The 70,208-nt window shown below is 36.8% G+C and overlaps 7 protein-coding genes across 11 annotated transcripts; 6 read left to right on the top strand and 1 right to left on the bottom strand.

Annotated features, from left to right (window-relative positions):
* The first annotated feature begins 4,842 nt into the window (after nucleotides 1-4,842).
* On the top strand, nucleotides 4,843-9,402 carry LOC109176445 (probable methyltransferase PMT3). Its single transcript, XM_019325875.1, has 8 exons — nucleotides 4,843-5,050; nucleotides 6,013-6,443; nucleotides 6,607-6,771; nucleotides 6,898-7,080; nucleotides 7,182-7,776; nucleotides 8,121-8,233; nucleotides 8,327-8,547; nucleotides 8,686-9,402. The coding sequence occupies exons 2-8, from the start codon at nucleotides 6,186-6,188 to the stop codon at nucleotides 9,005-9,007; spliced, it is 1,857 nt and encodes a 618-aa protein (XP_019181420.1). The 5' UTR covers nucleotides 4,843-5,050; nucleotides 6,013-6,185; the 3' UTR covers nucleotides 9,008-9,402.
* Nucleotides 9,403-19,913: 10,511 nt separating this feature from the next.
* LOC109176446 (probable methyltransferase PMT3) lies at nucleotides 19,914-24,610 on the top strand. Its single transcript, XM_019325876.1, has 8 exons — nucleotides 19,914-20,165; nucleotides 21,343-21,773; nucleotides 21,955-22,119; nucleotides 22,237-22,419; nucleotides 22,521-23,115; nucleotides 23,413-23,525; nucleotides 23,619-23,839; nucleotides 23,988-24,610. The coding sequence occupies exons 2-8, from the start codon at nucleotides 21,519-21,521 to the stop codon at nucleotides 24,307-24,309; spliced, it is 1,854 nt and encodes a 617-aa protein (XP_019181421.1). The 5' UTR covers nucleotides 19,914-20,165; nucleotides 21,343-21,518; the 3' UTR covers nucleotides 24,310-24,610.
* Nucleotides 24,611-28,305: 3,695 nt separating this feature from the next.
* LOC109176447 (serine/threonine-protein kinase 38-like) lies at nucleotides 28,306-37,145 on the top strand. Its single transcript, XM_019325877.1, has 14 exons — nucleotides 28,306-28,554; nucleotides 29,454-29,817; nucleotides 30,467-30,641; nucleotides 31,481-31,564; nucleotides 31,647-31,888; nucleotides 32,005-32,224; nucleotides 33,249-33,328; nucleotides 33,422-33,506; nucleotides 34,058-34,189; nucleotides 34,274-34,387; nucleotides 34,483-34,530; nucleotides 35,647-35,731; nucleotides 35,892-35,948; nucleotides 36,657-37,145. Exons 2-14 carry the CDS (start codon nucleotides 29,600-29,602, stop codon nucleotides 36,761-36,763), a joined length of 1,647 nt encoding a protein of 548 aa, XP_019181422.1. The 5' UTR covers nucleotides 28,306-28,554; nucleotides 29,454-29,599; the 3' UTR covers nucleotides 36,764-37,145.
* A 754-nt stretch (nucleotides 37,146-37,899) lies between these two features.
* LOC109176451 (uncharacterized protein At4g14342-like) lies at nucleotides 37,900-41,035 on the top strand. The gene is made up of 4 exons (XM_019325880.1): nucleotides 37,900-38,019; nucleotides 38,248-38,333; nucleotides 38,505-38,628; nucleotides 40,706-41,035. Exons 1-4 carry the CDS (start codon nucleotides 38,014-38,016, stop codon nucleotides 40,751-40,753), a joined length of 264 nt encoding a protein of 87 aa, XP_019181425.1. The 5' UTR covers nucleotides 37,900-38,013; the 3' UTR covers nucleotides 40,754-41,035.
* A 989-nt stretch (nucleotides 41,036-42,024) lies between these two features.
* LOC109176351 (putative pentatricopeptide repeat-containing protein At3g23330) lies at nucleotides 42,025-45,280 on the top strand. 4 transcript variants are annotated; one of them, XM_019325794.1, is made up of 3 exons: nucleotides 42,025-44,514; nucleotides 44,656-44,758; nucleotides 45,065-45,280. In XM_019325794.1, the coding sequence occupies exon 1, from the start codon at nucleotides 42,091-42,093 to the stop codon at nucleotides 44,308-44,310; it is 2,220 nt and encodes a 739-aa protein (XP_019181339.1). In that variant the 5' UTR covers nucleotides 42,025-42,090; the 3' UTR covers nucleotides 44,311-44,514; nucleotides 44,656-44,758; nucleotides 45,065-45,280. The 4 variants fall into 4 exon arrangements, with proteins under 4 accessions (XP_019181339.1, XP_019181338.1, XP_019181336.1 ...); XM_019325793.1 differs by having other exon boundaries at nucleotides 44,656-44,754; XM_019325791.1 differs by having other exon boundaries at nucleotides 44,656-45,280.
* A 2,185-nt stretch (nucleotides 45,281-47,465) lies between these two features.
* Nucleotides 47,466-57,789, top strand: LOC109176520. 2 transcript variants are annotated; one of them, XM_019325978.1, is made up of 14 exons: nucleotides 47,466-47,893; nucleotides 48,608-48,787; nucleotides 49,331-49,451; nucleotides 49,535-49,574; nucleotides 49,984-50,036; nucleotides 50,130-50,185; nucleotides 50,759-50,911; nucleotides 51,158-51,339; nucleotides 51,907-53,312; nucleotides 53,433-54,344; nucleotides 54,775-55,174; nucleotides 56,826-56,892; nucleotides 56,978-57,057; nucleotides 57,502-57,789. In XM_019325978.1, the coding sequence occupies exons 1-13, from the start codon at nucleotides 47,835-47,837 to the stop codon at nucleotides 57,018-57,020; spliced, it is 3,672 nt and encodes a 1,223-aa protein (XP_019181523.1). In that variant the 5' UTR covers nucleotides 47,466-47,834; the 3' UTR covers nucleotides 57,021-57,057; nucleotides 57,502-57,789. The 2 variants fall into 2 exon arrangements, with proteins under 2 accessions (XP_019181523.1, XP_019181522.1); XM_019325977.1 differs by having other exon boundaries at nucleotides 56,826-56,891; nucleotides 56,981-57,057.
* On the bottom strand, nucleotides 57,324-60,242 carry LOC109176521 (putative protein phosphatase 2C-like protein 44). Its single transcript, XM_019325979.1, has 5 exons — nucleotides 59,982-60,242; nucleotides 59,444-59,716; nucleotides 58,058-58,310; nucleotides 57,818-57,978; nucleotides 57,324-57,641 (listed from the first exon to the last, which is right to left on the bottom strand). Exons 1-5 carry the CDS (start codon nucleotides 60,015-60,017, stop codon nucleotides 57,504-57,506), a joined length of 861 nt encoding a protein of 286 aa, XP_019181524.1. The 5' UTR covers nucleotides 60,018-60,242; the 3' UTR covers nucleotides 57,324-57,503.
* Nucleotides 60,243-70,208: the final 9,966 nt, after the last annotated feature.

Below are 70,208 nucleotides of genomic sequence, written 5' to 3' on the forward strand. Positions count from 1 at the left end.
CACACCAGCCGGCTCCGCAACAACACGGCCCGCTCCCCACGACCGAGCCAGCACAGCCGCTACATCCGCCACAGTCGACCCAATGCTACATAGACGCCGGGTACAACCATCGAACGAATGCCGCAACAGTAGGAGCGGTTCTTTTCTCGGCAGCAGGCGATTATCTTGCGGCATTCAGCGCTCCACTTACAACATGCTTCTCACCCCTCATGGCCGAAACAATCGCATGCAAGGAGGTACTTACATGGCTCCGAGATCGTGGCGAGCAAAGAGTACGTATTTTTACAGATTGTCATGCACTACAACGACAATTAACTTCATCTATGCCCTCACCAAGATCATACGTTGGATTTGCTTTACAGGCATGTAAAGCCTACTTACCGTCTTTTCAGTTTATTCGGTTTAATTTCGTACCTAGATCTCAGAATTTTTTAGCACATAGTTTAGCTTCTACTGCTTTTAGTTTCACTACTGCTATGTACTGGGACATTGTTCCCCCAGATTCTATTGCTGCATATCTATAAAATAACCATATTATGGTTGCCTTCAAAAAAAATGAAGTGTTAAAATAATTATAAGAATTTTTTTTTTTTTAAGTAAAGATTACTATGCAGCAAAGGATTCATCAAAGAGATTCATCCTTAGCCTCGGCTATAAAGTAATCTTAAATCTTCAGACCAATTATCTCACTCTTTAGAAGTGTTTATAACAGGAATTAGTCACTATGTCCGACGGTGGATATCAGAGTTTTTAAAAAAAAATCCAACTATAATTTGCATTGGCAAATTATGCTGTGAGCACGTGCTCACCATGCAGCACACAAATCTATATCTATAATTTCTATACTGTATATCCATAATTTCTATACTATAGATCCATAAGTTTCTAGACTCTCGGTGAGCTAAAATTATGAATCTAAAGTATAAATTTTAGCTCACCAAGAGTCTCGGAATTATGAATATACGGTATAGAAATTATGGATCTACAGTATAGAAATTATGGATATAGATACGTGGTTAGAAATTATGAATCTAAAGTATAAAATTTAGCTCACAGGGAATTTCAAAATCATGGATATACAGTATAGAAATTATGGATATAGATTTGTGTACACCATATAAGGTGAGCATGTGGTCACAACATAACGATGCCTTTGGTTGGATCGCATATAGGCCCATTGGTCCAACCCATGTCTTGTTTGTTTGGTATTCTTCAATAGTTATGTTGTGCAACCGTGTGCACCATGGTGCACACGGTTGCAAAACGATATCGTTTTGACTAAAAACGCGCGTCTCATTTAAAAATAAAAATCAGTTTCGATTCTCCTCAACAGCATTATTGTGGATATATAGTTTTGAATTTGTAGATATATAGTTATGAATTTATGGATATTCAGTTCATTCATTATGGATATTTAGTTCATTCATTCTGGATTTTGTGTTATTCATTCACTGTGATATATAGTTATGAATTTGTGGATATATAATTAAGATTATGCACAAAAAAAATGATATTACCAAAAATCAAATCTAAATTTTTTTAAAAAAAATAGAACGTGCATTTTTAATTAAAACGATGTCTTTTTACAACCGTGTGCACCATGTATAACATAATTTGCGGGTATTCTTATTGTATATGAATTGAGCCCAATGTTAGCCCATAATGGGCAGGCTGGCCTATTTATGAGCACCGATAAAATGAATGTCAGCTGACTCATTCACGTATGATTGCATCCTCGTGTCGGCATGTCCCATCACTCCCATGCAACTTCCCAACGCGCTAAACCATTAAAATTAAAGCCCCCAATCATTTTTTACTTGGATTTGTGAATTATGGTGCATTTAGTACTTAGAGCATCCACATCAATAGTGAAAGAGGAGATAATGTCAGATCTATTAACTTAGGTGGGGATAATAACAAATGTGGGGTGGGGTTATTTGTGAAAAGAATTGCTCTGCAAATTCAAGCATAATGTCAGAAAAAAAAAAGAAAAAACAAAAAAAAAAGAACACTACGCACAGCCATGTCTACACGGGCGCGTGCAATGCACGCGCCCGTGTAGCGCGTCAGGTGCGCTGACAGCGCGCCTGACGCGGCAGATTTTTTATTATTTTTTATTTTCAATTTTTGTTTTGTTATTTTTTTTTCTTTCTTTTTCTCCCCCTCCCACATTCTCTTTCCTAATCACTCTTACATTATCTCCCAAATCTCTCCAACTAATGTGGATGCTCTTAGTGTCGGTTTGAAAAACTAGGAAAATGAATTTTTGAAAAATGAGTACTATTTCAGAAATTATTTTTTTTACAGGGCATTTGGTTGGAGGGGAAATTATGTGAGAAAGGAATTGTAATTCCATAGGAGTTGAATTACTGGGAATAAAGTGAGAATTTAAATTCCAGTGTTTGGTTGACAGGAATAGAATTACTGGGAATTTCAATTCTAACGTTTGGTATACATGAGAATTGAAAGAGAATAAGTAGTATAAAGTTAAAAATGTTCATTATTATTGTTAGACATTAATTTTAAGTTAAAAAGGGAAGGGGTAATTTTGACTCATCACTATCTTTTTTTCCCAGGAATTAAAATCTTAAGGGGGACATGGGATTTTAATTCCATGAAAATGGGGGAATTGCAATTCCCTCCAACCAAACTACGGAATTTAATGGCCTTTGGAATTATGTGGGAATTAAGTGGGAAGGGAATTTAAAATCCCTCCAACCAAACGTCCTGTTTAGTGTTTGGTTGCAATGTTGCATTCTGAAAACCTGTCTTGATATGTTTGATTTATTTTTTAGAACATTAATAAAATTGTATAATTAAATATTTTAATTATTTTATTTTAAATATAAAATATTTATAATAATATTAAATATAATATTATTTATTAAAAATTATATTTTAAAAACATTACCGATTTTTTGGTGGAAACCAGACCATTGGTTTCCTCCGAAAACTTAAATATATATATATATATATATATATATATATATATATATATATATATATATATATATATATATATATATATATCACTGGTTTCCCCGAAAACCATAGCTCTAATTTCCGCAGGATAATAATTATGTTTTTTTTAAAAGGTTTCCAATAACCACAACTATGGCTTCCGCCTGAAACCTTATTGTGAGTTTGGCGGAAAATGACATCTGCCAAAATGACTTGATTTTTCCCAATCAACGAAAAATGTTTTCCGTTGACTGAATTTTCCAATTGCATCGTCCAAACACGGGAAACCAAAAAATGATTCGGGTTTCCAAACACAACCTTAATATCTCTTTTTATACCCATGGTTTGGTACTTCTTAAATGTGTCAAGTTTTCGTTTGTTTGGTGTATTTATAGGTATATTTTATTCACTGTATCTTCTTTGCCCTTACGATGTAAATTTTTAATTTGGATGACGTTTGTTTTCATTAGACACATAGTAGCACATGCTAATGTAATGAATTGTAATAATGACATATCATTCCATATGTGATGATTTGTTATAATTGTTGCTGGACGTGTCTATTTTTATTACTTGTCACTCGGTTCTTTGCATGTATTTTTTATCTGTGTTGCATACTTGTATGTATATGTTTCGACTTGTCTTCAAGTCATGAAATTAGAAACAAAATGAGTCATATTCTCCAGTTTTACACTCCCACGTAAGTGTCTTGTGTTTTTTTACCTTATCTTATGGTATATAAATAGCCTTGGAATGATAAATTTTTTGTTATCAATGTGTGCAAATAATATATGAAATATGCATAACATGATATTAGCCAATATTTTTTTTTTATCAAAGTATCTTTAATTTGACAAACATGCAAACGATGTTATCATTGTTGCCAAAAGTTAAGTTGCTTTGTATTTCCAACTCTCTCGCTTTTAAAATGATAAATCTATCACCGTGGCAACTATTCAATCTCCAAAAGTCCGGATGCATTTATTGTGGTTCCAATAGTTGATGAATTGAATAGTTTTCGTTCTCCATTTTTCCATGATGAGGTCGGGAAAAGAACCTCATATTGACACAAACTTGTATTTTATTTTTCTGATATACAATATTTGTGTTCAAACTTCAAACCTCCTATGCATTAATTTAAAAATGTCATTTAAAAAAAATTAAGAATAAACAGTAAAGGCGTTAATAATTTTTAAAAAAATGAATTAATACATCTATTTTTTTTTAAATAAGTTTCAAATTGGCCACTAAACATAATTTGAAAATGCAAATAGACCACTGAACGAAAAAAAAAAAGTGTAATTAAATCACTGAACATGCCAAGTGTATGCAATTTCATTTAATAGCAGGTTACCACCCATTCATCAGGTTGCCTACTTATGTAGATGATGAGTTGCTATTTCTAATTAAAAAAAAAAAAACCTTTAAAATTAAAAATTAAAAATTAAAAATTAAAAAAAAAAAAAAAAAAAAAAAAAAAAAAAAACCGGGTGGGCCGACAGCCACCCCTTCCCCGCCCCCCTCCTTCTTCGTCTCCGGTCGGAGACAAAGAAGGAGACCGGAGACAAAGAAGGAGGGAGCTTGGCCCCGACCTTTTTTTTTTTAATTTTTATTTTTAAAATTTATTATTAAAAATGTCAACTCACAATCCACGTAAGCAGATAACATGATGAAATAGATGATAACCTGCTATCCGATAAAATTACATACATTTGAGATGTTAATTGTACTTTTTTTTAGTTCAATGGCTAATTTAGACCTTCTTTCTTTTTTTTTTTTTTTTTTTTTTGGAACATAATATATTTTGTTTTAATTTTTCCCAGAAAAACCCTGCTTACGTGGCGAAGGTATTATACATCGCCAGTTCACTGTCACCTCCAAAAATGGTAAAGAAATCCACAAAAATTGTTCACACTGATACTCTGAAACTGAGATCTAATCCTTCTATGCTTCCATTTATTCTCAATTCTGGAACACCGGTGTTCTGCTTTAAACCCAGATTTTGAATTCTCAATTCCTTCCACTTCATCAAATTTCCTTTTCAGTGATCTTCCAAATTCAGATCTGCACCGACAATTATTCCAATCCAGTGAGTGTTCTTTACTCGGATCTGATTTGTCTGCTATCCTTATAATCACTCCCGATTGTTGAGATGATTGGATTTTTTAAAGCTCGTATTGTTAGCTTAATTAATGCTTGATTGCAGATCTGCATTGTAGATTTTGATTAATGATGCATGAACAACCTCGTAGTTTATTTAGTGTCCATTTAAATTTATAAGAAGATTTTATTTTGTTGATGTATAGGAGTATAACCAGACATGGTATTAACTGATATCTACTTTTCCTGTTTATTTTGAGTGCTTCTTTGGATTTGTGCTGAGTATCTCTATGGAGCCAAGAATGATCTGCGATATTGACTGCAAAAAATGCACAGTTGCACATTTAGAATAGTATGTTGGTTAAGTGTTAAGTTAAAATGATTAAAGAATCATTGGATTGTTTACCATTCAGATTGTGGCCCAGGGTGGTAGTCTTATAAAAGATCCTCCATTATGTCAGATGGAGTAGGTTCTTTAGAATGCTGTCTAATAAATTTCTTTGCTGAGAGCCTTTGATATCAGTAATATGATTGAAATGTACAAGATGTGGATGCGTTAAATATGATTTTGTTTTAAAGTCAAGGAATTCAACTGTATGAACATCTTCATATTTTATCTTCTTTTTTCTTTCCAAAGTATTTATTTTGTGATGTCTGCGTGGGTTTATAAATCCTTAAAAAGCTTCTTCGTTTCTTTTCTTTTTCTTTTTCTGGCTTTGGGGATGTTTTTATTAATCTCAAGTAGTAAGAATTTTAATTTCTATCTTTCCTTACACGGTAATGCTGTGATGGTAATGGTTGGGCATACAAAGCACTATCCTATCTGCAAATTAATTAGGTTTGTCTATTTTAGTTGAGCTGATATTTTTAAGTGGGGCCTTTATTAATGGTCAGTTGTTTACTATTGATAATCCTCAAGTTGTTCTGATTGTTAAATATTTGACTCAACAGGTTTTCCATCAATCGCAAAGATCGATAGTCAATAGAATCTAACAATTATCAATCAATAAATCGTGGATCTTGGAGTGAACTCATCTAGTTATGAGATTATTTCAGTATTTATGAGAACTGAAGTCAAAAGGTGAAGCTTTTTATATTTTATTGAGGATACTAAAGCTACATAAATGATGAGAGGGAGATCAGATGGAGTGCAGAAGAAGCGCCTGTTAACTTCTGTTGGTGTTATTGCAATCTTTCTCGTTTTTCTCTATGTGTATTTTGGCTCTAAGAGCAGTGGTGAGTCGGCCCTAGAGTATGGCAGCCGGTCTTTGAGGAAACTAGGGTCTTCGTACTTGGGTGGAGATGATGATGGTGATGTTAAGCAAGATGAAAAATTTGGACTGGAAGATGGCAATGACGGCATTGTCCTGAAAAGCTTTCCTGTAAGTTGTATAACAGTTTTATGGCATGTTCTCTCCTCCATCCACCACATGTAGCTTGTAAAGCAAAACAACACATCACTATTTTTGTTGTATATAGTGATCAACTTGTTTAGACAGAACTTGTTTTAAGTTTCATGCATTTCCATTTTTTTTGCGTTTGAAGGTTTGTGATGATCGACATTCAGAACTAATTCCCTGTCTAGACAGAAATCTCATATACCAAATGAGATTGAAGCTGGACCTATCTTTGATGGAACACTATGAAAGACATTGTCCTATGCCTGAGAGGCGGTTCAATTGCCTGATTCCTCCTCCCCCAGGATACAAGGTGAGAGAGTATGCTAACATAGTATCAAGAGGGTTTCTAATTTCAGATTCTGTTATTCCAGTTTAAATGAGTCTTCTTTTTTTGATTTATTGATTTTTATTTTTAAACATTTTGGTGCTATAATAGATACCTGTTAAGTGGCCGAAAAGTAGAGATGAGGTCTGGAAAGCAAACATACCTCATACGCACCTTGCTAAAGAGAAATCAGATCAGAACTGGATGGTTGTCAAGGGTGAAAAGATTATATTTCCAGGAGGAGGCACTCATTTCCACAAAGGAGCTGACAAATATATTGCTTCAATTGCAAATGTAAGGGATTCAAACCTATATTTTGGCTAAGTATTAACAATGAAAAGAAAATTAAGAATGTCCAAACACTGACTGTATCATTCCGGTGGCCCAATTTGCAGATGTTGAACTTTTCAAACAATATCTTGAACAATGAGGGGAATATACGAACAGTTCTTGATGTTGGTTGCGGTGTTGCTAGTTTTGGAGGCTATCTTCTTTCATCCAATATAATAGCAATGTCCTTGGCACCAAATGATGTGCATCAGAATCAGATCCAGTTTGCCTTAGAAAGAGGAATTCCTGCATATCTCGGTGTTCTTGGAACAAAGAGACTTCCTTATCCAAGCCGTTCATTTGAATTTGCTCATTGTTCTCGTTGTAGGATTGATTGGTTGCAAAGAGATGGGATCCTTCTTCTTGAGTTAGATAGGGTTCTTAGACCCGGAGGCTATTTTGCCTACTCATCCCCTGAAGCATATGCTCAGGATGAAGAAGATCTTAGAATATGGAAACAAATGAGTGCACTTGTAGAACGCATGTGCTGGAGGATAGCTGCTAAAAGAAACCAAACAGTCATTTGGGTTAAACCTTTAGATAATGATTGTTACATGGCAAGAGAACCAGCTACTCAGCCACCTCTCTGCCGATCTGACGATGATCCAGATGCAGTGTGGGGTGTTCCAATGGAGGCATGCATAACACTTTATTCTGACCGTAAGTGTCTTGTGCACTCATATTTGTCTTGTCTGCATTAAAAGTTTTTGTGGTGAATGATATTCATTTTGCATCGAAAGGGAGGTATATACTAACATTCTTTTAGCTCAACCATGCTTTTCACTGGATGTAAAGAAATGTTCATTTCATTTCACCTACCAGTATTTCTTTATTTCTTATTTGCATTTCCATTTTCAACTTTAGTTGTGTCTTTTTTTGTTCTCTTTTTTTTTCTTTTGCTTCTTTGTGAGCATTTGTGCAAAATGTCTTCCCTTGAAACTTCTGAATAAGGTTGATGTCTTTCTTATTTGCATTTCCATTTATTTGCCTTTTTTTTGCATTAGATGACCACAAAACCAAGGGAAGTGGATTGGCACCTTGGCCAGCTCGATTGACCACACCTCCTCATCGGCTTGCTGATTTTGGGTATTCCATTGAAATGTTCGAAAAGGATACGGTAATCTCTACTTATCAGTATGTTGACTGCTCATAGACATTTGTAATTACAAGAAATAAATGCGAGAAACCTAAATGTATACTTCATGCACAGGAACTCTGGCGGCGGAGGGTTGATAGTTACTGGAGGATTTTGAGTCCCAAAGTTTCATCAGACACCGTGAGGAATATTATGGACATGAAGGCAAACTTGGGTTCATTTGCAGCTGCTTTGAAGGAGAAGGATGTATGGGTAATGAATGTTGTCCCTGAAGATGGACCCAATACACTCAAGATCGTATATGATCGAGGCCTGATTGGCTCAATTCATAACTGGTATGTGGATAAACACTGACAAATTTGTGCTGTGAGTTTTGCCTTGTGGTATTGAGTGCACATTTATACTTGGCTGACGATTGATGTTCTGATCTCCAATAAGTAAGGATGAAATTTGTTGTTTTCCCTTATATGCAGGTGTGAAGCCTTTTCAATCTATCCCCGGACATACGATTTGCTCCATGCTTGGACTGTATTTTCTGACATTGAGAAGAAAGGTTGTAGTGGCGAGGATCTGCTGCTCGAGATGGATCGCATTCTAAGGCCCACCGGTTTCATTATCATCCGGGATAAACAGCATGTTATTGATTTTGTAAAGAAGTATTTGCATGCATTGCACTGGGAAGCCGTCGGAACAGCTGATTCATCCTCAGATCCCGATCAGGAGGGTGACGAAGTCGTGTTCATCGTCCAAAAGAAACTATGGCTGACAAGTGAGAGCATCATAGCTATAGATTAGAAAATATACATTTCCCCCATCATTTTAATCCTTCCTTTGGGAATCAAGAAGCGCCCCCAAAGCCCAGGAGATATCGATTTCATTTTGCAGCACACGTTTATTTCTCAGTCTGGTTTTCTGTAACCCAATGTTCTATTTACTCCCATGTTTAATGTTTTGGTTTAGTTGATAACTTATATAGTTTTCCAGACTAGATGCAATTACAGGCCATTGTTCTTCAGTAATTGATCTGTGATATTGGTGTCACATACATGTTAATTATTGTGGTATTTATATAGGGCTGCTTCCTCTTATTGTTGCAATATGTTTTGGTACCCAAAATAATGAGTCTTGTTTATTATTGTACTTGTAATATATTAGATTATGTATTTATGAGGGAGGTGTTTTTTGTTGTATTCCAGTTGATTAAGAAGTTGGTGAAGTTTCATGCTTGTCTCTAAGAAGTTGGTTTTAGCCTTTCAAGGAATGTGAGATTCTCATATTTTGTTTTTAGTTCATTTTTGCTTTCATGGGAATTACATTTTCTCCAGATTATGTGAGATTTCTGAAAATATTTTATACATTGTCTAAAAATATCACTTAAACACCCTCTTATTTCATTAATAACCACATCCCAACAACCATCCTCGATAAGCCAAGCATTTTCAAACAATCATTTTTGGGGTGTTTGGTAAATAGCTGTTAGTTGATTGAGTTAGTAAGTTTGACTAGTTGATAACATTAGCTTATTATAGAAAGATGTTTGGTAAATTAGAAGTTAGTTGATAGCTTATTACAACAAAATAACTTTCTAAAAAACCTAATCGAAAAAATTGATTTGAGCAACTTTTTGAATTTTAGTGTTTTGGAATAATAAGTAGTTACAAAAAGTTAATTAATCAAACACTCATAACACTCATATTGATTATTTAAACAAGTCAAAATTGATTGATAGACTAACTATTGACCTTTGTCTAACATGTGTAATGATCGCAGAGGATGCTAAGGGAATTGGGTGAGTGGCAAAACGACGTAGTATGACAGAGGAGTTAAAAGTTGTTTCGCATAGCCGAAACGTCGTCGTTTGAGTAAGTTGCGGTTGACCGGCATTTATGAAGAAGAGTCCAACAGTGTCGTAGCACATAGTTCATTATATTCCTAAAAGCTATGTATATAAGGAATAATTCCAGTGTAAGAGGGCATGCGATGAATAATACTGTCAAATTCTGTTTCTCAATCAACTGACTCTCTCTCTATCTCACCTTTCTCTTCTGCAAACCCTAAGGATCGTTACATCTGGTATCAGAGCCCAATGGAGGCACGAATGAATCACCTGGAAACAGTAGTGGCTGATCTGAGCAGCCAAATGGAAGCACACAAGAAGGAGTCACATGAGCTAATGGAGCGGTTAGTAGCTCAAATGGATAACTGAATGTCTAATTGGAAAAACAAGATTGTTGAGACCATTCATCTCAATCGTCCTGCTCCACCAATAATGGATTCTGCTCCTGGAGGATCCTCCGCGAATGGAGTCAGGCAAGCACCACCAGCCAGTTCCGAACAAGGTCAACATCCATCAGGAAGAAGGCCATGCAAGGCACCTGCGACTACTTTACAAGTAGTAGGATTGGAGAATGATGAAGTGGATGATGAGGATTCTGGTAGTGAGGTGGGGCTAGAGTTCAATGCGGATTGGCCTCTGAGAAGGAACCGACCGGCTAGGCAGGGTATGGATCATTCCTTGATGAGATATAGGCATGACTTTCCCTCATTTGAATACGAGCAACCTAGACTATGGATCAGCCGGTGTGAGAGATTCTTCCTAATGTCTCACATCCCGAAAATTGAGATTATGCATGTATTGTATGTGAACTTGACTGGAAAAGTAGGCCTATGGTTTGAAGGATACTTAACTGGATTGGAAGGGCCCTTCCAGTGGGCTCACTTTGCAGAGGCTATCTGTAGGAGGTTTGGTGGTGATAGTGGAGCTGTAATGGAGGAGTTTGCCAGTTTTAGGCAAACTGGGGGAGTCCTTGAGTTCACAGATAAGTTCGAAGAGTTCAAGAGTTTATTGATGCAGAAACACCCCACCCTAACATATTCCTACTTCCTAGAAGCTTACACAGCTAGACATAAAACCAACCTAAGATGCTTTGTGAAAACCACTCAACATAAATCCTTGGTTGATGCAGTTTGGTCTGCTAAACAATTTGAGAAAGGGTTCAAGGCCAATGAGCCATTTAAACCCTCCTACAACTATACAAATAAACCTCCACAACCAAATAACCACCCCCAACCATATAAGCCTTATAACCCTAAGCCTACCAATCCCCAAGGAACATCAGCCTCCAACACACTGGGCAGTACTGCTAGAGGTCCTGAAGGATCCAAGAGCAAATCTTAGTTAAGAGAACAAAATAAATGTTTCAAGTGATTTTAGCCTTGGTAACTTGCGCATAGGTGTAGAGGATCCGCCTTTAACACTATAGAGGAGGGTGAGTTCCATGATGCACTTGAGGAACTGAGCCATGAAGGGTAGGAACAGGAAAACCATGATGATAATCAAGTTGAGGTGTCCCTTGCCATGATGGGAGGGGATGGTCTGAACACTATCAGTTCACAAGCAGCAGATAGTAATTTTGCTTGACAGTGGGAGTACCCACATTTTCTTGGATGCTAAGCTGCTTACCCAACTTAGAATTGAGCCAGAAGGATCCCAATCGCTCAGTGTCACTGTGGCTAATAGGGAACAGATAGTGTGTGACTCTGTTTGCAAGGGATTGAAATGGCAAGTCCAGGATGAGGAATTTGAGAAGGACTTTAGACTAATCAGGTTGGGGGGTTGTGACATGGTCCTTGGTATGGACTTGATAGGCCAATTTGCTCCTTTCCAACTCCATACCAGGCCCCCTGGTATCTCATTCTACAAAGAGGGCAAAAGGATTCTGTTGGAGGGGCTATCTAAGAAGGGTTGTAGGCTACAACCAGTTACCAAGAAGGATCTCAGGAAGTGGCAAAAGTGTGGAATTCAAGGGTTCTTAGTACATTGTGAAGGGTTAGCCAGAGAGCCCAAAGAACACCTGTGTTTCACCATTACTGTCAATACAAATTCCAGGAACTAAGTGTCTTGATCCAAGAATTCCAAGATTTGTTTGAAGAGCCAAAAGCACTACCCCCAAGGAGAGCTTATCATGCCATACCTCTAATACCAGGGGCACAACCAGTTAATATCAGGCCTTACATGTATTCTTTTGATAAGAAGAATACTATAGAAGAGATGGTAGAAGAAATGCTTAAGGCAGGGGTTATTACAGAGTGTCACCATTTGCCTCTCCTATGTTGCTGGTGCCTAAGAAGGACAACACTTGGAGGTTTTGCATTGATTTTAGAGCATTGAATAATATCACTGTGAAAAAAAATTTCCCATACCACTAGTGGAGGATCTCTTTTTTGAGTTAGCTGGATCTAAATATTTCGCTAAGCTGGACTTGAGGGCAGGCTACCATCAAGTTAGAATGAAAGAGGGTGAGGAGTACAAGACTGCCTTCAGGACCCACCAATGCCTCTATGAGTTCAAAGTTATGCTCTTTGGCCTAACCAATGCACCAACCACCTTTCAGGCTTAAATGAACCGTGTATTTAAACCCTTGTTGAGAAGGTTTGTTCTAGTTTTCTTTGATGACATCATGGTATACAGTCCTGACTTAAAGGCACATTAGGGGCATCTTAAGGAAGTTTTGGTACTAATGAGGCAACATAAGTTGTTTGCTAAGCTTAGCAAGTTCTCATTTGCAAAAAATGAAGTTGAGTACTTGGGGCATATCATATCTGAAAAAGGACTACACACTGATCCTTCAAAGTTACAAGCAGTAGTTGAGTGGCCTAAACCAATGTCGATCAAGGGGTTAAGAGGCTTCCTGGGTCTGACAGGTTACTATAGAAGATTCATCAAGGGGTATGGAGTGATCAGCAGACCCCTAACTGGAATGTTGAAGAAGCACTCCTTCCGGTGGAGTGAAGAGGCTGAATATGCCTTTGAAAGATTGAAACAGGCTCTTTGCTCAGCTCCAGTTTTGGCCTTACCTGACTTCCAGAAACCCTTCAACATAGAGGTTGATGCCTGCCACAAGGGGATGGGGGCAGTCCTAATCCAAGAAGGAAGACCCATTGCATATTACAGCAAGGCTTTTGGGGATAAGCATTTAGGTCTGTCAATTTATGAGAAAGAATATATGTTTATTATCAATGTTGTGGAAAGATGGAGATCATATTTACTGGAAAGGCATTTCATTATAAGGACAGATCACCACAGCCTCAAGTTTTTGCTGGAACAAAATATCACTACTACTACACAACAAAGGGGATTGTCTAAATTGTTGGGGCTCCATTATACAATTCAGTATAAAAAAAAAGGCATAGATAACTGTGTTGCATATGCATTGTCAAGAAGGGAAACCAACCAGGAGCCTGGGCCTGAACTTAACTCCACCCTCAGTATCAGACCTCAGTGGATTGAGGAAGTTATTAGCAGTTATGAAGGGGATGACTGGGCCCAGGACAGATTGATAGCTACACTTATTCAACCTGACAGTGATCTTAATGTGACAGTGGTGGAAGGATTGATCAGGTACAAAAACAAAATTTACATTGGCTGTAAATGGGATTTGAGGAACAAGCTAGTACTACAGATGCATGACTCACCCTTAGGAGGTCACTCTAGTCAGCAAGGAACATACCAGAGGCTAAAATCCTTATTCTACTGAAAAGGCATGAAGCAGGAAGTGGAGGAATTGGTCAAGAAATGTGATACTTGCCAGAGATGCAAGGCTGAAAACATACCCTCTCTTGGGTTACTACAACCATTGGCCATTCCTGACCAGGCTTGGAAAGGAATCTCCATGGATTTTATAGAAGGGCTGCCAAAGTCACAAGGAAAAGGGGTGATCCTGGTGGTGGTGGATAGGCTTACTAACTACAACCATTTCATTGCCTTGACTCACCCGTACATTGCTGAGGGTGTAGCCTTGGCATTCATGGAAAATGTTTATAAATTACATGGCTTACCTGAAGACATTGTATCTGATAGAGACAAGGTTTTCCTCAGCAAGTTCTGGCAATCAATCTTTAAGCAGCTGCAGACTCAGTTGAGCATGTCAACAACTTATCACCCCCAGTCAAATGGCTAGACTGAGAGGATTAAAAGGTGCCTAGAAACCTATCTGAGATGTATGGTATTCAACAAACCAAATAACTGGGCAAAGTGGATATATACACATGGCTGAGTATTGGTACAACACCAACTTCTATTCAGATCCTCCCAATAGTGCACCCCATTCTAAGCCCTCTATAGCTATCAACCACCCATGCTGGCCTTAGGAGCCGGCCATAGGAAAGGGGAAGGAGGCTGGTTGGCTGAAAGAAAAGCATTCTTAGTAGTGCTTAAGGATAATTTGAGGCTGGCTCAGCAGAGAATGAAGCAACAGGCAGATAAAAGAAGAAGTGAGAGGGTTTTGCAAATAGGGGATTGGAATTATTTGAAAATCCAACCCTATAGACATACTTCAGTGGCTATAAGAACCAATGTCAAACTCTCATCCAAGTACTATGGGCCTTATCAGGTTATTGGGAAGGTGGGATTTGTAGCCAACCGACTAGCACTGCCACCAGTGCACAGATCCATCATGTGTTTCATGTTTCGCAATTGAAGAAGAAGATAGGAGATCAGATTATACCCCAGCAGGAGCCTCCTATAACAGGCCAGGAAGGGGAGGTACTTGCTCAGCCAGTTGCGGTTCTGAACAAACGGCTGATCAAAAGAAATAATAGAGCTGTGACACAAATTCTTGTGCAACTGGCCAATCTACCAAGAGGAAGCTGCCACGTGGGAGGACTATTATCACATTACCAAGCAATTTCCTACATTTGATCCTTGGGAGGAGGAAGTAATGTAATGATCGCAGATGATGCTAAGGAAATTGGGTGATCAGTGGCAAAACGACGTAGTATGACAGGGGAATTAAAAGCTGTTACAAGTTGTTTCACAAAGTCTAAACGTTGTCTTTTGAGTAAGAAGCGATTGACTGGCAGTTATGAAAAAGAGTCCAACGGTGTCGTATCACCTAGTTCATTATATTCCTAAAAGTTATGTATATAAGGAATAATTCCAGTGTAAGAGGGCATGCGATGAATAATACTATCAAATTCTATTTCTCTCTCAACTGACTCTCTCTCTATATCACCTTTCTACTCTTCTCTCTCTCCTTTCTCTTCTGCAAACCCTAAGGATTGTTACAACATGATCGATCCCACAAGAAAAATAGCAAAGTGGTATGAGATTTTTTAAAGTCTAGCTTGGTGGAAAAGGGTGCGCCGTGACCACTCTATCTAGACCGACCCCCTGCTATGTTGTAGGTGAGTGGATTTTCCAACTCATGTAAGTCACAATTAGCCAAAGCCATGGATAGTTGATGATGTTGCGAATGGAGGTTTTTGTGATAGTATGCGGTAATAATTGTTTGGTCTGGTGGTCTTTACTATTTAAAAAGGTTGTTCTTGAGTTCAAATAGGCAGATAGAAATTGTTTGATCTCTCTCTTGTCCCCTTTTTGTTTTGAGAATATCCTGTAAGTTTCAATTCTTGTTCTAGATGCACGGCGACGAGGGAGAGATCAAACATCAATTTCAGGTTTTAAAAAGAATGATAATTTTGTCTCAACGTTATTTTTTTCTTCTTAAAAATTAATAAATTGAAATACGCAAATCATGAAAATGATGAAATTGCAATTCCGCGGAATTACAGTTCTCTCCAACTAAACGAATGAATTTGCCTGCCTTTAGAATTATGTGAGAATTAAGTGGAATAGAATTGTAATTCCCTCCAACCAAATGTCATGTCAAAGATATTTTTTTTTCGGTTAAAAATGGACGCAGATTTCACTTGGAGGACCATTCACGCTAAAAAAAAAAATGATACTCATAAATCGATTATGCAAGTTTTAAAAGTAGTAAATCAACATTGTTAATAACACAATACACGTATGACTAAAAGTGCAAAAAACTATAATTCACCCAATCAAATCTGGACAAATTATATTGTGCAACTGTGTGCACCATGCATGGTGTACATGGAATTGGACTCATAACTTCACCAATCAATTTTTTTTAAAACTCCAATCGACGGGATTTCCACTATTTTCGGTGTGGATATATAGTTCATTAATTCTGGATATATAGTTCATTAATTCTGGATACGTAGTTCACTAATTCTGGATATATAGTTCACTAATTCTAAATATATAGTTCATTCATTCTGAATACACAGACGCAGCGAACTGCCATAAGCCAAAACAGAGTACCAGTAACCGGTGTGGATATATATATATATATATATATATATATATATATATATATATATATATATATATATATATATATATATATATAGTTCACTAATTCTGAATATATAGATAATTAATTCTGAATATATAATTCATTAATTCTGAATATATAACACAACATAACGCTGTTAACGATAATCGAAATTTATTATTTTTTAAAGTCAAACGCGTCATTTTTAATTAAAATGATGCCTTTTTTTGTAACCGTGTACACCATGCATGATGCACACGTTTGCACGGAATAATTTGCCTCATCTGTTACCGGCATTCCATTTAGTCCAAACATGTGGGCTATTCACATTCTATCTAAGGTTGAGCCCAATTACGGCCGGCCCGTTTACGGTAACCGACATAATGAATGTCGGCTGAGTCACTCACACATGATTGCATCCTCGTGTGTCGGATTGTCCCATGCATCCCCAACGCGTAGAACCATTAAAATAAAGTTCCCAATACTTTTTACATGGATTTAGGAATTAAGGTGCATTTAATTAATACTTAATAGTATGCCAAGTCCTAATTCATAGTCTTAATAGTCCCACTGTGTTTCGTTCTCCACTTGGGACTATTTTACACCACTGCGGCAAATTATGCTGTGCACCATGGATGGTGTACACGGTTATAAAAACGGCATCGTTTTATGTAAAAAAAAAATTATTTTTGATTGTCGTTAGTTATGTAAATATATGTTTATAATTTTATAATTTCATATTTTGAATGTATAGTTATGAAGTTATGGATGTGTAATAATGCAATTCTGAATGTATAGTTATGAAGTTATGGATGTGTAGTAATGCAATTCTGAATGTATAGTTATGAAGTTATGGATGTGTAGTTATGCAATTCTGAATGTATAGTTATGAAGTTAATGGATGTGCAGTTATGCAATTCTGAATGTATAGTTATGAAGTTACGGATGTGTAGTTATGCAATTCTGAATGTATAGTTATGAAGTTATGGATGTATAGTTCAAATTATGCACAACATAACGCTGTTAACAACAATCGAAACTGATTTTTTTTTTTAAGTCGGACGTCAAAACGACGTCGTTTTTGCAACCGTATGATTGAATAAATATATTTAACATTATATAATCAGACTGTAAATATTAATTCGTTATTATTATTTTATTAAAATAATACATTATTATATATATTATATGGCTAAATAATAATTTGATGAAGCTAATAAAGATTAAAAAAAATTATATAATAAATAAATTATGTGTTGCGCATTTTATTTTAAGTCCTAATCATAATTAGTATTGTTGCAGAAAATGTACAAATTCCTGTGTTGATCAATACTCAACATCAGCTTTACACACGATTACGGGCCGATTAATTCTCGAAGACAGTTCGTAGAAGGATATGAGAAATATTGATCGGTCACTGGGACTATGTAATGCCGCAAGGCTTATTGTTACAGGGTTAGCTGATCATGTTTTGAAAACTCAACTCATGTGTGGAACGAATATAGGAGCAAAGGTTCTAATTCCTCGAATGTCATAAACACCTTCTGATTCAATATTGCATTTCAAGTTCCAAAGAAAGCAATTCACTTTGATGTTATCATATGCCATGACAATAAATAAAAGTCAATGACAAACATTACCACACGTGTGATTGTTTTTGAGAAAGTCGGTCTTTAATCATGGTCAAATGTATGTAGCCGTCTCGAGAGTTAGTAATCCTAGGGGGTTAAAAATTTTGATATGTGGGGATAATGTATCATCTGTAAGTACGACTAAAAATGTCGTATACAAAGAAATTTTCAATAATGTGGAATAAAATTGTAATTTTATTCGTTTTTCATAGAGTAATTCATATATAATTATACTATTATAGTCTTTATTTTATAAATACGGTTAATTTTACTTCTATATCATATGTCCGTGCATTGCACGAGTGCAACTGCTTATCATAATTATGTGGTTTCACCACTTATCATAACTATATGTCCGTCCAGCCAAGGTCACTCGAGTTTGGTGGTTTCACCACCTATAGTCCCTAACTTCCATAATTACCATTTGTGGTCCTCCGAGTTGCGAAAACTAACCTGCTGCAATCCTCCTGTTAGTTCTTGTCGTCTAAGCCGTCAAAAGCAGGGGTAAAAATGTCATTTCCAGTATATACTTCTTTTTTTTTTAAATGTATTTTATTGTTATCTCAAAGATTGACGTAGAGGAGCAACTGCCGGCGACGACATTCCTTCCCGGCGACCATCAAATTGGCGACAGCAGCGGATCTAGTGACGCTCTCATCTCCTCCGGCGACCCCCGTTCTTCCGGACGAGCAGGGCACGACGACAACCTAGCAGATCGACACCGACATCCTCTATTTTCGGCGGCTAATCTCTCTCTCTCTCTCTCTCTCTCTGTTTGTCGACGCCAAAGATGGGCCAGCGGCGAAGGAGCAACGACGAACAGCGACCTTTTGTTTCTTTCCGGCGAACAATTGACACGAGGCGAACAGATCCGGTAGTAGCTAGGCAGATCCGGTGGCTGTCTGCGTGGTGGTGGGTGTTTCCGGCGAACTTTCATCTCCAAATTCAACTTATTGATTCAATTATGATTCTCAATTTCACGAAAAATAAGTCTGCTTAGCATGTCTGTTACCGCTCTTCCTTGTTCCAACTGTCAACCTTTTGCCCCTTCTCTTCGATTTCATCATGGTAAAAGCTCCACACGCATCTTTCTACATATGGCTTTCAAAATTGATTGTTGGGGTTTTCAAGATCAAGGCTTGGAATTGTTGGGTTTTTGTTTCAATCCTACTTGTTTTGTGATTTTTTTTTTTTTCAAACAAAGGTTTACAGATTATTTGGGAAGGACTAAGGAGTATCAAAAACCTTCAAGGGTTCCTCCGGCTTGTCCGTATAAACCATCGGCCACCAAACCCAATAACTCAGTAAGTAATATACACAATCATGTTTATGTATTCATATGGGATGCCGGATGGGTATGGGGATGCTGCAAGTGATTCCTTGTTGTTATGGCTACACCACAGTATGGGAATGGCGATGGGTTTGACGAGAATGGTGATAGGTTCATAGACGAAAATGAGGTGGAGAGGATCCTCTGCAGAATGGGTGAATGGGTTTCTCAGAGCTTTCGCAAGAGGATTGCAGGAAGATGATCATGGCATATGATGACAACAAAGATGGGAACATTGATTTTCGTGAATTCTTAAAACTAATGGAGCACAGTTTTGGATAACTTAGCTTGCTCCTGCCTTCTCTCATCTCCCCCTTCATGTCCTTTTTTTGTGTAGTTCAGCCGGAGCAACACCACTTGTGGCAGTACAAGGATCAACATGGCAAATGACTTTTTTACCCCTTCTTTTGACGACTTAAACGGCATGAACTAACGGGAGGATGGTAGCAGGTCAATTTTCGCAATTCAGAGGACCACGAATGGTAATTACGAAAGTTAGGGACTAGGTGGTGAAACCACCAAACTCGAGGGATCTTGACTGGTATTTACTCTTAGTTTTATTTAAAACCAAAGTTGGAACCTACATTAACATACCCGATTTGGTTCAAGCCGAACCGGGTTATAAGAAATCCACAAAATTTGCTCCCACAGTCCCACCGATACTCAGAAACTGAGATCTAACCCTTCTATGCTTCCATGAGTACTCTCTCGCTTTCTCTCTATATCAATTCCATTTCTTCTCAATTCTGAAACACTGATTTTGAATTCTCAATTCCTAGACTTTATCAATTTCTCTCTTTAGATATTCTTCCAAATTCAGATCTGCACCGACAATTAATCATTCCAATCCAGTGAGTGTTCTTTACTCGGATCTGATTTCTTTGTTATCCCTCTCATTACTCCTGATTATTGAGATGATTGGATTTTTAAGCTCGTATTGTTAGCTTAGTCAATGCTTGATTGCAGATCTGCATTGTAGATTTTGATTAACGATGCATGAACAACCTCGTAGTTTATTCAGTTTCCATTTAAATGTATAAACAGATTTTATTTTGCTGACGTGTAGGAGTATAACTAGACGTGGGGTGAAGTAAATGTTGTGTTTAAAGTTCTGAAAAGAAATCTTGGCCTGAAAAAACAAAAAAGAATCTAAAGCTTGTAGCTTTGTTTTTTGCTTCTCGGTTTTGGTTATTATACATTAGGAACACCATACGCCATCTCTCTTGAAGTGGCTTTTTCTCATGCAGGAGGGGGGTGGGGATTGATATATACTTTTACTGTTTATTCTGAGTGTTTCTTTGGATTTGTGCTGATATCTCTATGGAGCCAGGAATGATCTGTGATATTGACTGCAAAAAATGTTTAGATGCACATTTAGAATATATGTTGGTTAAGTGTTAAGTTAAAATGATTAAAGAATGTGTTGGTTAAGTGTTAAGTTAAAATGATTAAAGAATGTTTGGATTGTTTACCATCCAAATTGTGGCCCATGGTAGTAGTCTTACAAAATATCCTCCATTACATCAGACGGAGTAGGTTCTTTAGAGTTCTGTCTAAATTTCATTGCTGAGAGGCTTTGATATCAGTAATATGATTATAATGTATAAGATGTGAATGTGTTAAATATTACAGTGTATTTGTTTTAAAGTTAATGGAATTCAACTGTATGAATATCTTTTTCTTTTATCTTTTTTTTTTTCCAAAGTATTTATTTTGTGATGTCTACATGGGTTTATTAATCCTTAGTTTTTTTTTTTTTTTTTTTTTTTTTTTTTTTTTTTTTTTTTCCTGGTTTATTGGATGTTTTGATTAATATCAAGTAGTAAGAATCTTAATTTCTATTTTTCCTTACACAGTTATGTTGTTATGGTAGTGGTTGTGCAGAGAAAGCACTATTCTATCTGCATACTAATTAAATTCCTCTATTTTAGTTGAGCAGATATTTTTAAGCGTGTCCTTAATTAATGTTCAGTGTTTACTGTTGATAACCCTCAAGTTGTTCTGATGGTTAAACATTTGACTGAACAGGTTTTTCATCAATCGCAAAGACCGATAGTCAAAAGAATCTAACAATTATCAATCAATAAATCGTGGATCTTGGAGTGAACTCATCTAGTTATGAGATTATTTCAGTATTTATAAGAACTGAAGTCAAAAGGTGAAGCTTTTTATATTCTGTTGAGGATACTAAAGCTACATAAAAGATGAGAGGGAGGTCTGACGGAGTGCAGAAGAAGCGCCTGTTAACTTATGTTGGTGTTATTGCAATCTTTCTCGTTTTTCTTTATGTGTATTTTGGCTCTAAGAGCAGTGGTGAGTCTGCCCTAGAGTATGGAAGCCGGTCTTTGAGGAAACTAGGGTCTTCTTACTTGGGTGGAGATGATGATGGTGATGTTAAGCAAGATGAAAATTTTGGGCTGGAAGGTGGCAATGACGGTGTTGTCCTGAAAAGCTTTCCTGTAAGTTATATAACAATAACAGTTTTGTGGAAAGTACTCTCCTCCATCCACATCATGTAGCTTGTAAAGCAAAACCACAAATCACTATTTTTATTGTATATAGTGATCAACTTGTTTAGACAGAACTTGTTTTAAGTTTCATGCATTTCCGGTTTTTATTTTTTATTTTTTGCTTTTGAAGGTTTGCGATGATCGACATTCAGAACTAATTCCCTGTCTAGACAGAAATCTCATATACCAAATGAGATTGAAGCTGGACCTATCTTTGATGGAGCACTATGAAAGACATTGTCCTATGCCTGAAAGGCGGTTCAATTGCCTGATTCCTCCCCCTGCAGGATACAAGGTGAGAGAGTATGCTAACATAGTAGCAAGAGGGTTTCTAATTTCAGAATTCTCTTATGCTAGTGTAAATGAGTCATCTTTTATTTATTTATTTTTAAATATTTTGGTGCAATAATAGATACCTATTAAGTGGCCGAAAAGTAGAGATGAGGTCTGGAAAGCAAACATACCTCATACGCACCTTGCTCAAGAGAAATCAGATCAGAACTGGATGGTTGTCAAGGGTGAAAAGATTATATTTCCAGGAGGAGGCACTCATTTCCACAAAGGAGCTGACAAATATATTGCTTCAATTGCAAATGTAAGGGATTCAAACCTATATTTTGGCTAAGTATTAACAATGAAAAGAAAATTAAGAATGTCCAAACACTGACTGTGTCATTCCGGTGGCCCAATTTGCAGATGTTGAACTTTTCAAACAATATCTTGAACAATGAGGGGAATATACGAACAGTTCTTGATGTTGGTTGCGGTGTTGCTAGTTTTGGAGGCTATCTTCTTTCATCCAATATAATAGCAATGTCCTTGGCACCAAATGATGTGCATCAGAATCAGATCCAGTTTGCCTTAGAAAGAGGAATTCCTGCATATCTCGGTGTTCTTGGAACAAAGAGACTTCCTTATCCAAGCCGTTCATTTGAATTTGCTCATTGTTCTCGTTGTAGGATTGATTGGTTGCAAAGGGATGGGATCCTTCTTCTTGAGTTAGATAGGGTTCTTAGACCCGGAGGCTATTTTGCCTACTCATCCCCTGAAGCATATGCTCAGGATGAAGAAGATCTTAGAATATGGAAACAAATGAGTGCACTTGTAGAACGCATGTGCTGGAGGATAGCTGCTAAAAAGAACCAAACAGTCATTTGGGTTAAACCTTTAGATAATGACTGTTACATGGCAAGAGAACCAGCTACTCAGCCACCTCTCTGCCGATCTGACAATGATCCAGATGCAGTGTGGGGTGTTCCAATGGAGGCATGCATATCGCCTTATTCTGACCGTAAGTGTCTTGTGCTCTCATATTTGTCTTGTCTGCATTGAGATTGAGAGAATGCTGAAGCATCATTTATGCCCATTTTACTCATTCATTTCATTTCACCTACCAGTATTTCTTTATTTCTTATTTGCATTTCCATTTTCAACTTTAGTTGTGTCTCTTCAGTCTTCTCCTACCTTTTTTTTTTTGGCTTCTTGGTGACCATTTGTGCAAAACGTCTTCCCGTGAAACTTTTGAATAAGATTAATGTCTTTCTTATTTGTATTTCCATTTATTTGCCTTTTTTTGTTGTTGAATTAGATGACCACAAAACCAAGGGAAGTGGATTGGCACCTTGGCCAGCTCGATTGATCACACCTCCTCCTCGGCTTGCTGATTTTGGGTATTCTAATGAAATGTTCGAAAAGGATACGGTAATCTCTACTTAACAGTATTTTGACAACTCAGAGACATTTGTAATTACAAGAAATAAATGCGAGAAACCTAAATGTATACTTCATGCACAGGAACTCTGGCGGCGGAGGGTTGATAGTTATTGGAGGATTTTGGGTCCCAAAGTTTCATCAGACACTGTGAGGAATATTATGGACATGAAGGCAAACTTGGGTTCATTTGCAGCTGCTTTGAAGGAGAAGGATGTATGGGTAATGAATGTTGTCCCCGAAGATGGACCCAACACACTCAAGATTGTATATGATCGAGGCCTGATTGGCTCAATTCATAACTGGTATCTGGATAAACTATTGTTTATAACCATCTTGTTATATTTCTAACACTAACAAATTTTTGCCCCAAGTTTTACCTTTTGGTATTGATTGCAAATTTATACTTGGCTGACAATTGATGTTCGTCGTGTGTTCCCTTTACGTATGCAGGTGTGAAGCCTTTTCAACATATCCCAGGACATACGATTTGCTCCATGCTTCGACTGTATTTTCTGACATTGAGAAGAAAGGTTGTAGCGGCGAGGATCTGTTGCTCGAGATGGATCGCATTCTAAGGCCCACTGGTTTCATTATCATCCGGGATAAACAGCACGTTATTGATTTTGTGAAGAAGTATGTGCATGCATTGCACTGGGAAGCCGTCGGAACATCTGATTCTTCTTCAGATCCCGATCAGGAGGGAGACGAAGTCATGTTCATCGTCCAAAAGAAACTATGGCTGACAAGTGAGAGCATCATAGCTACAGATTAGAAAAACGAGATTTCCCCAAGAAGCCATTTTAATCCTACCTTTGGGAATCAAGAAGCGCCCCCAAGGCCCTGGAGATATCGATTTCGTTTTGCAGCACACGTTATTTGTTTCCCAATCTGGTTTCCTTTAACCCCCAATGTTCTATTTTGCTCCCATGGTTTGGTGTAGTTGATAACTTATATAGCTTTACAGACAAGATGCATTTACAGGCCATTCTTCATTAACTGATCTGTGTCATATTGCTGTCACATACAGTCAATTATTGTGTTATTTATATAGGCTTCCTCTTATTGTTGCTATATATTTTGGTACCCAAAATAACAACTATTGTAGTATATACTTTTGGACCCGAGCTTTTCTGTCGGGATAAGGATCAATCTTGAGATTTCTTATATAGAACTTTATATTCTTCAAATCGGGATAAAGATATGCTGGGTAGAGGCCGATGAAGGGCTATGTTCAACACCAGATCGCTTGAAAGATTGTTGGTTGGAGGCTTTAAAGAGTCAAGTCCAGTCGACGGAGGCTCTTAAATGGTTAAGTCCAGCACTCCTTGGAAGATTGAGTCCAGCACTCCTTGGAAGGCTCTTAAATGGTTAAGTCCAGCACTCCTTGGAAGATTGAGTCTAGCACTCCTTGGAAGATTGTTGGGTGGAGGCTTTACAGAGTCAAGTCCAGTCGGCGAAGGGTCTTAAAGGGTTAAGTCCAGCACCTTGTCTATCGAAAATGTAGAGGATATAAGAAAATAAAGTTGTACGGAGTAAAAGGGTCAAGTCCAGCACCGTCTATCGAAAATGTAGAGGATATAAGAAAATAAAGTTGTGCGGAGTATCTTTGTTACTAATTATAATTTTCGGCGTAGTGATAAACACTGATCCTAACAAGTGGTATTAGAAATGAAAAAGAGTTGAATAGGATTATTATGCAATGAACATAGCTGGCAATGCAATGGGATGTATGGGTGACACCTAATGAATATAATGTTGAAAGAAAAATTGAAGTGAGATAAGGCTCAATCTGAAAACGCGTTATTGGACACCGCCCAATCAGCTGATTGAACACTAGACTACAACATATCATATATGGAAATTCTTAGACTTGACCAAACTTAAAGGGCAACATTTTCAAGTGGTCCAAATCAAGCAACCATTGCAAATATGTAAAGTTATTTTCCCCTCCAGTATTGTGATAGGGGAATATATTTATAATAATGTTTTTATAATTTTTTTTTTTAAAAAAAAGAATCGAAAAATCTTACACAATAAATGTGCAGATTTTCTAGTGATGAGTTTGTTAGACAGTTCACTTAATAGATCGAGAAGAATTATCGTAAACAATCAGTAGCACTGGTAATGAGTTCCTTTCCCAGTGATCCAAAAAATAAAAAAGAGTAAATTTTTAAATTAAAATAAATTAGATTTGCAGGCAAGTCATTCTTGATTTTTTTGTGGTCAACTGTGCAGTGGCAGCCAACTATTGAGAATTTGAGACCTTCATGCCTTAGATGTCATTATCACATGGAGTATTTGATAATGAAGAAATTTATTTTTGAGGCATATATATATAAATAGGTCACAGATTCTTTTCACTTTATGTATTCAATTTAAGTAAATAAAATTGGATCAAATATTTTTTTTGTTTTATAATAACTATTGATGAATATATTTAAAATAACATACAAAGTTTTATTTAAAACATACAAAATTCATTTGATTTTCAAATAATAAAATTGGGATGACAAATAAAATGGACCTATTATATTATCAACTTGTCAAAGATCTTGTGGTCAAGCGGCATAACAGTAACTTTCCCAAAGAAAAGATCGCAAGTTCAAACCCCAGCGGAGTAGATGGCCTACCCTTTGAAAGGGTCTCAGTTATGTCGTTTGATCATAAAGTTTTTGACTTTGTTAAATGATAACATAATACATATATGAATGAAATTTCTTTAATATAACATATAACAAATTTCTTTAATATAATATATAACATTTAATAATAACTCACTTGCTTAACTAATTATAATTAATGTAAGTAGTGATATTGGTCATACCATTTAATGCATTTCAGGTGCTCTTGGGATTGCAATTTGTTGTCTACGAAGAGGAATTATAAGTTTTGATCTACGTGAATTTACTGCAAGATTTGTGATTTATAATATTTAATTTGTTTTTGAAAAAAATGATACGGAGTATTGACTTGCATACATTATCACACTAACTAATAAATAATATAATTATTTCTTTCTAAAAAAAAAAAAATTTATCACAGAATATATTACAACAATAACGTATTTATATATTGAGACTTGTCCTTTCAAAAAAAAATATATTGAGACTTGATTTACACATTCAATGGTTGATAAGGGGATGAACCTTACAGGGCGTTTGGTTGGAGGGGAGAATTATGTGGGAAAGGAATTGTAATTCCATGGGAGTTGAATTACTGGGTGATGGATATATTATACCCACGATCCGACCCGGGGTAGCAACATGGACCCGGAGCATCTTGGTGGAGCCCAAGAGCAGCACGAACCCGGGGGACCACGGAGGTGCCCAAGAGCAACACGGACCCGGGGGACCATGGAGGTGCCTAAGAGCAACACGGACCCGGGGGACCACGGAGGTGTCCAAGAGCAACACGGACCCGGGGGTCCACGGAGGTGCCCAAGAGCAACACGGACCCGGGGGACCACGGAGGTGCCCAAGAGCAACGCGGGTCCGGAGCACCATGGAGGTGCCCCGACCCGAGCCGACCTACGTGGAGCTCGGTCCTACCCGAGCTCGGGACCCGACCCGACCCGGTCCACCGGGGCCCGATTTAAGGGGAGGCGGTTTGGGGGTTTGCTTGTATAAAAACCCCCCTCCATGTCCTAACAAAGGGCAATTTGTTCCACATTATACGATTATTACACACTTTTGTCCTACCAAATCTTTGTAATAGCCAAATACTACGGCAATTAATATAATATACGGTCTACCGCGACCTTTACGACATCGTTCTATATTATTCGCTTATTATTCTTATTATATTACGTTCTTATCCGGATTTATTGATCCGGGCACACCCCCGGGTTAATTAAATCCATCACTGGGAATGAAGTGGGAATTTAAATTCCAGTGTTTGGTTGACAGGAATAGAATTACTGGGAATTTCAATTCCAATGTTTGGTATACATGGGAATTGAAAGGGAATAAGTAGTATAAAGTCAAAAATGTCCATTGTTGTTGTTAGACATTAATTTTAGGTTAAAAAAAAAGGAAGGGGTAATTTTGACTCATCACTATCTTTTTTTCCCAGGAATTAAAATACCAGTGGGACATGAGATTTTAATTCCATGAAAATGGGGGAATTGCAATTCCATGGCATTGCAATTCCCACCAACCAAACTACGGAATTTAATGGCCTTTGGAATTAGGTGAGAATTAAGTGGGAAGGGAATTTAAAATCCCCCAACCAAACGCCCTGTTAGGGGTGGGTTCATGATAGAGGTAGATTTATCTCGTTGTTATTTCACTTCTTATTTTTTTTTATTTTGATAAAATTTAAAAAAATCAAAAGAAATATTAAGAGTATAGAAAATATCTTATTATTATTTTTTTAGATATATAAAAATGAGCAATGCTACATCTTCTCCGTATTTCACATCCTAACATGTAATATTTAGTTAGTTTATTTTATATTTTATTAATAAGTAGATTTTAGTTTTTAATTGTAAGAATAAGATAACCTAATTTACGACATCAAATAAATAAGAAGTCTAAGTCATATGTGAATATTATGAAGTAAAATAAAGAGGAAAAATAACATTACTTTATAAAAAGTAATCATTATTAATTGGAAAAGTGAAAAACATTATGCAAAATAAATTTTTTTAGTATTATTAACTTTTATTAGGGTTCAAATATGTGACCTTAGAGAGAATCACAAAATTATCATTGAGGTCTAAGGTATTTGGCTTCCATTAAATGAACTAATTGCCAAAAATATAATAAAAAGAAAAAGGTTTCCTATTCTCTCTCTCAGTAAAGCGTTTTGTATGTGAGCTTATGGTGAATTGATGCCATCACAGCACTACTACTACGTTGTGGGTTTCTTCTACGATTAAGCACCCTTTCTACTACTCTCTCTAGCTTTCTTTTTTTCTCAATAAAGTTACCAAATTTCAGGACTATTCTGAGATTAAGTTAGTTCGCTGTACACCGGCCGGTTCGATTGGTTAAAGTCAAAAGGCAGCTGAATTCAGGTAAAATTTCCGCGTTTTAAGTAAAGGGGATTTCAACTTGGTATGGATATTATAGTAAAGTTTGGATTTTTGTTTCTTTTTGCATTTGATTAAGTTTTTGGTTCTTTCTGGATCGGCTGATGCGTGAAATTATGATTTTAAAGCTTGAATTTTTGTAGTTTATTGGTTTCCCCTTTGATGGATTCTTTAAGTTTTAACTTTGCAAAATTTTGTTTAGTTCAGCGTTTGGTGTAAATTTTGGTTGATTATTTAATTATGATCAAGTCCTTTGTGCAGGGTTTAAGATTATGCGATTATTTGTTGAATGGGAATTTATCTGCATTTGGTCAAGTGGGCTCTTTATTTCTCTCTATGTTCTCTCAATGATATCAATTTTGTTTGGGTTTATATGTTTTTGCTATGTGTTATTTCTGGTTTTCCTTTTTTTTTTTTTTTTTTTTTTTTTTTGGATCTGTCAGATAAGTTAGTGGTTAACTGGTAAATATCCTTTTCAATGACCATATATTTTCAATTGATTTAGAAGTATATGGTATCTTATATGAATTGTATTGAAGGTGGATATGAATTTGAGGTGGGTTTACCTTCCATAGTCATTGCTATAATGCTCAAGAGGAAAAGTGGTGGGTGTTTGTGCTTAGTATCAGAGGGTAAAAAAGGAACGAAATCACTGGAGTGTATGGTTACTTAATTTGATGTTACGTACTGATGGTGTAAAACTTCATTTTTTTTTTGGTTTTGAGACCATTATACATGAAACAATGTCAGTTTAATTAAGATTATGGAAGCTTACACTTTTGATTTTTGTTTAGTTACCCACCAAGATGTGTTGTTTACATAAAGTAAGAAATTTACCTTATACAGTTGAATTACCATTTTTTGTTTGTTCTTTCCCATTGCAGAGAATCCAACTTTTTCGTCATCGGAATTTTAATTGATGTTTGGGATACTCTGTGTGGAAGAAAAGCAAATATTCGAGTTCATAGATTTGTAGTACTTGGAATTACAGTTCTCCAATCTGAAGTAAGAAGTTGGTTTAGTGAGCTGGATGGAGGCTACACGGCGTTGGTTTAGTAAGTTTAGTCCTAGAGAAAAACCAAAGCCTTACAAGAAAGAAACTACTAGTACTGGGAAGGAAGGGTTGAATTCGCCTGCAAATGACGCAGCACCATCAAATGCCACAAAGCAAAAGGTTGCTGTTGCTAAGCAGTATATAGAAAATCATTACAAGGAGCAAATGAAGAGCCTGCAGGAGCGCAGGGAGCGGTATGATACTGTCATCCATTCCGTTACAATTCTCTCTTTCCGTTAAACATGTACTAAGTAATATTTTAATATAGTTTAATAGTTTTGTTGATCTAGGGGTTAAAACTGCAATTTTTTTGAAGAGTTAGGGGGTGTATATTGCAATGGTAAAAAGTTAGGGACTAAAACGGCTAGCAAGGAACAACTGAAGGACTAAAAATGCATTTTTCCCTTAATTGTAAGGTCAGATTCCTTTGGTGGGTTAGAGTGTCTAATAGTCTAAATACATGTTTGGCCTAATGATTCAATGGGCATGACTATCATTCTTCACTTGATGACTCCATACATATTTGACCTAGTGACTTAACTGGCATGGCTAGCATTCTTAGCTTGATGACTCCTTTTTAGTGAACCCCATATTTCTTGACATTTGAATATGCATCTTCACATTGTTCAGTTTTTGTTAGAAAATAAAAGCCCTTAATCATTAAACTTAAACATCTAGAAATGGTAACTCACTGAATACAAGGGAAAACATGGATGCTTGCCTCAGGCAGCAAGGAATCCTCGAGACAGCAATGGACTTTACTAGTATGAATAGAGTTTTGGTAATATTCTTTAAAGAAATTTAAGAAAAAAGTCATGGATAGTTGTTTGTATTTGGATGCAGGCGCAACATGCTGGAAAAGAAACTTGCCGATGCTGAGGTCTCTGAGGAAGAGCAAAACAACATACTGAAGTACCTTGAGAAAAAAGAGACTGAAATCATGCGCCGCCAAAGACATAAAATGGGTACTGATGATTTCGAGCCATTGACAATGATAGGAAAGGGTGCATTTGGTGAGGTATGTTCTGTCTCTCTTTTAGTTTTCACCTTCAAAGTTTTAAAGTGTCCAATTACATAGTAACTAAATTAATGAAATGTTTAGCATACTTTTTTACTTTCTTTGGTCTTTTTTCTTCCAGTGCTAACTTATCAAGCTTAAACATACCATACACTGAAATATTTCATGTTTTGATCGATCATTAGGTTATGAATGTGAAAAGTGCAAACTATTTGTTTTTATAGATTATATATGAGCAAAAGCTTTTTAAAACTGTTAAGTATGTATTTCCTTTCACTTATAAATTTCAGTCAGCATGCCTTTATAAAGGTTGAATATGTGGCTGATTTCTGTCATCTCTTTCTGAATTTCTGATATTAGGCTGACATACGATAATATGACTGATAAAAATATCCATTTAATGTCTGTCTCTATTGTGTGGATTCGTTAGTTAAAGATGCATGTTTGATGGGTTTAGTATTTCAGGTGAAGTTTGTTGTGAATATTTCAGGCCAAGCACCTTGTGTTCAATTGGCACCTCTGTGGCTCTCCTTGAGGGAAGGTCACAGGATCGAACCCCGGTGGTGGGGTATTGACTCTTTGGGCTATAATTGATAGAGAAAGTATATTGAACAGATACTACACTGTAATAGAGTCGATAGTACTAAAAAAAAAATTGTTGTCCTTAGTCATTGAACCATTCAGTGCCAATAATCCTGGAAATTTAAGCATAAACTGTGGGATATTCATTGTTTAGTTGTGAGTTATGAAGTTGATTCTTGAGATATTGCTAACATTGTAATTGTTTCTATATTTGACCTGTGTAAGGTGAAACATAATTAATGACTGATGTTCTTCAGGTTAGAGTATGCAAGGAGAAAGCAACAGGCCATGTGTATGCCATGAAAAAGCTTAAGAAATCAGAAATGCTTCGTCGAGGCCAGGTGCATATTTATTTGCAGATCGCTAAGTTGAGGTGCATATTTATTACATGCTTAATTTGGTTATCGCCTTCGTATGTGTTAGGTTGAGCATGTCAAAGCAGAAAGGAATCTACTCGCAGAAGTTGATAGCAATTGCATTGTGAAGCTATACTGTTCTTTCCAAGATGAGGAATACCTCTACCTAATAATGGAATATCTTCCTGGTGGAGACATGATGACATTATTGATGCGAAAGGATACCTTAACTGAAGATGAAGCAAGGTTTTACGTGGGAGAAACAGTCCTTGCAATTGAATCTATCCATAAACACAACTATATTCATAGGTCAATGCAAAATTCTATGTTGTCTGTTGGGATTTCATTGCCTTATTACTATATAGGCCTTCATTCAATAGTTTAGGAGGAAATACCCTTATGTTTTTTATTTTCGAAATTTGCAGAGATATAAAACCTGACAACTTGCTTCTTGATAGAAATGGGCACATGAAATTGTCTGACTTTGGATTATGTAAACCATTAGACTGCAGCAATCTTCATGAAAAGGATTTTACAGTAGGAAATAATCTTAGCGGTGCTCTACAAAGTGACGGGCGCCCCACAGCTCCCAAACGCACTCAACAGGAGCAACTGCAGAATTGGCAGAAGAACAGGAGAATGCTTGTAAGCTTCCTCAATATGATTTGCATTCTTAATTCCCAACAAATAAAAGGACCTAAAGGAACAGTCCCATAATTGCTGGACCATATACCCCATAATTAGTGATCTAAATGAGAGACTTTGGGGTTATCGTGATTGATCTCTTCTAGTTGGAGTGCATGCACATTCACCCCGTATCATATATTTTGTACATCTATGCTAGGTTACCAAGTATTTAGATTATGACTTTTGTTGAAAAATAAAGAGTTAGGTTTATCTATAGGGTTGTTGGCTGTTTATGAATAGGTGTCAGTTATGGATAGTTACTTACAGTTATGTGTTTGTATATATATATATGTACTATAACAGCTCGTTTGGTTCGCTAGAAAATATTTGATGGGAAATGGAATTCAAATTCCATGGAAAACAAATTACCAGGAAAATAGATTCCATTGTTTGGTTGGTGGAAAAGAAATTACTGGGAATATGAATTCTGTTGTTTGGTTGAGTTTGGAATGGTAAGGAATTATGAATATAAAGACCAATATGCCCTTAACAATAATATATACATGTGTAATTAATAAACTTTGATGAGGGTAAAATAGTCCAACATTGTTATACTTTCTTCCCAAATCCTTTGGAAAACAAAATACCAATGTCTTGCTAGGATTTTGTTTTCCTTCAACTTTAGGAACTCAAATTCCAATGGAAAAGATTTTCCATCCAACCAAACAACATAAAACAACATTTTCCTACACTTTTAGGAAAACATTTTCTATTGAATTTGACTTCCATCCAACCAAACACCCCCTATGTTTCTTTATTAGAAACACAGATAGATAATACAGAATCATACATTATCTACACATTTTCTATTCCTTGATTCTTCATATTGCTTCCGCCTAACTGGCGGGTGGTGTTATTCTCCACCCACCAGGCCATTCCATCCTCCAAATTCAACATATCTTAGTTGAACTATTCTTCAGTATATCATTTGCTGTTTTCTATGGGAAGGGAATGCGAACTTCTAACATATTTGGTCCTGCAGGCTTATTCAACTGTAGGTACACCTGATTATATTGCACCAGAGGTTTTATTGAGGAAAGGATATGGAATGGAATGTGATTGGTCTGTACCTAGTATCTATGACCTTTACATTTCATACAGAAAATGTTTCCTGTGCTTCTGAGTTAGATTATTTGGAATATTATATTTTTTCAGGTGGTCACTTGGCGCGATTATGTATGAAATGTTGGTGGGATATCCGCCTTTCTATTCAGATGAACCAATGTCTACTTGTAGAAAGGTAATCTATATTGGCTCTGTTTGGTAGAGCTTATCTAGGAGCTTATAGCTTATTTTAATCTACTAATAAGCTATAAGCTCTATTTGGTAATGTTCCCAAAAAAATAAGCTAGTAACTTAAAATAAGAGCTTATTTTGTAAGGTATCTTTTCAAAAATAAGCTAGTAGCTTCCTAGTTTTTTTTTTTTTTTTTTTTTTCATCTTTATTCTTATTATTTTAAATAAATGACACCCTTCACCCCTCCCAATTAAAACCCTTTTGGCCTTTTCTCTTATTCATCCCCTCCCGCTAGATCATGATTATTATTTTAAATAAATGACATCCTTTACCCCTCCCAAATAACAATATCGCTACTTCATTATGGGATGCTAGATCATGATTATGCTAATAGTTTCATTTCAAAATGTTAAATTTTAATATGCAAACAAACATATTTAAATTTTATGAAGATGTCCTTTTTAGTCTTTTTACATTTATCAGCTTATCATAAAGCTAATTTTACCAAACACTTTTAAGCATAATCATCACTTATGTCTTCTTTTTTGCTGCAGATAGTAAACTGGCGTACACATTTAAAATTTCCAGAGGAGGCAAAACTATCACCTGAAGCAAAGGATCTCATTTGTAAACTTTTATGTAATGTTGAACAAAGACTTGGAACAAAAGGCGCTTATGAAATAAAGGTACATATTTATATTATCTTTGAAATCCTTTGTACATTTCATAAGATCGAGGTTGATGAATAGCCTATTGACTATTTTTTTCAGGCTCACCCATGGTTCAAGGGTATTGAATGGGATAAATTATATCAAATGAAGGCTGCATTTATTCCAGAAGTTAATGATGAGTTGGATACTCAAAATTTTGAGAAATTTGAAGAGGTGAATAAGTCATCCTTTTGGCTATCCTTCACATTATTGTGTTACTTTTTTAATTGCTTGACGTATTAACATTTGGTTGTCTCTGGTTGCTTCAGAGTGATAATCAAGTTCCAACAGCAACAAAATCAGGTCCATGGAGGAAGGTTAGTACACCTAAGTGGATTTTTTTTTTAATTTTTTCTATGGCTTTTTCATATTTTACAACTGAAGTTTTATAATAATCTGCCAAGCAACCAAGAATGTTGCATGACCATTTTCTCTATAGCTGTTGACAAAATGGGTGACCTTTCGTTATATGGTCTTCATTCAAATTTGTTTTGTTCACACTTGTTCGGGCGCTCAGGGGGCGGCGGTGGCGATTAACCGGCACCTAGGTGCCTGTGTATTTTTTATTTTTTAAAAATTTGTTTAAAATTTTTAAATTTTTTAAGACTTGATAATTATAAACTTTTTAATACTAAAATATTAAATATTAACCTAAAAAACATCTAGAGTTTGAACAATTTAGGGTTATTTCGCACAAAACGATATCGTTTTGAGTGAAATAACCCATTTAAAAAAGAAGGGAACAATAGCTAATTGGCCGACTAGGCGACCTTGTCAGTGCCTAGGAGGCCTAGGCGGCGCTTAGGCGGTCTAGTCGGCTCCTAGACCACCGGTTATGGTGATACGCTAGGTGGCCAGCCAGTGCCTAGCGCCTAGGTGCCGATTAATTGGTGCCTAGGCGGGATTGTTGCAACACTAATTGTGAGTGCATCTGGCATATTTTTCAAGACAAATTTATTGGCTACCATAGAGTGTTGGGGCAATTGGGAGAAGAGGACGGGTTGATTGGGCACTTCCGCTGTCTTATGTGTATACTCCAGTTGGTCTCCTTACAGGAGGGCTTCGAAGGCATGGGCATATGCTTGGATACGTTTAATTTAATAGTGCATGCCTGCTTTTATGGTGTCGTGTAGGTCTGGTTTTATGGAGCCTGTGTAATAGAGATACACTTGTTGCTTCCAGATTAGCTGTGAAAGATTCTTATAGGTTTACGTACTTGGATAGAAGTGGTCAACTCCAAAAATTTGTTTTCCACGCATAGTAGTTTATCAAATTACACAATCGGCCTCTTGATTTTGTTTATAGAGGTCAATCAATTGATAGTTCTTGAAGTCCGGTTACTATCTCTGTATTGATTGACTGTAACTCCGTACTTCTTTTCAAGGTGTTTTCAGGCATACTTATTTTGCCACTTCTTCTTTTTCTTGCTTCAGATGCTCCCTTCAAAGGATGTCAACTTTATGGGTTACACGTACAAAAACTATGAGATTGTGAATGAAAGTGAAGTTCCTGGAATTGGTATCTTGCTCGTCCCACTCTAAAAATTATGACTTGGACACTTGCTAGGCGACTTTTCATTCTGCATCTCTATTTCCCGCTACCTTTCTGAGAGGAATTTTTGTTCTGCCAATATTTTGCCTGCTACTAACATTTATCTTCAATGGTTTTCTATTTTCAGCTGAATTGAAGAAGAAGAGCACTAAACCTAAGAGGCCTAGCGTGAAGGCCCTTTTCAGTACGTCTTCTTCGTCTCTCCTGTGCATATATCATTCTTCGTATCTGTTCTGTGCAACTGTATTTTAGTTGGCCTTTTACCATCGTACAATTATAACATCAATACTTGGTGTGCATATTAGTACTTGAATACCTATTGCTTACTGTTAGGATCAAGTGCTTACCACTTATGCTAAACGATATAGCTAGTAGCGAAGGCGCAATTTTATTTTTTTATAGACCGCCATCACATTTTTGAGAGTCAGGGTGCCGGACTTGGCCCTTTACCGGCCTCCGCCCAACAATCCCCCTAGCCACATGGTGCTGGACTTGGCCCATACCGGCCTCCGCCCAACACTTGCCTATGTGGTTCCGACTCTTATAAATTAAGGTTGGGCTAGAGTCAGTCAACTGGGCTATAATGCACATGGGCCAAAGATTGAATTCAACTAATTAGCTAGTCTAACCGATGGACTTATAAAGCTCACTTATTTTATCAATGTGGGACACTCTTAACACCGACAACTAATTTTGATGGCTGTGCTATAAATTAGCAGCGAGTTTCATTTTGACTAATGACAGAACTGTAGATTTCATGATCATACCATCAGATCACCATTGATTTTCTTACTAACTTGACTCACATTTTACCTGGATACAAGCGGAACACGCATAACGTTTTACATAGTCAAGTACATTTTGTAAGACGTAAATGTTTGCATGTGTACAGGTGAAGATTCAGATTCCGGTTCCACGCAATCAGCAAAGGGGAGTTTCCTTAATCTCTTACCTCCCCCGCTAGAAGTCTCAAAATCCGGTGAATCGGAACCTCACTAACCTGTCAATAGCATCACGCGGGTGACTATGACCAACCATAGTGAATCGAACATATTACATACAGGATAAAAGTACTGATGTTAATCCTAAACCGAACAGCTCTTCAGTAGTAGTTTATTTGAAGTGTAATTAGTCGTGACAGAAACCGCGATTGATTTTGTTTTTTCTGGAGTCTGTATTTGCATTGGTCCTATTGATTCTTGGTGTAAATTATTTCTTCCAGTGCATATAACAGTGTTTTGTTAGTAGTTTGGTGTTTTTAACTTGTGTCAAGATGTAACCTTGCTCTTGTAATTACCTTCTTCATCAGGGGTGATTGTAGCAGTGCCACATTTTAGATTGAGATATTGTATTCCAGATGTATTTGATGCTTGTTAACCCACTCTTCCCCCCCCCCCCCCCCCCCCCCCCCCCCCTTTTTTTTTTTGTGACGAAAAAAATTCATAACTACTATTTTAAGGTGTACGTTGGTTAAGCTCTGTTTATGTGTTATAGTTTGTAAATTACACATAGAAGGTAAATTAGACATACTATTTGGATTGTAAAATTCTATGATAGTTTAGGGTGCGTTTGGAAGCTCGAAAAATGCCTTCCGGAAAATGTTTTTCGAGTTTTCAGTGTTTGGCAAGAGGAGAGAAATGAGGTCAATGGAAAATGATGCAGTAGTCAAAGGAAAATATGTATGTTTTGAGAGGAAATGATTTCTCTTTTTTTTTTTTTTTTGGAAATCATTTTCCAAGAGATGCACATGCAAAATTTTTCGAACTTAATTTTTTGCGAGCTTTTGCGAGTTGGCCCACCAAATTCGCAAGCTACAGTTCATGCAACCAAAGTTCGCCCCACGGGGGTTGACGGGCTGGATAATTATATATATATATATATATATATATATATATATATATATATATATATATATATATTTTTTTTTTTTTTTCATTCGGTGACTTAATTACATTTTCAGGTTATATTCAGTGGCCAATTTGAACCTTATTCCCTATAGCAATGGTTTACTAGCAGTTATCTACCTTATTGTAATAAAAAATGGAAAGGACGGAAAAATCGAATGTAAATATGTTCTATAAAATAAAATTAAAAAATCCTGAAAATATAAATAATTATCTACCAGGCCCAAATATCCCTATAAAGAGTAGCAGCCCAGATCCAACACCATATCTATTCACGCAGAATTCTCTCCTCTTGACATCTTCTGCTGCTTTCTCGTTTCTACTCAGTGAGGAAGAAAGGAAAAAATGCAGGTAACATTCCTGAAAATGAATTCCTATTAATTTTTAGTCTTCCTTTTAATTAATTCGATACAAATTATAATGTTCATATCGCATCCAAAACGCTAAACTTTAAGATCCCAAAAAAAAAAAAACCTAAAATTTCCTCATTGTTCTCAACCCTATTTTGTTTGGTGTTCATATGCCGTGTGCGCTAATTGATATTGCTATATAATTACTTATACATGTTCGTGGGTGCAGGCAAGTGATAGATTCAATATCAACTCCCAGCTAGAACACTTGCAAGCTAGATATGTAGGAACTGGACATGCTGACTTGACTAGATTGTTAGTTTCCTAAACGAATTGTTTTATTTATTTATTATTATTATTTTACATATTTTCTGCTTGCGGATTTGGTATATTGTTTGATATCTGTTCTGGTTAAAATTCCAATTTTTTGAAAATTTCTCTGATTATCATCCAGAATATCACTGATAGCTCTTATTTGGTGTGTAGTGAGTGGGCAGTTAATATTCAGCGCGATTGCTATGCTTCCTATATTGGCCACTACCCAATGTTGGCCTACTTTGCTATTGCGGAGAATGAATCTATTGGAAGAGAGCGCTACAATTTCATGCAGGTGTGTAGTTAGTTTCGCATATTACTATTATTGTATTATTATGAGTGGAACTCTGCCTTTCAAATTCTAGTGCTCCGAATTTTGTTAATGTTGCTTTAATGTTATTGTATTTTGCCTGATTTTTTTGAGTGGCGTTTTCTCAAGTTTACTGCTTTCTATATTCCCAGAGTGCATTTAGACAATCAGAGTCTTTTTTACAATTTTACTGCATGCCATAACTGTAATATATTACTACACTCTTAGATCAACTTTTTCTGATATTAATTTCAGAAGCAAGTATACTTTATTTTTTTCCTTTTGGTAGTTTTATTACCCTCTTAGCCTTGAACTCTCCATTTCAGTTAAGCTCATTCTAATAAAAATAGAATCATAGCTTGTATTTTAGCTCGTGTTTCTGATTTTTCTTTCTGCTCATGATGAAATGCTTAAAAAATTAACAGTCTACTAGCAGTCCAGGATATAACCCTTTCCCTTTTCCTAACATTTTATTTTGGCTTATTGGTGAAAAAAACCTAAACCTTTGCACTTTGTTTTGATTATATCCAAACCTTTAAAATTTGGCAATTTAATACCAAACCTTTACATGTTGTAGCAATTTTATCCAGTTATACTACCCAACCCACCATTAGGGATGACCCAACTCAAATATGTTGAGTTGGACTATTATTTGGCAACTAAGTATCCCCGTAATCATATGATTTGGCATTATTATCATAATATTTTCAAATTATGTATAATTGCAAACAAGCATAAAATGTTTTTTTTTTTTTTTTTTTTTTTTTCTTATTTCCTCACAATGAGATGTTTTTCTTGCAATGTTTAATAATAAAATTTATTATTTTATTTGAATAACAATTATGTAATAATAAACCTCCAATTTATATGAGTACGAAAAGCTGAGAATAAATATTTTGTCATGACAGACAGTGGTTTCTGTTCTAGCTTTGTGTGTTGAAGGCTCTTTGGTCATTTTCTTTTAACTATATTACATATCTGGGTAGTTTCATGAGGGTTTTTGACTGAAATGGTCATCTTTCATGAACAAGTGACACAAATGGGCAACTTTTAAAACTTGGACAAAAGAAGGAAAAACTTGTTTGGGACTTGAGTTTTTGGTCAAAAACGCAAGTACCACTTGATTTTGTCAAATTTCCGGAATCCTTTTTTTTTTTTTTTTCCTGAAATATGAGAAACGATATATACAAACACAAGTCCCACTTGCGTTTGTTTTAAAAAAAAACTCCGGCAGATCAAAGAATTCAGAACAGCAAAGCGGAGGGGAGGAAGGAGCATTGCCTCGGGGAGCCTGTGCGATGGATGGAGGAGCGGGAGACACGGCAGGATTTCTGGTGGGAGGAGCCAGTGGAGAAAAATGAAACTCCATGCAGTAGCTTTACAGAGACGATCAAAATTGTTTTTACAGTAGTATCCCAACCCTGAAACCATTTTCGTTTCTTGAAATCTCTATTGCTACCACCAAGATTGAAATCTCTACTGCTACCACCAAGATTACTTCTTCTGCGTATGACGATAAAAACTACAGTTTCATCAAAACAAAATACTGGCATTGAAAATACACAGCACCTGGGACTTGCGTTCAATACTGGCAAGTTTGTGCTTTATGAAAATACACAGCACAAAAGCAAGTGGGACTTTCGTTTGGCATATATATACTGAGCCCACTTGCGTTTCTCGTATTTCAGGTGAAAAAAAAAGGATTCCAGAAATTTTATAAACTCAAGTGGTACTTGCGTTTTTGACCAGAAACTCAAGTCCTGAATGATTTTTTTCCTTCTTTTGTCCAAGTTTTAAAAGTTGTCCATTTGTGTCACTCGTTCATGAAAGATAACCATTTCAGTCAAAAACCCGTTTCATGAAAATGATTCTCCTATTTTTAGTTTCATAATAGTAGAGTTTTACCAAGTCTGCAATTAGTATAATGCTTGCTTTATGCTTCTACATTGACTCAACAGTCAACTATAAAATACGAGAGAGTGCCTCTGCTTTTCATATTTGAGACTCAACTTCTAATGCCAATAGCAATGTAGCATCTAATACTTTTTGTGTGCTTTTGCAGAAAATGCTTGCACCTTGTGGTCTTCCACCAGAGAGGGAAGATGATTAAGAGTTTTAACATGCTATGCAGCTAAATATTCTGGTCATCTTCAAACCAAGTCCTCTCTGCTCCTGCTATATTGTAATAACAGGATCTGTATTATAATCTCTAGTGCATTTCTACTTCTGTTAGCTTTGTAAGTTGTAACCCACCCAATGGATTACTTATTTTCCTTTTTTGGATGATGGGGATACCAGTAGTCACTTTCTGAGGGTGTCCACTTGGTAAACTATGCGATCAGCATTGATGCTGTTTGATGTTAATTTAATCTGAGATTTTTACAGTTCTTTATGCAGCATCTAGGTCAGAGGCACTGAGAGCTATTGTTACTGGATACTTGTATCAAAATTTCAAGTACAGATTAAATTGAACGAGAACCAAATTAATTTAATTTAAGGACTTTGTTATTTTGACCATCCTTAAATTATTGAGTAATAAAGAAAATTAATCTCGCAGTCATTATCTAAGGTATATGGACGTAATTTTAGTTGACAAAAAATAATAAAAAGATAAATTTATCAATATCAAAAAGACTAATCAATTGCTTTTGCTGTTGAGAATCAAATGTAATGGGGCAAATTTCTTGTGACTGAAAAGACTAATAGATCATTCTTCTTAAAAATAGAATTTATAATTTTGTAGTTATTAAGTAAATAGTGTATCAACTTGACATTGTTGTTACCTAAATCATTAGTCTTTTTTTGGGAAAAAAGAAGAAAGACATCATATTAATGTGCCTGACTGGGCGTTATGATTGTGCTGTACGCGACCAAATACAAGTCATACATGGTGGGATCTACTTATCTGAGTAAAAATCAGTTCTTTTCAAAAAAAGTTTTTTTTTTTTTTTTTTTTTTTTTTTTTTTTTTGGTTCTCCCGCTCTCTCCACATATGCCTTCTTTAGTTTGTTTTTCAAAAATCATACAAAAAATTTCTATTGAAATTGCCTCAAGAGTTTTCAAATGGTTTTTGCTAAGAGCATCCACATCAGTGGATATTATGGAGAATTGGAGATAATGTCAGATGAATTATCAAGAAGAAAAAGAAAGAGAAGAAAAAGGAGGCTGCTGTGCGCGTTTCGCGCACAGCAGCCCGTCCACACGGCCGCGTCCTGACTCTTTTTTTTTTTTTTTTTTTTTTTTAATTTTTGATTTTGATTTTTTTGTTTTTTTTTTCTCCCTTTCCCACATTCTCTCTCCTAATCACTCTTACATTATCCCCCAATTCTCCCCAACCATTGTGGATGCTCTAAGTTACATAGTACAGACGGGTGCTATTAGCATGACAAACAGTTTTCTAGTTTCTTAGCTCTTCATTTCTTGATTTTCTTCAACATATTACATACTATGAACACTTCAGGTCAAAACCTCCTCAAAACCCTGTTGGCGAACCCATCTGCGATCAAATCCAAGTCCCAGGCCACGCAGCTGCACGCCCTCATCATCAAAACCAGAAGCACTTCTTCTCCCTCTCTCGCCACCCTTCTTTCCATTTACACCAACTTCAGCCTCTTACAAGAATGTCTCTCGCTCTTCGACTCCCTCCCATCTCCGCCGCCGCCCAAAGCCTGGAAATCCATCATCAAATGCTACTCTTCCAACGGCCTCTTCTTCGAATCCTTGCGTTCTTTTGTCGAGATGAGAGCTTCCGGGAAGTACCCGGACCGGAATGTGTTCCCCTCTGTGCTTAAAGCGTGTACCCATTTGCGGGATTTGAGGCTCGGTGAGTCTGTTCATGGGTATGTTGTGAGGTGTGGGTTGGATTGCGATCTTTATACTGGGAATGCACTCATGAATATGTATGCCAAGTTGCAGGAGTTGGATGACCCCAACATGTTCGATGAAATTCCCGAAAGAAAGCAAATTGATGCATCTAACAGTGTGTTTGAATTGACTGGTGATTCAAGGAGTAATATTGATGGGGTGGTACAAGTCCCTGGTTTGTGTCATACTAACCAAAATGGAGAGAGGAGAATAAATAAAGCTTTGAAAGTGGATAGTGTTAGGAAATTGTTCGAGGTGATGCCAAATAGGGATATTGTTACCTGGAACACAGTCATTGGGGGTAATGTACAAAATAGGATGTATGAGGAAGCTCTAGAGATGGTTAGGGAGATGGGGAATTCTGATTTGAAGCCCAACAGTTTCACTTTGTCCAGTATCCTTCCTATCTTTGCTGAGCATGTGGATGTCTTGAAGGGAAAAGAAATACATGGTTATGCAATTAGGCATGGGTTTGATAAAGATGTGTTTATTGGGAGTAGTTTGATTGATATGTATGCCAATTGTACTCTGGTGGAAGATGCATACCGGGTTTTCTGTGAGTTAGCTGAAAAGGATGACGTTTCGTGGAATTCAATCATTGCAGGATTTGTGCAAAATGGTATGTTTGATGAAGGGCTGAAGTTGTTTAGGGAGATGCTAGCTGCTAATAAAGAACCTCTGCCGGTATCTTTCTCTAGTATAATGCCAGCCTGTGCTAATTTGACAACACTGCATTTGGGAAAGCAACTCCATGCATACATAATTAGAACTGGTTTTGTTGATAATATGTACATATCTAGCTCACTGGTGGATATGTATGCAAAATGCGGGAAGATCATGATAGCTCGGTGGATTTTTGATAAGATGGTGTTACGTGATTCAATCTCATGGACAGCCATGATCATGGGGTATGCACTGCATGGATATGCACGTGAAGCCATCCTCTTATTTGAGAAGATGGAAATGGAGGGAGTCAAGCCTAACTCTGTGGCCTATGTAGCTGTTTTAACTGCTTGCAGCCATGCTGGTTTAATAGATGAGGGCTGGAAACATTTTACAACTATGAGACACAAATATGGGATATCCCCAGGGCTTGAGCACTATGCTGCGGTTGCAGACCTTTTTGGCCGAGCAGGGAGACTAGTGGAAGCATATGAATTAATCTCTAGCATGCATATTAAACCAACTGGGAGTGTTTGGTCCACTTTGTTGTCAGCTTGCAGAGTTCACAAAAATGTTGAACTTGCTGAAAAAGTTGCCAATGAAATAACTAAAGTTGATCCCGAGAATTTGGGTCCCTATGTACTCTTGTCAAATATGTATTCTGTTACTGGACGATGGAAAGATGCACTAAAACTTAGAAAAAATATGAAGAAGAAAGGAATGAGAAAGACACCAGCTTGCAGCTGGGTTGAAGTTAAGAACAAAGTACATGCTTTTGTCTCTGGAGACAAATCTCATCCACAATATATTCAGATAGAAATGGCATTGCAAGACATTTTAGAACGGTTGAAATTAGAAGGATATGTTCCTGAGACGAGTGAGGCATTACATGATGTTGATGAGGAGCAGAAGCATGGTTTATTTTTTGCTCACAGTGAACGGCTTGCAATAGCATTCGCAATTATTAACACACCCGCAGGGACAACAATCCGGGTGACAAAGAATCTTCGGGTATGCGTGGACTGTCACACAGCCACTAAGTTCATATCCAAGATTATGGGGAGGGAGATAATTGTTAGAGACAATAATAGATATCACCATTTTAAAGACGGGGTATGCTCATGTGGAGATTATTGGTGAAACAAATTGTCATGTTACTTTTGAAATTGAGCATGAAAGAGTTGTCATGTAGCCATGCAATTGAGGAAACGCATATCTACGGAGCTTCAAAGGGAAATGAAATGGAGGAACTCAGCAACTCAGCTATTGTAGTCTTAATTTGCTCATATAGCAACAAGTCAGCTGCCAAAGTTGGTAAAGCTACATTGACACTCCAATTTCTAGGTGTGTTAAGGTTGAAACTTGAAAGCATTTTTGTCCCTTTCCCTTATTTTGGGATGGATTGAAGCAAAGGGTTTATACTCTTGAATCATGTAAGGAAGATTACTAGACTGGCCCTTACAATTTTATTGTATTACCATGCAGAAAGCTTGCACTACTCTTTTGCTGTGGAGACATTTGCTAGAAGGAATGGTTGCACTAAGGATTCTTCAAGAGTTGCCATTTCAGTTGCTGCAGTGTGGGGTAGGTAGAGCCTAAATCTTTTCTCTGCACATTTTACTCCTTAGCAAGATGATTCTGTTAGAATGTGCACACTACCAAAAACCATTTTTCATCAACCAAAAGAATACGGCCTGTATTCTCCATTTCCACCCTTGCTGCTGCCACTTTTGGTTGCCAAGATGGTACACATAGAAGCTTTGGGCTTCTGACTATTGGCACAGCTGCACAGGAAGGACATATACGCCACTTGCTTTAATAAACTAATCTGTCGGATCGTTGGAAATATTGTAGAAACTAAAGCTATCTCATCATTGAATGGGTTCTCCTGTAGATGACCCTTGGCTAAACTGCTCAAATGGGCCAAGGGGAGGGGTGAGGGCATGAATGATGGATCAAACATTCATTATTTATATGGTCCAGAGAAATAAATTGTATTAGGACATCAGTGAGTATGATGATTTTGTGCTGATTATATGATAATAAAGGTATTGACTTGATTTATAAGTATTAGAGTATAAAGAAATATTTGTTGTTGTTGTTGTTGTCATGAAGTGTTAATGTGTTATGATTTTTGATTGAGAGTAGTTGAGACTTGAGAGAATCATGTAGGCATCTTAAACTGCCAATATAGATTTGGTGTCAATATTTCGTTATAATAAATTGATTGATAGGGACCACTAGTCCAGTAGGTGCAACACTAAATTAAGCCATTATACCTCACCGGATAAGAGCCCTTGGATTGAGGGATGTATTGAATTATGGTTGTTCAAGAATCACCTAAAGTGGTGTGTTAGTAATCAATACTTATAAAAGAGTGTCAACAATATGTGTTGTTTTGGTTCCTCTGTTGTTTGTGTTTTTAGAGCAAACCCATAGATGGGTTTCACTCTTCGATGTAACAGTGAAATTATTTTATCCTACACTTAATAATGAGTCGACATATTGATCAGCGAATATCCTCCTAATATTAATGTTGGGGTCTACTTGGGGAAGGAAATTGCCTAATGATCTACATTGTTGATGCTAATGACAATCTTATGGTATGCTCCATTAGTCACGGTCATCATATTTTTAGCCACCGCTTGACATTATAATTCTTTGACTTAACAAGATGGTGGTGTCATCATGACTTCAATTTTGAGTCCAGACTACCTGATGGTTAACCTAACCTTACCTTTTGTAGTGGTATAATTGTGTCGCCCTAACTACTACATTAATTGCATCTTATTTCACCCTACCTGCATTTTTGTGCTTTTTTCTTCCCCAAAAAGTAAAATCTCCAACTCCAAGGGCTCCCATACCCTGACCCAATAGAACATTTAGAAGGATGTAAATTACGGTGATTCAATGATTCAGTAAACTTAGTTAAATGCCGATGCTTCTAACCCATGACTTTTGGCATGACTCTGATACCAAATGAAAGCATGTGTTCCATCTCAACTGAAAGCCTAAGCTAATAGTTGGATTGCACATTTATGTTTATGTTATATTATATGCTCAACACAAATCATCAAATTTTGAATTAACTTTTGTGCACAACAACATAACAAGTAATATAAAAATATGCTTGTTGTAATTAAAATGTTGCAATTTTTGACATGAGAACCATTTATATATCCCTAAATTAATCAACATTAGCACAAATTTATCAAATAAAACTATGTTAATAATAAGTACAAATTTAAATGTAAATTTTGAGTATATCTAACCTCTTTAATTTGACAATTGATAGAATTAATTTCACTTTTTAATTTGATACACATTTTCACTTTTAGTTATTGACTATCAATAATAAATTTGAACACTTTTATCTCTTCGATTTTTTTTCAAATTAATTACATTAATTCAGAAAATATCTAAAATGTTCTTGTATACAAACGATGACATTCGTTGAATGCTAAACATTTTAAAATATATTTAACCAATATAGATATTAGATTCGGTCCAACAAGATAAGCCTAAGGGAAAGCGAAATTCGAGAGTAGTAGGCATAGAATGACCTTGAGTGACTCGAGGTTTGACCTTGAGGTAGGCTCGATTGAGGTTGGTGAGAGTTCAATTTGAACCAAAAGAGAATACAGGGTTAGCGCAATTGTTGGAGACGCTCGAGTCATTGGTTCAAAGCCCGAAAGATGTTAGAGAGCTAATATAAATACTTGAAACTTGTTTCAAAAGGACCGCACATCTTTTATTTACAAACACATAATCATTATAATACACAAGCAATTAATAAATAAAATTAGACATTTCTTATTATTATACCATCACATTGTTTGTCTTTTATTCGAGATTAATTTAGATCCAGTTTTAATTATTTTTATCATTAATTAAATTGAAAATTTTAAAAATAATTAAATTAATAATTAATAATTACAAATGAAAATATTAGTGACTCTCACATATAGGAAGTCATGAGATCCAGTCTCAGTAAAAGTGGTGTTGACTCTTTATGTTTTAACAAGTTGAGAAAATATAGATGAACAGATATTACAATCTAATAGAGTCAGTGACTTAAAAAAAAAAAGGAATGAAAAGATCATACGAGGGACTAAAAGTGGTATGATCTCCATCATCGCTGTCACGTTGCAAAGGTAGTAAAAAAGTAAATCAGTAACTAAAAGGCAGTCCAACTTTTATCTTGTCATTTTTTTTCCCTCATTTTTATTTTTTACCTCAGGCGAGTTTCAACGGCTATTCTTCTGACTGATATATCCTCTGCCCCTCTCCCATTCACTCTCGTCGGTATCCAAAGCATCTCTCTCTCTCTCTACCTATTTTGTTTGTACATAAAATCTCTCTCTCTCTAAAACACAGTGGAAGTGAATGCATTTCCTTCACTGCCGCCGCAGTTGCATTCCGTTCGGCTTCTAGACTTTGCTGTTTCTGAGCTCTCAAATGAGCATATTTCTTCGATATTTTCTATGAAGTGTAAACGATCGGAAAATCTGAGTAGTTTTGTAGATTTGATCAGCTAAGCTGGTTGTGTATATAACGTTTTTGAAGATTCGTAGGCTCATTCTTTTATCGGCTTTAAGATCTATAATAACTTGCTGTTGAGGTAACTCCAGCTCGGACAGTCGGATCATCAGTTTGAATCAGCAATGAAGCCGAGTACTCAGCTTGACTCTGTAGTGTTCCACCTAACTCCTACTCGAACCAGGTAAATTTGCTGATTGAAGGTGTTGCAGAAATGGTAATGGTAATTTGTTTTGTTTGTTTCGATGTTTGTTTGAGTGATGATGATCGGGTGTGACTAGAGGTGTAAATCGATCCAAGTCGAGTGTATTTGATGATGACGTGGACATTGTAGGCATGTGACCGTTGGGCGGAATTTGTAGTCATGATTGTTGTCTGTTGTTGCTCGCAGTTGACAATTGATTTAAATATCAGTTATTATTTTTCTATATATATGCTGATTAGTTTTATATTTTTTCAAGTGAAAAGATGTCGTTTTTCACAGCTTGAATCTTTCTGCACGCATCGAGATTTAATAGAGTTAAAAACTGGATGCAAATATCACGTGTATTTAAGTAGAAACTTAGGTGACAATTCTGATTGACTGTAGGTATTTAAATTGAAATGACAATGATCCCTCAGTACCTTATTGCTAGCAAAACTAAAATTTCTCTACAAATTATAATTGGATGTATTAGTAATTCTTGCGTTTCTTTCATTTTTTTTTCTTACTTTGTTTGCAATGTGCTTAAATTGAGTTGGAACCAAAATAAATAGCAATTTTTGTGCGTTCATGTTCAGATGGACCATGCTCCTTTAGATATATTTCCTGTTAGTCATTGTGATGATAATGGCTATGAATTTTGAATTGCCAATTTGACCTTTTACTGACAAAAGCACAACTGCTTTTTATTGCCAGATGTGATTTGATTATTATAGCTAATGGGAAGAAAGAGAAAATTGCTTCTGGCCTGTTAAATCCTTTTCTTGCACACCTGAAAACTGCTCAGGATCAAATTGCCAAGGCTGGTTACTCAATTGTGCTTGAACCAGATCCTCAGAGTGTTGCTTCGTGGTTTACAAAGGGCACCGTGGAAAGGTTTGTATGTTGATGTAACCCTGTGGGGGATCTGGTAACAAATTCCAGTTAACTGACACTTTTCTGGACTATTTTAAACTTGCTTAGGCAAGGTGCCTCCTTTGAATTACTACAGTATTCTTTCCTTTATACATTCCACTAAGCACTATGAATTGGAATGCTTTCCTTTTATGGAAAATATACATCCTTTTTTAGAATTTCAAAGTTCTAGATTAGTTGCAAAAAATCAATTCCAGAATGGAAATATTATTTCAAATCTCATTTAATTCACTAAGGTTATGCTTACTGTTATGATGCTGCCCTTCCAAGATAACACCAAGCAGTGCCATTGACTATTGTTCCCCCAGCTAAATGAGTCTTTTACTAGGCTTTATAAAGTGATTCAAAAAAAAAAAAAAAAAAACTATGTTAGCAATTTTTGAAACAAACAAAAAAAAAACACTAAAGAACAATTGTTATAACAGCATGATCAATGTTAAACCTTTGGTTGAATCTTTTAAGGATAATTGAGTATTTGCATCTGACAATTGTTGCTTTCCATAGGTTTGTTCGTTTTGTGAGCACTCCAGAAATCCTTGAAAGAGTGTACATAATAGAATCTGAGATCATACAAATTGATGAAGCAATTGCCATTCAAGGGAAAAATGATACTCAAAATGGCCTTGTAAGTATTTCAAGTCAAGTAGTTTTCTTTCATCCAAGTTATAACTTATAAGCTCAGTTCCACATATCTTGTTTCTCCAACAGGTTGAAGATCATCAAACAAAGCTGTTGGGAAACTGTGATGGTAATCCATGAGAAACAAATAAATTGTTATCTTTAGAATAAGGTTGTTTGTATAAGGCTTCTTCCCTTGTTTCACTGTTGTATACTTTAGTCTGATTATACCCTTCCTGATCAATCAAGTATGTGCTAAAAATTTGTTATCTTCAATGTGGTTCAATTTCATTATCTCATTTCCCTTTGAAGCTCCCTAGGTGGTGGTAGTGTGATTTCCCATTTACCAAGCATAATATTACTGCGTTGGGTCTGTTGGTTATTCCTTTTCAGTATTCCAATCTTTCTCCACTCCTTTCTTTATGCCTTGAGTAGAAGACTAGAAGTACCATGCATATTTTACCAATAAGGTCTAGGATGCTGCCAGTGAGTACATGAGGTACTCAGTAACACATTTTAACACTAAAAGATTTTGCCAGGTAACAAACCCAAGACAGTTGTTAATGATGATAAAGCTGTTGTCCTTTACAAGGTAATTGTTGGGTCCTGTACACTTTTAATTGTGCTTCTGTTTTTCATTTTGTTTTTGTTGATCTTTATATTCTATTTTTTATTTTCCATGCAGCCTGAGGAGCATCAACCTGAAACAAGTAGTTCATCTCCACAGGAAGGGAATTCTAGGTATGCATTATTTTTGAAGTAATAGCAGTTTACACCTAATTTTGCTTGATCCTAAAAATATGCTCAATTTGGTTAGAGTTTAATTTTGCATGAGAATTCCTTCATTTGTATTTTCTGTTTTCATCATTGTGCACTCATCCAAGTAGGTGTTTATCTTAGAGTTTTAGTTTCATTATTATTCTTCCTATTGTATCAATGTCATTTTTGTTTGGTTGGCTGGCAAGTGCATCTTTCTTCTTCTTTATTTTTTTATTTATTTATTGTTTTTTTACATGTGTATCGGCTCGCATGATGTGTGGTAAGAAGTTCTCAATCATGTTTGTGAACTTTTTTCTGAAAGGTCATATTATTCTCTGGTCAAAGGATATAAACTTTCACATAGAAGAACATAACTTAGGATTAAATAAAGGAGTAAAATAGTAGCAATCTCACAGTGAATTTTGGTTAGGGTGAGGTGTGTATTTGCACACCTTTGGTGTTCTTCAAATACATACTTGGTAGTTGACTTGCCATAGAAGAAATAAAGTCTAGAACATATCCAAGAGTGTAATTTTTTATTGGCATGTCTATTAGAGTACAGATATTGAAAGTCCTAGAGACTCGCAAATCCGTGCTGGAAAAAGATCAGGGTATGGCTTTTGCACGTGCTGTAGCTGCTGGTTTTCATTTTGATGACATGCCACTCCTGCTGTCCTTTGGTAAATGCTTTGGAGCCTCACGTTTGAGGTAAGAAATGTCATAATTGTGTTGAATGGTAGGGAAGGAAGCAAAAGATAAAAGTTATGAAGTTTTCCCTTACAGTATGTAGGAAATAAAATGTTTTTCTCTTTAGCTCTTATTTATTTTGTTGAACTGGAGAAAGAAAATTTAAACCAAACAAAGAGAAATGAATTTTCCTTATCCTCATACTTTCTTTATAAGTTCCCTTCCTTTCCCTCCTGAAAATTATTAACTGATATTTGTGTTCTACAGGGATGCCTGCTTAAGATTCATCGAACTCTGGAAGATAAAACATGGAACTAGACAATGGCTTGAAAATGGAGCAGTAGCAGCAATGGCAAGCCAACCTGATCCATCTGGTATTATGTTTTCTCATTCCAGCAGTGAGAAAACATCAGACAGTAATGATAAGCTAACAACGGATGGTACTGCAGGTAAGGAAGCAAAGTCTTTTTTATTTTATTTTATTTTATTTTTTATTATAACCAAATTAAAAAATAAAAAAAAAAAATCTATAGCACTCTTGAAAATCTGCTTATATCCTAGATATTTTGCCCCTAGTAATTACAAGTGCATGTGAGCACCCAAGATAAAAAGCATAAAACATGGGTCTTAATTCCCAACTTATGAGGTGCTGTCAAAGTTCACAGAAAGGATATATCAATTTTCTATTGCAAGGTTGCAAATTAACTGTTAAAATGACTTGTAAACTTGACCATAAGGCCATGAATAACTTGTTTCTATGCAATCTAAAAAAAGATGTAGTGTTTGATACACCTAAAAAATCAAAATTCAAGCCCTTTGAATAATTGCATGCTTAGTAAATTCCTCAACAAAAATGGTAGCCTGGGATATCATTATCATCATCATCATCCTCCATAAAGCAACCTAACCAAATATGATGTGAAATATGGTGTATAAAAAGAATTTGAATGTGCTCCATCAAAGAAATAACAAATTTACAAACTATATATAAATTATTTTATGTTTTACTTGTCAAGGTGAAGGGCCTCCTATAGATCAGCAGGTGCCAAAAAGTCAACAAGAATACCTTCAAGGGCAGTTTCCTCCCTGGCCAATGCATTCTCCAGCCTCTGCCCTACCTCTTTTGCAACCATACCCAGTTCAAGGAGTCCCATATTGTCAGACTTATTCACAAAATAGCCCTCTGGTGGGTGTCATGCAGAGAACAGGACCAAAAAGACAATCAATGTATAATAACAATAGCAACCAGAGATTGGATGAAGCAGAGTGGGACAATGAAGATTCCCAGCATCAAGAGCAGAAGAAGAAAGCAAGAAATGGGCAGTCAAGAAAGATTGTTATTCAGAACGTCAATTATATTTCAAAACCAAAGAACTCCACCAGTAACAACTCTGAATCAGCTTCTGATACACAAAGCGATGTAGACCCTGAAGATCTTCTAGACAGTGATCTCCACAGGCAGAATGAAGCTTCTCGATCATCTAAAGCAAAGGGTAGCTATCCAAAGTCTTGGAGTGAGTCAAATTCATATGACAGAGAAGGGAAAGTTGTCAATGAGGCAGAAATTGATAGTGGACACTGGCTAGCATTTCAAAACTTATTATTCAGAGAAACCAATGAAGATAATTGTACTGCAAAGGATCACATGTTTGCAATGGAGAAAGGACTGAGGAGGGGGCAGCAAAATCCCATCTGTGATGATTATACAACACTTGGTGGGCAAAGTTCTGATGAATTACAGGATAGTAGGAAGAATGACATCCATAAACTTAGTATAAATGGGAAAAGGGTCTGTTCCAGAACAGCAAATGATGATTTTATGTTGGCTGGTCGAGAAAACCTTTCAGGATTGAGAAATTCCATAGATCCACTTGCTAAACATGGAATTGAAAAAGTGGCTAATAAACTGGAGAAAACTTCCTCACAATATATGGCTGATGAATCTTTTATAATACCATTTAGGTCAATGCTATTGGATGATGCTGTACCAGAAAATACAACTACCATTAATATGGATTCTGAGCTTCCTAGAACTACTAAAAACACAGAAAACAACTCTAATGGAGTTAGAAGCCAAATCGATTATGAGCCTAGTGATCTGGGCCTGATTCCTGAACGTGAGACAGAAAAAAGTTCCAGTGGGTATGACCCAACTTGGGACTATGAGATGCAAGTTCATCTTGAAGATAGTGCTTCAGGGAAGAAAGGAAAAAAGGAAACCTCCAGTAATATGAAGGAAGTACCTAAGAAATTGGACAAGGACTGGAGGGCAAAAGTTACTGCTGATTTGGATAAGAAAAAGACTGTAGGACCCATAAGAAGAGGGAAGTTATCCAAGACAAGTCCTTTAGATGATGCACGAGCACGTGCAGATAAAATAAGATCCTTTAAAGCTGATATCCAGAAGATGAAAAAAGAGAAGGTACATTTCCTTCATAGTTAGATATCTAGTGCACGCATAACTACAACTACACCATATTTCTAATTTTCTATCCAGGCTTAAAAATGTTCCAATTGTTTTTATTTTTTTAAATTTTCACAGGAAGAGGAAGATCTTAAACGCCTGGAAACTTTAAAATTGGAAAGGCAAAGGAGAATTGCAGCAAGAGGCAGCTCCATTTCTGCCAATTCAGTGGCACCTCAATCACAAACAAGAAGACTGCCAAGAAAGTTATCCCCCACCCCTGTCAGAGGATCAAAGTTCAGTGATTCAGAACCTGGATCATCATCACCCTTACAGAGATCCAAAATAAGAACACCTCTTGTATCAACTAATCCACAAAAAGCCCCAAAAACAAGTAAATCAAGTGATGGGCGGTTGGAAAATAACCGGTTGACAAAACCAGCAACATCATTGTTTGATCCCAATAAGGAAAGTAGCAACAGTGTTACACCTGATTCGAAAGCATCCATAGCAAGGCTTAGAAGATTATCTGAGCCCAAAACTATCAACTGGCCTGTTGCATCGGTCAAGGCACATAGTGCAGAACCAGTATCAAAGGCAAAAATCCGTAGCTCTGGAGCAGCAGTAACAAAACCAAAGAAATCTGCAGGACCTGAAAACAACAAAATATCAGAAATCATGGACCTTGATAAGAGAAAGGCTGCAACTCTTCCTGAACTGAAGATTAGAACTCCAAAAGAACTTTCAGATATACACCCTGATAAATCATTCATGAATGATAGAAAAGGTTCACTTGAGGGTGAAGGAGATGAAAACATTGTTGAGAAGACTGTTGTAATGCTTGAGTATGAAAGTGCATCCTTACCTGTTACGCATGTATCAGTTGAAGATTCTGCAGTATATAACCAACAGTCTGATACTCGTGGCACGGGGAAGAAAAGTACAGTGGCGTGTGAGCATGCTTCCACAGATGCACCTCCTTCACCCTTTGTAGGATTTGTCCGGGATCCTATTCCAGGCTGGCATCAGGGACAACTGAATTCACAGGAGGTAATACTGATAAAATAACTTTGGTCACTAGCCGCTTCTTTAGTTTTCCTCGAAGGTAGCTTTGCAAGCAAATAACAATCTCCACTAACTATTACTGGAGTTTCCCAAGGTACTTAACATGAACTGTGTGAAAAGCACAAGGTTGTGTTATCACAGTGCTGGTTTGAATACAAGACAGGCAGGAGAAAAAATTATTGATGAATTTAGAATGGCTACAATAACAGTTCTAACTCTTGTTTTTACTGGTAGATCTTTTTTTTTTTTTTTTTTTTTTTTTCTTGAACTCAATTACTGCAAGTTGAATGCAGGGAGCATCAAACAGGGAACTAATTCTCTACATGCATTAATTATCAAAAATTTTCCGTCCCTACTTCTAAAATTTCCAATCTTTCCCCTTAAAAACCAAAGTTTTTCTTGGGTGTGTGATCAGGTGGGAACAAGTTATGCAGAGGAGACACCCAAATTTGCTAATATTGATCTTTCTGGAAAACCCTATCAAGCTCCCTATGCTTGTAACTCCTCCGTAGAAGAACCCTGTACTAGAAACTCAGAGTATTCCAAAGCACCACCAGCAGTCTCAGACTTGGCATCAGCAGAACCAACAAAAGCACATGCCAATGATGCTAAAACTGTTAGAGTATATAACAGTCGAGATGCTTCAGCAAAGACTCAGGTTAAGGAGCAACCAAGAGGCTTCAGGCGGCTCTGGAAGTTCTGCAAAAAGAATCAATCACTCATTGCAAGTGATAAAACTCTTGAATCAGACAGCAAAAGTGTTAATGGGCTAAAGCAGGATGATCATGCAACAAGTACTACTTCATCAAGTGAAGGTAATGTGAACTTGACCACAAGCCACATATCAATGAATTTGGATATGTAATCCTTCTTTTCTGTCAAAAACTAGTGGAACCTGCTCTATTTATGGTTCTAGCATGCTTGAGTGCCATTGGATGTGAAATCCTTAACCAAGTATCCAAATTATTCATAGGCATTTATAGTTCTCAAAGTAGTTAGAAAATAAATTCATGCATTTAACTATTTAACAACAAATAATGGTTTATCTAAATGTGCCCAGCTATGAATTGATACTGCCAAATCATACATGTAGTATTCATGCATTTGACAGCAAATAATGGTTTTATTTGTGTGTTCTTTCTACTGGCCTTGTTTGGTAAATGGCATTTGCCTTAGCTTTTAGCTGATGACTCATTTTAGTTGTTTGACTTGGTCAAATAGCTAAAGTGAGTGTTTGGTTAATAACTTTTTTAGACCCAAAAAGTCAATTTTGAAAAAACTATTGAGCTGCGATTTACTTTGACTTTTGGGAAAAAAAAAAAATCAAATTCCTTTAATGCTCTCCTACTTCTCTTACAAAACTATAAGATCCCTTCCCCTTTCATTTTTTTTTTTTTAAACTTTTCATTTTTAACCCAGGATTTTTATTTTATTTTAAATTTTAAATTGTTTATTTTTTTTAATGAAAAATAGTAAAAAAAAAAAAAGATCTTTTATTAATTGTTCTTTATTATTATTATTATTATTATTATTATTATTATTATCTGTTTTTAATTGTTATTTTTTTATTATAAATTATAAATAATAATATTATTTATTAAATGTAATTATTATATAATTAATAAATTGTTATTATAAAATATATTTACGTCCTTACAAGTCATTCTACATGTTATCTACTAACAAATAATTTTTCCAAACACTTCTTTACAATAGCTAATAGTATTAGCTGAACAAACTAGTTAACATAATCCATTAACCACTTACAACTAATTGCGCCAATCAAGGCCAATCTGATGTCTTGTCCTCTAAATGACATTTAGTGCCTCATCAACATTTTGAGATGATGCACAAGCATTGTTAAATTGTAAACTGTCATTCTTCTCATTTTGGCAGATTTATTGTCATGTTAGCACAAACCCCTTGTAGGTTGGAATATCTGTGTTGGGTTGGTTAACTTTAATTGGGCTTTCATTGCAATTAAAAATTTGCTTTCTGTTTCATACCTAACATTAGAAGCATAAAAGAGCAAAGCAGCACCTGTGCAGAATGAGACATGATGAAAATTGATTGAAAACAAGAACTTTAACTTGATCATCTTATTTTCTGTTCACCAAAAGACCATATCTCCGCAAGAGAAAGAAAACTGGAGGAGAACAGAAATAAATAAAGTTTGGGTGTGGGTGGGGCTTAAACAGGGATACTTTTCCAATGCCTATAGTTAATTTTTATGTGATTTCTGATTATTGAACAATACAGAGAATAGCAAGTCAATTTCAGTGAAAATATGAAATTGGCAACTTAATATGATGGAAGAATTGCTCTGTTTCCTTTCTTCTGTAATATGATGGAACCAATCATGCGTGTACATTTTGTTTATGCTATGGCAGTTGGTAAGAATGTAAGATAGAAGGGGTACTGTGCTTACAATTTGTTTTAAGCTGACCTGTAAACTTGTTCTTTCAGCTTGTACATTGAAGAATTTGATATCACAAGATGAAACCCCAATCACTGGTAATGCTGTTCAAAAGTGTAAGTATAATGCTGCACCTGCCTATCATGTAAATTCTTTAATCTTTTTTGAAAGAGAACTGATACTTATGATACTTATATGGGTACAGCTCGCCACTTTTCTTTGTTATCTCCCTTCTGGAGGAGTGAGAAGAAGCTGACATCATAAAAAGATGGGGTTACTAAAGTAAGTCATGTTGTTATTGTATGTTAACTGATTGCATCAATGAAACCAAGACATTATAAGGCTGATATGCATTTGCAATTCATATACATGAATGGAGTGTAGTGACTAGTGAGTCACTGAATTTCTCTGGGGATGGTGAAACGGTTTTTTTTTTTTTTTTTTTTTTTTCCTTTCTAAATTTTCTGGGGGGTGGGGGGTTTGGGTTGTCAGTTGTGAAGGTATCTGTCATTGATTAGTTGAGTGTTTGTTATATAGCGGCATTTGACTTCAGCTTGAAATTAGTGGTTGTTCTGGCCATTAAATCCCCCTACAAATACGGTTTACATAAAAGGCCTCTATGTATCATGTACCAAGAAGTACCATTAATTAATCGGATAAACAACACTATTTTACTTTCAGCAGTCCAGATTCCTGTTTCTGAAATTTAAGAACGATGTTTTGCAGCTTCAGTCAAACCAAATGATCAAACAAGCAATCTTGCTTTTGCTCATCCTGGTTAAAGCCTCTTTTGCTAAACATTCAGCAGCTGCTTGCGGGTTCTCAAAGTGCCTGATCAGGTTCACAGCCTCTTGCTCCTTCATAACCTTAAACGACAGAAAACAATCATCAATTTTTGTGAAGTCGTCTTATACAGAACAGTAAGATAGTTAGCTATGGTATTTTACTAGATATTGACAGGATGTATAACACACCCAGTTTTGGATAATAAAAAAAATAATCCATTTAAGATCATTCTCTTGTTAATTTAGCTAAAACTTACCTCCCACACACCAGTACTTGCAAGGATGACAAATTCGGTGTTACCATCTATCCTCTCACATGCAACAGCAAGTTCTAAGCTTTTAAAGTCCTCGGATCCATCTGCATTGCTTGTATCAGAGGCACTTGTTGTTGTTTGCATTCTAGGAAACCTTATAGCTCCTGACACGAACAACATTAAGTTGAGACTGTGTTGAAAGATGAGAAATATGAGAGGGGTTAAAGTGATAGATAATCATGCCTGGAAAGAGTTTATTGGACCAATGTTGTCTCTTCTGCCAGTGCCTTGTACCAATTTGGAAGGCCTCCCCATCTTTGCAGATGACAGCTTTGTAATCGCCCATCTTTGCTATTACAAGCCTCTCTCCATTGATCACAATTGCAGATGCTGAACCAACCTTGCATGATGATCCCTTTGCCGTTTCCATGATCTTTGCTCTTGCCCTCAGGTGTGCCTTCTTCATTGTTTCCTTGCTCTTCCTTCTCATCTGTGACTGTAGGACATAGTACCCCAAACTATGAACCATATATAGAGATCATATTTTAGTTCTAAGACTAACCCTTAATCTTTCCTATCAGTAACATAGTTAGCTTAATAGTTATTAGCCAATTTTATTATTTGACCACTATTAGCTGTTAACTTGGTTAAACAATCAATATGAGATTAATTACTCCAAAATATTAAAATTTAAAAAGTTGTTCAAAGCAGTTTTTTTCAATCAGCTTTTTGGGAAGTAATTTTGCATGTAATCAACTATCAGCTAACAACTAATTTACCAAATATTTTTCTACAATCAGCTAATACTATCAACTGGTCAAACCCACTAACCCAACAAGCTAACAGTTATTTACCAAAATACCCCATTAATCTTGAATTTGATTTATATTTTTCATCTTAAATTAATTGTTTAACTTTATTTTCTCAAATAATATGACGATATTACAATCAAAGTCAAATTAGCTGTACGGACCTATGGGATAGGAGACGGTACTATAATTTAGAACTATGATATTACAGTCCCACCTATTAGTACCAAAAAGAAAGAAATGCAATCCCACTTGTATATACAACAATTAAAATAAAGAATGAAATTCCCAAACACCATTACATTACACCATGATTTTCTTATTCGAACCAAACCAATTAAATTTTATAATCAAACATCCTTATGTAAGAATGTTCTATACTTCTATTAGTAATTAGTAATTTCTCCCCACACTTTATAATCCTTCTTAGTATATAATACGATAGTTTTATAATTTAAAGTTATGAGTTCGAGTTTTACAGAATCAGCATAAACTATAGAGTTTAGAAATATAATGTATATAAAATTGTTTTATCTTAACAAAAAAATATTTGCATTTATTAATGATACAGTTCATACAAAGTAAAGTAATTGTAATGTTAAAATCATCATATTAGTCAAACTTTTTCTGAAAAATTATTTGGTGATGAGACTAGAACCCAAAAATTTCTAAGAGGATTTGTGCGCTCACACATATATGTATAAAAAAATAAAAATGAAGATAAGCTTGACGGACAAATTTTAACAATGATCCACATGATTAGATTGAAAAGAGATTTCACATAAATTTAGAAAAAAAAAAAAAAATTAGTTGTATTTACCTCATTGAGCTTGTGGTTGAACAAATTGTCTTGCAAGTACTCAGTCACTCCAGCACCAATCCTAGCGTTCAAAACTCCATAGAACCACCACTCGTTGTCCTCCACCTGTTCACGTTGCACCACCACCTCATCGTCACTCTCCGCCGGCGGCGATCTTCCCTCCACCGCATAGTAGCCATGCGATACTGGCGTCATCCATGAAAACCGCCTCTTCCCCTTCTTCTCATTTCCACCGCCGCCGTCTCTGCCCAGAAATCTTCCCATCCCAAACCTCTGCCCAAATCAGTGAATCACAACTACTCATCAACTAATATAACAAAGAAAGAAACATATACATAAAATTAATAAAATACCACCATATATATATATATATATATATATATATATATATATATATCATTTCCATACACGTATATATCAAGTTGAAACATAGCCCTTACTATAAAAGCCAGACAACTTTGGATGAAACTGAAAACCAATCCGTGTTTTGATCCAAAAAATGAAGATTCATATATATAGATAGAGAGAGGATACCTACCTTGGCTAGCTTGAGATGAAGATCTTTGAAACCCATTCCGATTCCGATATGATAATTATCCGATGGATTGATCTGGTGAAGTCGAGTAGCTAGGCAGCAAAAATACTTGTTAAACTGATGCTTTATGACATTAATACCAAAAAGTTGATGAAACGGTCATTATGGAAATTAGGGAGCCCAAACGGGAAGTGGGGAAGGCAAATTGTTGGTGGTGCGTATTCGGTATTTGATTACACAAATGTTATTTACACTCCTCCAGATTAAGTGGATAGTAGGATGTTATTTTATTTCATTTAAAATTATGCCCCCACTTATATATATTGAAGTGAGATGATAACCGATAACACTATAGCAAAAGCATAGGAGATTGACTTTTCGCTATTATTCTTAAAACAAGGGTGGTGTATTATATTTTTTTAAAAATTCGCGATTACAATTTCATAAATAATTGATCAAGAATCCACATTCGTTGTTAATTAAAACGGACGCAGTTTTTAAAACGCTTGTACTTTTCGCGAGCGTTACGTTCCTCGTAGAAACGGTTGCGGAAAGTACGTACTAATTTTTTTTTAAAGGCAAGCTTTTCCGTGTCCACCGCGACGCCGAGACAATCACTGCTGTTTCTGGCGATCCGCAAGACTGCCGACACTACCACTGCTACAATCGACGCCTCTGCGCCAGCCAGCCACCGCCATCGTCGTTGGTCGCTGCCTCCACCGGTACATACGATCCGTTTTTTTTAGTGGTTAATAATATATGTGTGTTTTATTATTATTTTGATAAATGTAATATTTTATTATTTTTAGAAATTTTATTTCGAATTTATATTAATTTGTGATTATTTTTTATTTTTATGTTAAAGAATATTAATTTTGGTAAATATATGTATACATTTATGATTATTTTTTGTGCTTATATATTATTGTGGGTAGGTTAATACTTTTGAAATTTTTTTTATTTATTTTTTATTTCGAAATTTGATAATTTTTAAGGTGAATTATTGTGATTAAATATTTAAGTGTGCATATCTATGGGGTAAGAATTACTATTATTATTCTATTTTGAATTTTGGCTTTTGGCTTTTTAAATGTTAAAGTTTGAAATTTAATATTTTCTTCTCTTATTTTTTTTTTTTTTTTTTTTTTTTTTTTTTTTTTGGTGAAATAGGTATTTTGATGAACTAGTATTTGCACCCTTGCGATGCACGGAATGGATTTGTTGTAATATATTAAGAATATATGAATCGATATATAATTATTTAAATTAGAACATCAAATATTATATAGTGCGATTAAAGATATGATTTGAATCGTTTATATATTTTAATGTTATCATTGCTTGAATTTGTGCAAATAATTGCTCAAATTAATAGCTAATGTCTAGATGTATGGGTGCGGTCCTATAATTTTGAAGATTTTATTTATCATTGTTTAGTATTTTCATACATTAGGCAAATGTGCTCGTTCTCTAAAAACTCAGTTATAGAAATGAATTGTTATCCTTATTCATTTGTATGGAAGATATAATATTTTGTCTAGATATATAGCAATTTTTTCATTTAAAAAAAATTAATATCACCGATTATATTTACACATTATTGAAACCTCTTTGTAGACGACATTGGTAGTGACAACACAATCTTGTTCATCTTCGTCTAGAGCTAACATCTTCGTCTAGAGCTAACATCTTCTCCATCGGGTTACTTGGGTGAAAATATATAATGGTAGAATATCAATCAATTAGTTATCCTTTTATATTTTCAGTCAATTCGTAATATCAAATTCATTTTCAGCCAATTATTCTTTTTTATTTTCAGTCAATTAGTCAATTAGAATATCAAATGCAGTGATTTTTTACCTAACTTTCGTTCCATTTTTTATTGATGATGTAGATATTATTATTGAAATATTTTCGTTCCATTTTTAATTTACCTTTACTATTGTTTAAAATATGCATTTACTATTGATAATGTAGAATATTATTATTGGAATATTTTCCTTCAATTTTTAATTTCCATTCCATTTGTAATTAAAATGCAATGATCTGACCATTTTTTTAGTCAATTATAGATCATTTTTTATTTGCAGTCAATTATTAATATTCATTTCCTTTTATATTTTCAGTCAATTAGTAATATTAGATTTATTTTCAGTCAATTATTCTTTTTTATTTCCAATCAATTAGTCAATTAGAATATAGATGCAGTGATTATTTTACCTAATTTTCGTCTCATTTTAATTTGATGATGTAGAATATTATTAATGAAATATTTTCGTTCCATTTTTAATTTATCTTTACTATTTTTTAAAATATGTCTTTACTATTTGATGATGTAAAATATTATTATTGAAATATTTGCTTTCCATTTTTAATTTTCCTTTACTTCTAACCACCAAAAAAAAAGAAAAAAAGACTTTGGACTTCTCAATACTTGCCCATATTGATTTTTTTTTTTTTTTGGTAAACCCAGGGTTTCCACCGTCGGACACAGTGACTAATCCCCTCGCTAAATTGTAAGCACCTCCTTTGGGTGGGACAACTGACTTAGAGATTTAAGGCTGCTCCATTCCCAAATCCTAGGATCGAACCATTGACCTTTGGTTAAGAATGGATGAGTCCCTTACACTCAACCACACCCTCCAGGTTACTTGCCTACATTGTTGGGCAAGTAATTATGTTTGTAAGATGAGCATTGCTCCTCTTTCCAAACATTTTCAATGTGAGATCAAAATGAACCCACATCATTTACAAAGGGAGTCCGTTGTTAGACTATGGTTTATTATTATTATTAATATTGTTACCTTTTGATGTATTCTAGTTTAGTCCTAGTCAATTGACTATTAGATAGTTCTCTCTCCTGAGAGTATTAATTGTAATCCGATTCAGTTATTCTAATGATCATCAGTTTCCTTGTTCATCTGGTATCAGTTAGCCGGGAAAAATTCTCTCTAATTTTTCCCCTCCTCTTCCCGTCGACCATGTCGAGCAGTTCCGAGCGTACCGTAACCACCATATCCTCCCCAAACAATTCCAACTCCCTGACGAGCGCGCACCACTTTGTGTCGCTCAAGCTTACACACAGGAACTACTTATATTGGCGTACGCAGGTGATCCCGTTTCTTCGGGGTCAAGGCTTGTTAGGATTTGTCGACGGCACGCGGTCACAGCCATCGCCATTCTTGGAGATTCCCGCCGGCGACACGTCAAGTGATGCCGTCTCCACCACGGAGAATCCGGCTTACGCTACATGGGTGCAACAAGACGCATCCATTCTCTCCCTGTTGATCTCCTCCCTATCTGAGGAGGTGATGTATCTCGCGCTCGGGCAAACCACCGCACGGGGTGTCTGGACAGATGCAGAGACATCTTTGGGTTCATCCACACAGGTTCGCTGCCTTAGGAAGGGCGCAGCACCTTGTTCAGGACCTTGCGTTAGCCGGGAGGACTCTCACGCCATCGGAGCAGAACCTATATGTTTTTAGGGGACTACGACCTGAGTTCCGGGCTATGGCCTCTGCATTGGCGATCAACGGCACCCCGTTGTCGATTCCACAGCTGGCTGATTATCTTCAAGCACAGCAGTTCATCCACGAGGATGACTTCCCGGCGCATTCACCAGCAGCATCGGCCGGGAATCCATCAGCACTGTACGCAGGGCGCGGTCGTCGTCAGCAAGGAGATGGCGGCCGGCAGTCGCGTGGTGGCGGCGGACGTGGCAACCAGCGCGGCGGCAGAGGTGGTCGTGGCTGGAACAGCGGGGTGCGCTGCCAGATATGCAGCAAGCAGGGGCACTCCGCTGCCTTTTGTTACCGGAGATACTCCGAACCGCCGCCAACGGCTCACGTTGCCGTAGCAGGTGGCGGATCAGCGTCGGCGTCCTCTCCCACGGTGACGACCTGGCTGCCGGACACGGGGGCTTCAGTGCATGCCACCCCGGACTCCAGTATACTCACGCAATCCGAGGAGTATAATGGTGACGATGTTTTGCGAGTGGGCGATGGCACAGGTTTGGCCATCTCGCGTGTGGGTCATGCAGCAATTCCATCTCTTAATAAATCCTTACAATTATCTAAAATTTTGCATGTCCCTGAACTATCCGCGTCGTTATTATCTGTTAATCGATTTACTAGAGATAATAACTGCTATTTTGAGTTTCACCCCAATTTCTTTGTTGTGAAGGACTGCATCACTAAGGCGGTTTTGCTTAAAGGGCCAAGCTCGGGGGGCTTGTATTCGTTGTCTGTTCCCAGTGCTCATTATGCGTTCGTCTCGGCTCGTGCCACTTCCATGGTTTGGCATCAGCGTCTCGGTCACCCACACAGTCAAGCACTACAGCGTGTCCTACAAGAATGCCCCGTTGAGTCAAATAATGTTGCTGTTCCAAAGTTATGTTCCCCGTGTCAACTTGGCAAGTCTGCCCGATTTCCTTTAGATAGGGTAGTCAAGTCCAGTAATAATGTACTCGATTTAATTTTCACAGATATATGGGGTCTCGCACCAGTTCTTTCTGCGGATGGCTCCCGATATTTTATACTATTCGTAGATGATAACACCCGCTACTGTTGTTGGTATTATCCTCTACGTCTTAAAACCGATATATATAAGATTTTTGATGTTTTTCGGGCGACGGTAGAACACACTTTTTCGTGTTCTATCAAGTCCATTCAGTCCGATTTGGGGGGTTGGGGGGGGGGGGGGATACCAAAAATTACACAAGGAATTCTCTAAATTAGGGATTGTTCACAGGCAATCCTGTGCCTATACACACGAGCAAAATGGCCGTGTTGAGCGCCGGCATCGACATATTGTCGAGACCGGCTTGGCGTTAATGGCTCAAGCATCGGTCCCACAGCGTTATTGGGATCATGCGTTTGAAACAGCCACCTTCCTAATCAACCGTCTTCCGTCTGCCTCACTCCAGTTTGATACACCATATTATCGCCTTTACAAAGCTCCTCCAACATACACATATCTACGTGTGTTTGGGTGCCTTTGTTTTCCCTATCTACGCCCATATAATTGCCATAAAATCGAGTACCGGTCAAGTCCCTGTGTATTCTTAGGTTATCCACCGTCCTTTAGGGGTTACCGCTGCATGAGTCTCAACACCGGGAAAACCTATACTTGTCGCCATGTTCGCTTTGACGAATTCGTTTTCCCTTTTGCACAAAATAGCCACAAAATTCAGGAAGTGCCACTGGACATCTCAGATGTTCCATGGGGCTCCAGTCCTGTTCTCCAAAGTGGTAGTACTATCATATCACCACCGCCAAGTGCACCATCAACTCTGGTTCCCCGGGCACCGACTCGTGCCCCGAGAAAAAGGGCTGCACGGGCCAAGCCCCTGGAGCGGGCTCACGTCAAGCGGTTAAGGCGTATGACTAAAGGAACTGGAGAACAACTGCATGCACTCACAGTTACGACTACGGATCCCACTTGCTACTCACAAGCGGTTGGGTATCCACAATGGCGAGACGCTATGGACCAAGAGTTCAATGCGTTACTACATAACAACACGTGGCAACTGGTTCCTGCTACACCAAACATGAACATTGTAGGGTGCAAATGGGTATTTCGCACCAAGCGCAAAGCCGATGGTACGGTTGAGCGCTACAAGGCAAGACTGGTGGCCAAGGGCTTTAACCAGGTCGTAGGCGAGGACTTTTTTGAGACATTTAGCCCTGTGGTTAAGCCGACCACAGTTCGGATATTAATATCGTTTGCCATATCACGTGGGTGGACTCTGCGCCAGCTGGATGTCCACAACGCATTCTTGAATGGCCACTTATCAGAGACTGTCTACATGCACCAGCCACCAGGATATGAGGATCCTGATCATCCCGATCATGTCTGCCACTTGCAGCGTTCCTTATATGGGCTCAAACAGGCCCCGCGGGCCTGGTTTCATCGACTGCATGATTTCTTACTTGGAACAGGGTTTGTTGCCTCCAAAACAGATGTATCTTTGTTTCATTATTCAGCTGCAGATTCCCGAGTGTTCCTGCTTGTGTATGTCGGTGACATCATCATGCTTGGAAATAATGCTGTCTTAGTTGAATCTCTATTGCAGCGATTGGCTACGACATTTAAAATCCGGGATCTCGGGACGCCCACGTTCTTTCTCGGCATAGAAACCATCACAGTTCCAGATGGTATGATTCTCACACAGCGGCGGTACGTACGTGATATATTGTAGCGAGCAGGCATGACTGACTGCAAGCCATTAGCCACACCAGCGTCCATTACTCAAGCAGTTAGCCAATCCACCGAGCCATTTGATAATCCCACACAGTACAGGAGTTTTCATCTATGCTACCAAGTACCAATAGTAACCCAATTGCAAATAACACACTACAAATAAAAAGAAAGAGGACAAATAGTATGTGAAGATGAAGACAATGCCAATATTACTCAAAAGAGAATTAAGAATACTTAGAAAAATTTAAACAAAAAGTAGTATTTATTTAGAGGCAAATTATGCCCTGGACCCGTGTCCACAATGCATTGTGGACACGAGTCCAAAACGACGTCGTTCTAAAGAAAAACGCGTCATTCCAGTTAAAAAAAATTTGATTTTGTCTCGCCGTTAACGTCGTTAACGGCGTTATTCGTTTGTGCCATTATGAATGTACAGTTATGAGATTATAAATGTACACTTATGCAATTATGAATGTACAGTTATGACATTATGAATGTAAGTTATAAAATTATAGATACAGAATTTTGACATTATTAACTTACAATTATGAACTGTTAGGAACCTTGTATTAGGATTTTGATGATACCAATGTAATGTAGAAAAATAGACCCCTAGCTTTTAGCTTTTCTATTCGCTGCTTTCGTCCTAGACGAGAGTTGCCATAACTCCTCTGTAATTCGTGTTAAGCTAGACAAACACACGAAAATGAGTTATGATTAGATGTTAGGGTCTCCAAGACGAAAGAAGACACAAGGCATGATGAACACCAACGAAAGTTAAAGCAGGAGTTGTCAACTATCACGAAAGGACAGTTTTGTTAAAGACGAATCTCACCAAGCATTGTTTCTCCTCAGCAACGAGAAGAATGTTCTACCTGTCTGATTTGACAACATCCTAGGACAATAAGGACTTTATATTATGGGACACACTTATCAAGGAGCACTAAATGAAGATGTACCATCTCCTGGAGCTAAAGGACAAAACCCTAATGCTTTCTATACCTTCAACGGCTACATGGTACAACCTCATTAATGAAGCATTTAATGCATGAAGCTCCCAGGTCCTTGTCCATTGGTTAAAAGGTTCGAAAATTTCATCTCCCTCCAACGGATGAATTTTCATCACCTATATAAACCCACCTTCATCAACTAAGAAGGTGCTGGTTCATTCTCACTCGACTTACTTACTTGCAAAAGCTCTTGAACGCTCTTAACTTTCCAAAAGCTTTTGTGAACCAGTATTGAGGTGTTAAGTTACTTGAAGAAGGTCTTTGATCATTTTCTTACACCTCAAAAGAAGTCTTGCAATTTGTTCGAAGCAATCATCTCTCATTCAAGACTTCATCGTTGGAGAAATCAAGAAATCTTTTTCTACCAACCTCAACTCTGAAGAAGAAGTTGATAGAGGCGGAGTAAACTTGAGAAGTTGAAAAACCTACGAAGGTTGTCCGGCTCAGTGATCAAGGAAGTCTTTGTGTAATTGTACTAAGAAGTGATAGTGCAATCCTTCCATAAGTTGTGGAAGAAGAGTGGAGTAGGCAACGTTGGCCGAACCACTATAAAATCTCGTGTTCCTTCTATCACTTCACTTACGCTTTTTTTTTTTCTTCTGCATTCATATCATCTTTTATCACCCTTACCGGAAGCTTTCCTAATTTCACAAACTCGTGCAAAGTATTTAAAACAAATCTATCTTTTCCGCTGCGCCAAAACACCGAAAGGTGACGTTTAGGGCATTTCACGAAAAGAGTCTATTCACCCCCCCCTCTAGACTCTCGTTACACTCTATCGGGACCAACAAGTGGTATCAGAGCCAATACCTTGTTCGGTAAAGGCTTTGCATTTACTGCCTGGTAGATCCCCTATCAAAATCTCTTGAAAATCTTGCATATTTTCTTTGCACGCTTTTTATCTAAAAATGGAAAAGGAACATACAAATCGCTCTAAGCAACTTGCCTTTAGTCTTGCTAAATTTGATGACTGGAAGTTAAGAATGCAGGCTCTCCTATGCTCTATTCATGATGAAATATGGGACGTCATAACAACCGGACCAATTACGGTCATGATGGCAAATGCACAAGCAGCCGCACAGGGAGCAGGAGCTGCACAGATGATACCAAAGCCGAAAGACCAGTATACCACGGACGAAAGAACAAGGGCAAATCTGGATAATGTAGCAAGGAATATTCTCTACAACTCTCTGGATGATTCCTTGTTTCCCAGAGTCCGAAAGTGCCAAAATGCCATGGAAGTGTGGAATGTCCTAATGAGTTTGGGAGAAGGAGACGAGCAAGAAAAGGACAACAAACTGACAATGGCCATGAAGAAATTTGAAGATTTCAAAGTGCTGCCAAATGAAACAATCATGGAGATGGAACTCAGATTCACCAGACTTATGGGCGATCTGTCAGATCTCGGGAAAGAGCTAACTGAAAAGGAGATGAATCTGAAGATCCTTCGTGGATTACCGAAATCATGGGAAATGAAGGTTATTGCAATGAGGGATAATCAAGATATGAAAACAACAAGCACGGCTAAAATTTTCAGTGATCTCAAAGCATATGAGTTCGAACATGAACCGAAAGATGCCGAAGAATCAGAAACAAGAAACATTGCTCTCGTGGAAAATCAATCAGCATCAACATCCAACAGGTCGAAATCTAACTCTTGTGATTTTTTATCTGATGAACAATATGCACTATTTGTCAGGAAAATGAAGAGGTTCATGAGAAAGAACAACTTTCAAGATCCACAACGATCGGGCCACCGAAAGAAGCCGGAGAATTCCTGTTAAACCTCAAAAACCGAAAACATGGACTCACAACTATTGTGCTATAACTGCCGAAAGCCAGGACACTTTAAGGCGAACTGTCCTCATCCAATTGTGAGCAAGCATCAAGATAACAACACTACCACAAGTCCCTCAAAAGAGACTGGAGAAAGATATAAAAGAAACAACAAGCCCGAATCATCAAATTCCAGAAATGAAAGAAGAAGGAAGGCAATGGTAGTGAACGAAACTTCTGACACAGTTGCAACCGAAAGTAGCTCCTCAAGTTCAAGCTCAGAAGACGAAAACACTGATGAGGAGAAAGGACTGCTGTGCCTATTTAGTCAAGAATCAGACGAACTGTGCCTCATGGCAGGCGAAGATGAGGTAAACTCTCATTCATCTTCTTGTTATTCAGCTGAGTCAAGTTCTGTGGGAAGTCAAACCTCCAATGAATCTGTTACCGAAATGATGAGGAGGTTCAAGGTGATAAATAGCACTTACTCCAAAATGAAAGAGGAGAACTCTCGGCTCATGATTAGCTACAATGAACTAAAGCAAGTTCGTATTGAGAACAATATGCTAGTCATTGCTAAGGAGCAACTTGAGAAAAATGTTCTCGCTCTAAAGGAGCAATGCACAGCAAAAGAGAAGAGAGAGCAAGAACTGCTTGAAGTCTTGGATAAATTCAATAATTCATCCAATCTAATGGATAGAATGATGAATGAATCCAGACTGCCCGAGGAAAGAACCGGAATTGGTTTTAACCCCAGCTCCTCTTCACAAGTCGAATTGAACAAATCCACGAATGCATATTCACACGAAAGCTTCGAGGCTGCATTTGTTCAAGGACCCACCCAGGTGTCTGAGCCTATGATGGTAATTAACAATGTCGAAACACCACAAACAACAAGCCAACAGAAAGGAACGGCTGTATAACGTGTTGTGGAATCTGGAAAAGAGAAAACTGTTAAAGGCAACCCTAGGCAAATTTATGTCAGAAGGAATGGACCAAATGGCAATAGACAAGATCTAAACCATAAAAGAGGTCAGCCTAACAGGAATACTCAATCCAAGAAAAAGACGAATGTTAACCAGAGGCAATATCGTCCGAAAGTCACACGAAAGAATCCCATTCAAGGAAAGTCAAAGAACGGACAAATCAGACAACCCGAAAGATCCTTCAAAAGATCTGGGTATGGCAATGGATGGACTGGGCCATCAGAAGAAGATTGGTTTGATTACCCAGAACCTCTCCC

Source organism: Ipomoea nil, unplaced genomic scaffold (assembly GCF_001879475.1).
Source record: "Ipomoea nil cultivar Tokyo-kokei standard unplaced genomic scaffold, Asagao_1.1 scaffold0706, whole genome shotgun sequence".
Taxonomy (NCBI): Eukaryota; Viridiplantae; Streptophyta; class Magnoliopsida; order Solanales; family Convolvulaceae; genus Ipomoea; species Ipomoea nil.

Bases quoted from the DNA above. Each gene is read 5' to 3' on its own strand.
- LOC109176445 (XM_019325875.1), top strand. From the start codon at position 6,186: ATGATGAGAGGGAGATCAGATGGAGTGCAGAAGAAGCGCCTGTTAACT. The intron at 8,234-8,326 runs GTAATCTCTACT...CTTCATGCACAG, and splicing joins AAATGTTCGAAAAGGATACG to GAACTCTGGCGGCGGAGGGT. The intron at 8,548-8,685 runs GTATGTGGATAA...CCTTATATGCAG, and splicing joins ATTGGCTCAATTCATAACTG to GTGTGAAGCCTTTTCAATCT.
- LOC109176521 (XM_019325979.1), bottom strand. From the start codon at position 60,017: ATGGGTTTCAAAGATCTTCATCTCAAGCTAGCCAAG. The intron at 58,311-59,443 runs GTAAATACAACT...TATGTCCTACAG, and splicing joins TCAACCACAAGCTCAATGAG to TCACAGATGAGAAGGAAGAG. The intron at 57,979-58,057 runs GCATGATTATCT...TGTTCGTGTCAG, and splicing joins GTCCAATAAACTCTTTCCAG to GAGCTATAAGGTTTCCTAGA.
- LOC109176351 (XM_019325791.1), top strand. From the start codon at position 42,091: ATGAACACTTCAGGTCAAAACCTCCTCAAAACCCTGTTGGCGAACCCA.
- LOC109176447 (XM_019325877.1), top strand. From the start codon at position 29,600: ATGGAGGCTACACGGCGTTGGTTTAGTAAGTTTAGTCCTAGAGAAAAA. The intron at 32,225-33,248 runs GTAAGCTTCCTC...TTGGTCCTGCAG, and splicing joins AGAAGAACAGGAGAATGCTT to GCTTATTCAACTGTAGGTAC. The intron at 35,949-36,656 runs GTACGTCTTCTT...GCATGTGTACAG, and splicing joins TAGCGTGAAGGCCCTTTTCA to GTGAAGATTCAGATTCCGGT.
- LOC109176451 (XM_019325880.1), top strand. The intron at 38,334-38,504 runs GTTAGTTTCCTA...TTTGGTGTGTAG, and splicing joins CATGCTGACTTGACTAGATT to TGAGTGGGCAGTTAATATTC. The intron at 38,629-40,705 runs GTGTGTAGTTAG...GTGCTTTTGCAG, and splicing joins AGCGCTACAATTTCATGCAG to AAAATGCTTGCACCTTGTGG.
- LOC109176446 (XM_019325876.1), top strand. From the start codon at position 21,519: ATGAGAGGGAGGTCTGACGGAGTGCAGAAGAAGCGCCTGTTAACTTAT. The intron at 22,420-22,520 runs GTAAGGGATTCA...CCCAATTTGCAG, and splicing joins ATATTGCTTCAATTGCAAAT to ATGTTGAACTTTTCAAACAA. The intron at 23,116-23,412 runs GTAAGTGTCTTG...TTGTTGAATTAG, and splicing joins CATATCGCCTTATTCTGACC to ATGACCACAAAACCAAGGGA.
- LOC109176520 (XM_019325977.1), top strand. From the start codon at position 47,835: ATGAAGCCGAGTACTCAGCTTGACTCTGTAGTGTTCCACCTAACTCCT. The intron at 50,037-50,129 runs GTAATTGTTGGG...TTTTCCATGCAG, and splicing joins AAGCTGTTGTCCTTTACAAG to CCTGAGGAGCATCAACCTGA. The intron at 55,175-56,825 runs GTAATGTGAACT...TTGTTCTTTCAG, and splicing joins TACTACTTCATCAAGTGAAG to CTTGTACATTGAAGAATTTG.